Source organism: Sphaeramia orbicularis, chromosome 16, assembly GCF_902148855.1.
Source record: "Sphaeramia orbicularis chromosome 16, fSphaOr1.1, whole genome shotgun sequence".
Taxonomy (NCBI): Eukaryota; Metazoa; Chordata; class Actinopteri; order Kurtiformes; family Apogonidae; genus Sphaeramia; species Sphaeramia orbicularis.
The window spans coordinates 52,665,258-52,737,346 of record NC_043972.1 but is presented as its reverse complement, the minus strand read 5'-3'; the positions used below and the strand labels follow the sequence as shown (position 1 = coordinate 52,737,346).

The 72,089-nt window shown below is 42.0% G+C and overlaps 1 pseudogene; it reads right to left on the bottom strand.

Moving 5' to 3' along the window:
• Positions 1-25,132: 25,132 nt before the first annotated feature.
• LOC115435832 (uncharacterized) lies at positions 25,133-48,070 on the bottom strand (annotated as a pseudogene).
• Between the last annotated feature and the right edge of the window lie 24,019 nt (positions 48,071-72,089).

The following is a 72,089-nucleotide window of genomic DNA, read 5'->3' as shown; positions in this document are numbered from 1 at the left end:
ATGTGTTAAATATAGATGCAGTTTCTATGAGCAAAATGGCTTTTGGGTTTGATAAATCACTTTGCATGTGCTAAATTAATATATTTACATTTTCTCCTTCCAGCAAACACACAATTGCGTGTAAACGCCCCATATTCCATATTCATTGTGGCAAACGTACTATTGGATGCAGATGTGCTATTTTGCACCTTTGAAATATGCAACCCTTAGTGTATACTGTTAGTAAATTAGTTTGTACATTTTTTTGCCTGTACAATGAGTTTGCACACGTTTTATACACGCAAATCTTTAAATAGATCCAGCCCATAGTCATATACACAAGGGTCTCACATACATGAAACAGGATCATAACCTGCATGCAAATGTACCATATATTCTATCCTCATTGCTCTTAGTAAAATTTTGAGACTGTTTACTGACATATTTCTGTCTCATACATATGACACATGATTGTATATAATACACGAACACTCATTCATGAACACATGGTTCAGTGTTTTATATCTAAGCATAGAGGCAAAAGAGCGGACGAACCATGGACTGTATATCAACTGTGACATCACCCATTCATTTCTGAACTGCTGTTTGGCAGCCAGTAGTTTGTGATTTTGTTGTCACAGTGTTGTCTTTTTGGAGCTAGAAGTAACCATATTTTAATAAGAGGGGTGGAACTGGGGGGGCCTAAGGGGTCAGAGGTCAGCAAATGCTAAACACCATTTTACCAACTCAATGATAAACTTCATCAAGCACAGCACAGTGGAGCTGTCTGTCAGGAAAAATATGTTAAATGAATAGAAACTGAACTTCCAGTTTGCAGTCAAGTCAGCTGTCATACAGACCTGTCAATCAAAACCCAACATGGAAGACATCAAAACTTCTTTTTTCCCTGAAGTCTTAATTAAAAGAGCAAAAACTGAAAGAAGTACAAGATCACATATAATATGGTCCAAGTTAAAAGACTGAGACTGACATAAGTCCTGGAAAAATATATTCATTCATATTCATTTAATCATTAGTCATCTCAGCTGTCATGTTTTCATGGTATAGCAGAAACTGGATAAAGTACTGTGTGATAGCAGATGTTTGTTCTCCATAAACAAGTTTTGTGGTTCAGTTTTTGGTATAGGCACTAGCTCTGAGGGCATTTTTGGTCTGTCTGTTACCTGTAAAGTGAATTATGAAATACTGTATATCATTATCACACACATACTGTGGCTTAAGACATTCTAAGTTTGTAAAACTTTGTGCGAACAGTAAAATTTGTATCAGTGGATATATATACATACATACATACATACATAAATATATATATATATATATATATATATATATATATGTATGAGGCCTGTAACGGTACACGTACCGAACTGAACCGTTTTGGTACACACCTGTTTGGTTTGGTACACAGCTGTACCAAAATGGCGCAGTATGTTGAGAAAAAGAAAAAGGAACGAAAGACGTCGTTCGATGCGGAACTTTAAATCCGCACAAGTTTCACACGGACATATGGAAGGACGCACACATTGACCCAAAATATGAAATAGCAGTTGATATAAGGTTAAAAAAAACAACAAATATGATGTGAACCTGGAAGGAAGAGACTGAAGACCCTCCACCATCATTACAGTCCAGTTTGGATCAGTTCATGTCCCGGTGAAAGACAACAACGAGGAAAGAGACGTTAATAAGACGGACGTTGTTTGGCCCCTAGGAACTACGGTAGTTCTAAAACACTTACATTAGCTCTGTCTGTCTGTCTGTCTATCATGCACGCTGTATAATAGAGGAATAAATAGAATGTTGAAAGTATGTAACGTTTCCCTTTCGTTTCACGACAGCGTTCATTATGTTAGTCATGGACCGCACCCCCAGGTATATAACTGCGCGCCCCCCCTACCCCCTATTTCTGACAAAAAAAAAAAAAAAAAAATCCCCCGTGCACACAGGCACACAACACAGTTTGTTCTCTGTCCTAAAATAGATAATTTGGTTCATTGTGTGGTCAATGTTTCTCTTCAGTTTGTTTAAACAGAATACCACTTTACCCTCTTCTTAATGTTGCACTTCATGTGGAATTTTTTTGTTGTTATTTTTATGCAGAATGTGAACTGATAGAACTGTGATTAGATTTTTCTTGTTTGTTCGAAACTACCTTTCAGGGAAAAGTGCAATACTAATGTTTAAAATACATTTAGTAATATTAATAATTTATTGTATTTTCTATTTGATTTGTAGCAGCAGAATTTTATTATTCTTGTTTTTCTATAGTTTATTGTCTCCAAAAATTGGGGGAAAAAATGTAAAAAAAAATTCATAAATGCATTAATAGACATTTTGAGGGGTTTTCTTTCTTCCCATACCAAGCCGAAAAAAACTGAACCGTGGCTTTGAAAACCGAAAACGTACCGAACCAAAAATTTTGTGTACCGTTACAGGCCTAATATGTATGTGTGTATATATATATATTTATATGTATATATGTACACACACACACACACACACACACACACACACACACACACACACACACACACACACTATATTGCCAAAAGTATTGGCTCACCCATCCAAATAATCAGAATCAGGTGTTCCAATCACTTCCATGGCCACAGGTGTATAAAATCAAGCACCTAGGCATGCAGACTGCTTTTACAAACATTTGTGAAAGAATGGGTTACTCTCAGGAGCTCAGTGAATTCCAGCGTGGAACTGTGATAGGATGCCACCTGTGCAACAAATCCAGTCGTGAAATTTCCTCGCTCCTAAATATTCCACAGTCAACTGTCAGCTGTATTATAAGAAAGTGGAAGTGTTTGGGAACGACAGCAACTCAGCCACGAAGTGGTAGGCCCCCTAAACTGATGGAGCGGGGTCAGCGGATGCTGAGGCGCATAGTGTGAAGAGGTCGTCAACTTTCTGCAGAGCCAGTCGCCACAGACCTCCAAACTTCATGTGGCCTTCAGATTAGCTCAAGAACAGTTCGCAGAGAGCTTCATGGAATGGGTTTCCATGGCCGAGCAGCTGCATCCAAGCCATACATCACCAAGTGCAATGCAAAGCGCCAGATGCAGTGGTGTAAAGCACGCCACCACTGGACTCTAGAGCAGTGGAGGTGTGTTCTCTGGAGTGACGAATTGCGCTTCTCCATCTGGCAATCTGATGAAGGGGTCTGGGTTTGGCGGTTGCCAGGAGAACGATACTTGTTGGACTGCATTGTGCCAAGTGTAAAGTTTGGTGGAGGGGGGATTATGGTGTGGGGTTGTTTTTTAGGAGCTGGGCTTGGCCCCTTAGTTCCAGTGAAAGGAACTGTGAATGCTTCAGCATACCAAGACATTTTGGACAATTCCATGCTCCCAACTTTGTGGGAACAGTTTGGAGCTGGCCCCTTCCTCTTCCAACATGACTGTGCACCAGTGCACAAAGCAAGGTCCATAAAGACATGGATGACAGAGTCTGCTGTGGATGAACTTGACTGGCCTGCACAGAGTCCTGACCTCATCCCAATAGAACACCTTTGGGATGAATTGGAGTGGAGATTGAGAGCCAGGCCTTCTCATCCAACATCTGTGTGTGACCTCACTAATATGCTTCTGGAAGAATGGTCAAAAATTCCCATGAACATGGACCGACGACATATTGAACCCCATAGACTAGGAATGGGATGTCACTTAAATTCATATGTGAGTCAAGGCAGGTGAGCAAATACTTCCGGCAATATAGTGTGTGTGTGTGTGTGTGTGTGTGTGTGTGTATATATATAAATATATATATACACTACCAGGCAAAAGTTTGGACTCACCTTCTTATTTAAATGACATGAGCTGGACCACAGATGGCCAACAAGAGCTCAGCATCATTTGGAACTCCTTCCAGACTTTTGGAAAACATTTCAGGTGATTACCTCATGAAGCTCATCAAGAGAATGCCAAGAATGCACAAAGCAGTAATAAAAGCAAATTTGGCTATTTTGAAGAATCTAAAATATAAAACATGCTTTGAGTTTTGTCACACCTTTTTAAACTACATAATTCCATGTGTTCATTCATACTTTTGATGCCTTCAGTGAGAATCTACAATGAAAATAGTCATAAAAATAAAGAAAAACCAGGTGAGTCCAAACTTTTGCCTGGTAGTGTATATATACAGTACAGGCCAAAAGTTTGGACACACCTTCTCATTCCTCGCATTTTCTTTATTTTCATGACTATTTACATTGTAGATCCTCACTGAAGGCATCAAAACTATGAATGAACACATGTGGAATTATGTACTTACCAAAAAAGTGTGAAATAACTGAAAACATATCTTATATTCTAGTCTCTTCAAAGTAGCCACCCTTAGCTCTGATGACTGCTTTGCACACTCCTGGCATTCTCTTGATGAGCTTCCGGAGGTAGTCACCTGAAATGGTTTCCCAACAGTCTTGAAGAAGTTCCCAGAGATGCTTAGCACTTGTTGGTCCTTTTGCCTTCACTCTGCGGTCCAGCTCAACCAAACCATCTCGGTTGGGTTCAAGTCCGGTGACTGTGGAGGCCAGGTCATCTGGTGCAGCACTCCATCACTCTCCTTCTTGGTCAAATATCCCTCACACAGCCTGGAGGTGTGTTTGGGGTCATTGTCCTGTTGAAACATAAATGATGGTCCAACTAAGCGCAAACCGGATGGAATGGCATGTCACTTCAGGATGCTGTGGTAGCCATGCTGCTTCAGGTTGCCTTTAATCTTGAATAAATCCCCAACAGTGTCACCAGCAAAGCACCCCCACACCATCACACCTCCCCCTCCATGCTTCACGGTGGGAACCAGGCATGTAGCATCCACCCGTTCACCTTTTCTGCGTCACACAAAGACATGGCGGTTGGATCCAAAGATCTGAAATTTGGACTCATCAGACCAAAGCACAGATTTCCACTGGTCTAATGTCCATTCCTTGTGTTTCTTGGCCCAAATGAATCTCTTGTGTTTGTTGCCTCTCCTTAGCAGTGGTTTCCTAGCAGCTGTTTGACCATGAAGGCCTGATTGGCGCAGTCTCCTCTTAACAGTTGTTGTAGAGATGTGTCTGCTGCTAGAGCTCTGTGTGGTATTCATCTGGTCTCTAATCTGAGCTGCTGTTAATTTGTGATTTCTGAGGCTGGTGACTTGCATGAACTTATCTTCAGCATCAGAGGTGACTCTTGGTCTTCCTTTCCTGGGGCGGTCCTCATGTGAGCCAGTTTCGGTGGAGTGCTTGATGGTTTTTGCGACTGCACTTGGGGACACATTCAAAGTTTTTGCAATTTTCCGGACTGACTGACCTTAATTTCTTAAAGTAATGATGGCCACTCGTTTGTCTTTGCTTAGCTGATTGGTTCTCGCCATAATATGTATTCTAACAGTTGTCCAACAGGGCTGTCAGCTGTGCATCAACCTGACTTCTGCACAACACAACTGATGGTCCCAACCCCATCAATAAGGCAAGAAATTCCACGAAGTAACCCTGATGAGGCACACCTGTGAAGTGGAAACCATTTCAGGTGACTACCTCTGGAAGCTCATCAAGAGAATGCCAAGAGTGTGCAAAGCAGTCATCAGAGCTAAGGGTGGCTACTTTGAAGAAACTAGAATATAAGAGATGTTGTCAGTTATTTCACACTTTTTTGGTAAGTACATAATTCCACATGTGTTCATTCATAGTTTTGATGCCTTCAGTGAGGATCTACAATGTAAATAGTCATGAAAATAAAGAAAATGCAAAGAATGAGAAGGTGAAAACTTTTGGCCTGTACTGTATATATAAATATATATATATATATATATATATATATATATATATATATATATATATATATATATATACACAGGGTGGGGAAGCAAAATTTACAATATTTTGAGGCAGGGATTGAAAGACAGTGTATGACCAATTACTTTATTGAAAGTCATGAGAATTTAAATCTTCAAATCATATTTTACTGCATTTCTAATGGTCTTGTTGTCTACCTCAAGTTCAATTTGTCATGCGTCGACGTTTATGTTGATTTAGTTTTGGGTTTTTGTCTTTTCCTGTTTTATTTTGGTGATGGTGGTTTCCTTCCTGTTCTGTCTGCACTCTGTCAGTCTTGTCTTTGTCTTCCCTGTCCCATCATTGCCTGCACCTGCTGTCTCCTCATAATTGTCCACACCTGTTTGTGATCCCTGCCTCCCTTATATATTCTCCCCGCTCCCTTTGTCTCTTGTCAGTGCGTCGTTTTCTGTAATCTTGAGAAGAGCTTCATCTGTTAAGTGTCTTGAATCTTGAATCTTGAACCTTGTGTTTTTCTACCTCAGGTTTTAGTTTGTATAGAGTACGTTGTACTTCTCTTTAAGTTATTAGGGTTTTTTGAGCACGTTGTGCTTCTCTTTTTGTTAATCTTTTGTACTTTGAGAACTTTTGTTTAATAAATCCTGTTTGACCACTGACTAACGAGTCTCGCTGCATTTGGGTCCACACCAAGAGTCGTGTCCTAACAGAATTGCCATTTTTCTCATGGATTTGGTTGGATCCTTTAGGATTTTGGATTTGAGAGCTTTAATAAAAGCTTTGGTACGTTTTTTGTGGCTTCCTCCACTTCCAGACTTTCTCGTAATAGTTTTGCTCATAGTCATTCCCTTCTTTACATTATAAACAGCTTTTATGGACACTCCAACTATTTTTGAAATCTCCTTTGGTGTGACGAGTGCATTCAGCAAATCACACACTTTTTGACGTTTGCTTTCCTGATTACTCATATGGGCAAAAATTTCTGAAAAGGTATGGAGAATAGAGTTAGGTATGATTATGACATCAATATATGTTTGGTTTCAAAACAATTGATGTAGTGCCTGCTGAGAAAAAAACAACTAAATGTTCATTGTAAATTTTGCTTCCCCACCCTGTATATATATATATATATATATAAATAGCTGTATCATAGGAATTTAGAGTGGCTGATTAACCTACTGAGGTGCATGTTTTTAGACTCTGTTAGGAAGTAACCAGAGAGAACCTACAAAGACACACACATGCAAACTCAGGCTGGTGACAGTGCTAACCACTGCATCACAGAGATGTCTTATATGTTGTGTATATTTGCTTAGGCCCATACACTACTTCACACATGTAAATATAATGGAGATCATAAATGGTTGTAACACATTTTGCTTGAACCAATAATAACAAACCTTATGAGTTCCTTTGTTACGGGGCAAATTGTAACACGTGTAAAAAAAAAAAAAAAAAAATCATATTATAACTGATTTTAGTGGGAATGTTCATTTTCATATCTTATTTTCACAGAAAATAATATTGGCAAATAATGAAATTAGCTGGGATCTATACAAAGCACACAGTGTCTAACATTTGTAGACTCGGCCATATCTGGAGCTCTATAATAAATTTTTCCATTATCTATAATGTATTTTAGTAGTTTTATCAGAAAAGTAATGTATTTTGATTGAATGCAGAGTGCTAAAATGTACTGTAAAAGAATATACATACATAAAAATATTGGCGTTTTCTTCATAAAGCCTGCAAATGTGCGTTTAAAGTGCTAGTATTCACCATGTGGGATCAGAGATGAAGTGGGTAAACGCAATCATTTGATTCCAGTCTTTTCCCAGATGTATAGAATTGATGATGTTATGACCATGTTTCAACTATACATGGTCTAGCCAGTACACAGTCATTACAGAGGCAGATGACAACTTCAAAAATCACTTTTGATGAGAGAAAACTCCTTTCCTCTTATTTTCATCTTTCTGAAACAATATGCAGAATACGGTGAGTGACAATTTCAACAATATTGAAAAATAAATTAAGTAAACAAGTGTTATACAAACAAATTAGAAATAACAACTTATACATGTTTTTTTTTTTTTTTTTTTTTTTTTGGGGTAAACTTACAAAAACATATAACAAAAAGTCTCATAGCTTGAGGTGCGCAGTGTCTTTGCAAACATCAGTAACGTATCTGCTTGAGAATGAAGGCAAGCATCTCTGCAGACGTTGCTCCTCTATTAACCTCTAGAGGGAGATAACAGCACAAAAAGCATAAGGGCAGAATGCTGCCGATAGAAACCCTGCCTTTAAACACTAGGTAACAATAAGTCAACAAATCAGTTACAGTGTTTAGATTTCTTTAGAAACTTATTTTTAAGAGGTAAAATTCACATATGAAAAAATGATAAAGCTTCAGATTAGGCCTCCTACCACAAAACTAAAGGAGATGAAAATAAAGTTGCAAAATAAAATAGAAGATTCAGAGACAAAGGAAAGATACTCATTAACATGTAAAGATACAAAAGCATTATCTGCAAATGGTTTGATAAGTTATAGAGCAATTAAAACAACAAATAAATAAAATTAAAAAATACAAGTGTTCTTTGTACTGTAATGTTTTGTCTTTTTATATATTGTACTTCAGCCACTTTTGCCTGCAGTTAACCACAGAAAAAGAGAAAAAAAGGAAAGAAAACAAAAAAGTTACTTTTTTAGCTGTCAGAGCAGTTGAGCACATTTTTCAAGTGTCTGGAGACATGACCAATTAAATGCTGTTAGTGACCTTGTTTGGCAGCCTCAGTGGGGACACCAGCGGCAGATTTCCTGGCACGACGAGTTGGAGGAGAAGAATGAAGCCTTCTCAACAGTGTTTGTCATCTCGGCTGGCCGCCGAGAACTTCTGAATGAGTAAAATGATCTGATTATGTTGAGCCTAATGACGAAGGGCATACTTAAATCCATCTCCACAGTTTTCTTTGCTTCTGCTCCTGATTCAGCTTGCTGTCAGCAGCTTGTTAGATGGGTTTTTACTGCCTACTCCAGCTCCATGCCTCATCAGATGACAGAGAGAGAAAAAAGATCATAAAACATAGAAAAAGAAAAGTGTTAGCAGATGAGTCTAATGGAGAAAGGTGAAACTGACAAAGGTGAGCAATGATTTGACTCATATTTGACTTCATCGCTTGTTTCAGGTCACCCACACAGACACACACACACACCTTTAAAAGGAAGTAAAAAAAAAAAAAAAAAGAAAAAAAAATAATGATGATAATGATATTAATAATAATCTAATTATGCAATGTTATGTCAGTTTGGACAATATTTTCACTGTCATAAAATATGTCTATAAATAAATAAATAAATAAATAAATAAATATATATATACACACGTATGCACACACACACACACACACACACACACACACACACTATATTGCCAAAAGTATTTGCTCACCTGCCTTGACTTGCATATGAATTCAAGTGGCATCCTATTCCTAGTCTATGGGGTTCAGTATGATGTCGGTCCACCCTTTGCAGCTATAACAGCTTCAACTCTTCTGGGAAGGCTGTCCACAAGGTTTAGGAGTGTGTTCATGTGAATTTTTGACCATTCTTCCAGAAGCGCATTTGTGAGGTCACACACTGATGTCGGACGAGAAGGCCTGGCTCTCAGTCTCCGCTCTAATTCGTCCCAAAGGTGTTCTATCGGGTTGAGGTCAGGACTCTGTGCAGGCCAGTCAAGTTCATCCACAGCAGACTCTGTCATCCATGTCTTTATGGACCTTGCTTTGTGCACTGGTGCACAGTCATGTTGGAAGAGGAAGGGGCCAGCTCCAAACTGTTCCCACAAAGTTGGGAGCATGGAATTGTCCAAAATGTCTTGGTATGCTGAAGCATTCACAGTTTCTTTCACTGGAACTAAGGGGCCAAGCCCAGCTCCTGAAAAACTGAAGAACTTTACATACTTTCAACATACAACTCCCAGGTTCTATTCCTCTCTGTAATTATGTTACACATAATTTTCACAGTGTCTAACCTATATCCACTGGACCCCCTCCACTGCTCTATGGGGCCCCCACTAATGCTGGGCCCCATGAATTGGTCATGGTTACCCCCCTCCCCTTCTTATCATGCTCCAGTGCATGGAGACATTCGCGAATTCTGAGACTGGCGACAATTCGGTTCCGGTGAACCTTCAAGGTTCAAGGTTACTTTATTTGTACCTGTAGGTAGATTTGTTTTGCAGTCTAAGTGATTGCTTTGATAGTACAACAAGACATATACTGAACATGTAAGACAGGTACTTGATCGAGCTTACAGACAGAACAAAAAGACAGGACAAAAAGTGCTCAGTGTTCCACCATTCATCAGTATAGCAGCATGGATAAGTAAAAGAATAAAAATAAATAAATAAGATCAAATAAATAAAAACAAGACGCAATAGAACACAATAAAAACCCAGAGAAGATAAAAACAGTATGGGATAAAAACCAGGATAAGAACATAAAATTAAAAAAAATTGAAGTCACAGTAAATAATAAATAGAGTAAAGAAAAGGAATAAATAACTAAAATAAGTTAGTAAAGTGCAATGTCATCATTTCTTATTGAGCTCAGTGATGGTGACAGGAACAAAGCTGTTTTTATAACGCTGTGTCCTGCACCTTGGGACTAAAAACCTCCGTCCAGAGGAAAGGAGCTGAAATTCACCTCGTAAAGGATGGGAGTCATTATCAAGAATTGATGAAGCCATCCTCCACACCTGTTTAGTGTACAGGGAGGCGGGACAAGACTGGGACTGACCAATCAGGCGACTGGAGCATCTCACTATTTGATTCAGTGAGTTTCTCTCTGCAACGGAGGTCTGACCGAATCACGCCACCAGGCAAAAAGATAAAACAGACTCAATAAAGAAACGATAAAACAAAGTTAAAATGCTTTGGTCATTGGATGACCCGCTCTTCCAGCTGAGCCACAGCCCATCCCAAACTAATTGTCCCATCCATCCATTATCCATTATCCACCACTTATCCGGGGCTGGGTCATGGGGGTAACAGTCTAAGCAGGGACGCACAGACTTCCCTCTCCCCAGACACCTCCTCCAGCTCTTCCGGGGGGACCCCAAGGCGTTCCCAGGCCAGCCGAGAGATATAGTCTCTCCAACGTGTCCTGGGTCTTCCCCGAGGTCTCCTCCCATTGGGACATGCTCACTCCCCAGGGAGGCGTCCAGGAGGCATCCGAAACAGATGCCCGAGCCACCTCAGCTGGCCCCTCTCGATGCGGAGGAGCAGCGGCTCTACTCCGAGCTCCTCCCTGGTGACTGAGCTCCTCACCCTATCCCTAAGGGTGCGCCCAGCCACCCTGCGAAGGAAACTCATTTCGACTGCTTGTATCCGGGATCTTGTCCTTTCGGTGATGACCCAAAGCTCATGACCATAGGTGAGGGTAGGAACATAGATTGACCGGTAAATCGAGAGCTTCGCCTCTCGGCTCACCTCCTTCTTCACCACAACCGACCGGTACAGTGACTGCATCACTGCAGACGCTGCACCGATCCGTCTGTCAATCTCACGTTCCATCCTTCCCTCATTCGTGAACAAGACCCCAAGATACTTAAACTCCTCCACTTGGGGCAAAGACTCCCCACTGACCCGGAGAGGGCAAACCACCTTTTTCCGGTCGAGAACCATGGCCTCGGATTTGGAGGTGCTGATCCTCATCCCACACGCTTCACACTCGGCTGCAAACCAAAACTAATTGTATATAGCCAAAATAAGCATAATAGAGACTTTCTTACTAACAAAACAATGTATGTTTTGATTACGTATAAAAAGAAAATGCAAATGCTAAAACCTATTCAAAATAAATATGTACTGCCTTAACGTCTAAAAATGACATTCAAACAAATTTTCTATAGCCTTCAATAAACATTCAACATTTCTTAATGTGATTTGTTGTCAGTCAAATTAACCTCTATCTGGATCAGACATGATGTGATTTAAATACAAACATGTCAATAAAAATAGCTAAATTAAAAAAATATGTTTTGATCCTTGAGTTGCTGAGATGAAAATAACCTTTGAATTTTTCATCATGGAGAGCAACAAGGGATTCATTGTAAATGATGAACAGTACCTTTATTAACATCCTGCTGTTAGCTGATGAGCTGCACATTTATTGCATAGAACTTGCAAAAACAAAACAAAACAAGAAAATCACTTGGAGAGTGCAGACCTCCGCCAAGACAGATCTGCTCCCCCCCAAAAAAATTGAATCAGTTGTTCCTTGTGCCAGTATCAATATTTCCTGAAAATTTCATCAAAATCCGTCCATAACTTTTTGAGTTATCTTGCTAACAAACAAACAAACACGCAAACAAACACACAAACACACAAAGCAAAGTGATCACAATACCTCCTGGTGGAGGTAACAAAAAAATGCTGTAGCAGATGAATTAACATGTCCAAAACTCTTTTACCCCAGTAGCAGGTCACAATAAATTGTGTGTCAGCCATTTTTCATTCCACTACGATAGCAAAAGCACTTGAACACAATGCACTTGTTAATCTGAAATTCACTAGTGGAAAGGATCATCTGCCCGATATCACTTGAAGGTGGCATTAGTTGCAACAAACAGAAAGTAAAGCAGATGGTCAAGCTAATACAAACACACTGCTACTTAAACTCTCCAGCTGTTTTCCATTATGACATACTAAAATATCTTTTCTATTTGAGATGTCCTGTGTCTGTCAGGCTTCACCCTCATGAACTACCAAATGTTCATCATGTATCTACACTAACCCTCACTGCCTTAGAACCAGAGTTGTTATATAAATTCTAGGTTTTAAAAATGTCTGTGTTTCAAATAGGATGTAGGCGTATACTATGTATTTGCTCTGGATTGTATATGGCATATTTAGTCACATCTGCAATGTCAGTAATGTAAATAAAGGATGCATTAATCTTACATGTATGTGCACAAGTTAGCAGAGTAGATGGGATAAACTGTATTTACACAAAATGTTAATTTGTGTCCCTGCTGGTGAATTCAGTACAGACCACATAAAGTCCCTTTCCTGTAATTGACATGATTTTAATACCAGGACCAAAATTCAACAATAAGCAGCATGCTGAGCTCGTCCCACCAGGCTTTAATGGATGCATCGAAGAGGACAAACAAAGCTGCTGAATGACAGACAGTGACCTCTTCTTTCCCGGCCGTCAACACAACAAAAGGTACTCCCTGTCCATTTATAGACAGCTGCCCCCTCCACCTCCATCTCCATCTCCTAAGCAGCAGTTCTCTGAAGACACACAAATGACTGTAAAGCAAAACTAAATCAGGTTAGAGATAAGAGTGAAAGTGAGGAGGAATCACTGGCTGTAGTTCTAATATTAGCTGAGCTCTTCCTGGAGGTAAAGAGTAAATGCAGGCCTACTGGGAGCTCCGTGAAAAGTCGTAATAGACAAGCAGTTGTGCGATTGTGATTGAATTTTCTATCCAGGATGATGTTTTTGTCTAATCACCCTAGTGCAGGGGTGTCAAACTCATTTTAGTTCAGGGGCCACATTCAGCCCAATATGATCTCAAGTAATAACATAATAACCTAGAAATAAAAACAACTCCAAACTTTTCTATGTGTTTTAGAGTAAAAAAAAAGCAAAATTACATAATAAAACATTTGCATTTAAAAAAGTTTAAATATAACCATGAACAAATTTCTTACAAAAAATAAGTGCAATTTTAAGAATATTATACCTCAGTTTATCTTTTGCACATGTGCAGTACAATTCACAGATCCCACTGGATCAACAAATACACAAAACATTTAGTAACAGACAGAATATTGTTAAAATTGCACTAATTTCTCTTAAACCATTTCAGGTTGTTCATATTTGTGCAGATTATTCACCTTTTTTTGAAAGGATAGTTTGTAAATGTAAACATTTATGTAATTTTATTTTTTTACACTAAGACAAATAGAAAAATTTAGAGTTGTCAATATTTATAGGTTAGTATATTTTACTCATTGTTGTGTGAGGCTGTGTTGTTATGTGCTGTCTAACCCTGTCTGGCTTTTCCAATTAGTTCACACACCTGATGATCTTCTGATGAACCAGCACCCTGATTGTTCAGCCTGCCAATAAAAGCCAGTCAGATCCAAGCCTCATCAGACCCAGACACAGCAAACCACCACTCCCGACCAGCTGAGCTTTGAAGCTTTTTGTTTTTGGATTAACATTTAAGTTAATTTCTTTTAGTTTAGCCTGGGGGTGGCTGGTGGTCAACTTTTTGCTTTAGATTTAGTTGAGTTCTTTTTTTGTTAGGGAGGGGCCGCAGCTTCTACATCCCTATAGGGGGTGGCCTGCCTTCCCCCTCCATTTTATTTATTTTTGCCGGCACCTCCAGGCTCTTTTGGTTCATTGAGTTTCCTTTGGTATGTATTGTTTCCTGAGTTTATTACTTTCTCGAATGACTTTGTTGTTGGTTCATTGAATTACTTTTGTTTAATTTGGATTAATAAAATCCTTAAAATCATTATATTTTTTATGGTGTCCTTTCCTTATGTTGAGGTCTCCTTTCCCCTTTGAGCCATTTTACTTTCTTGTTGTTTGGAGACCGTAACACTCATCCAAAGTCACTTGAGATGAAACTGTTCTGTATGTGGCCCCTAAACTAAAATGATTGCTTGTTAATATGCAGCTGAGTGATAATATCTTAGTGTAATTTTGGCATTTCACAGTTTCATCCCACGAGCCGGATTGGACCCTTTGGTGGGCTGGTTTTTGCCCGAGGGCCGTATATTTGACAGCCCTGCACTAGTGCATTAGGTCCAGTCAGTGGACATCAGATGTCCTGGAACTGTCTCATGTAGTGGTGTGTTTCTGCATAGATGTGACAGGATTACACCAATATATTGATTTATATTAAGCTCTTATTCAGTATCAGTAGTTTAGCTAGTGTTGTAATGATTAGTGGTTTACATCATCACAAACAAAACTGTTGGACAACAAAGCAAAAAAGATCCTGAAAATCCAAACTGAAAGTAATCAATTTTCAGTTTGAGAATATCACTTTTTTTTTTATTTTTTATTTATTTTTTTATTTTCACTTATTTATTTTTGCATTTTAAAAAGAGTTTCTACACTAGATCTTGTTTTTTTTTTTTTTTTTTTAATATTTGGGTGTATTTCAACTGTAATGTTCTGTGTTCATAAGTGTGAAATAAAACTTTTTCTTTTTATCTGTATTTTCTTTTTATCAAAATAGCATCCCTCGGGCATCCGAAACAGATGCCCGAGCCACCTCAGCTGGCCCCTCTCGACGTGGAGGAGCAGCGGCTCTACTCCGAGCTCCTCCCTGGTGACTGAGCTCCTCACCCTATCCCTAAGGGTGCACCCAGCCACCCTGTGGAGGAAACTCATTTCGATTGCTTGTATCCGGGATCTTGTCCTTTCGGTCATGACCCAAAGCTCATGACCATAGGTGAGGGTAGGAACGTGGATTGACTGGTAAATCGAGAGCTTCGCCTCTCGGCTCAGCTCCTTCTTCACCACGACAGACCGGTACAACGACCGCATCACTGCAGACACTACACCGATCCGTCTGTCAATCTCACGCTCCATCCTTCCCTCACTCGTGAACAAGACCCCGAGATACTTAAACTCCTCCACTTGGGGTAAGGGCTCCCCACCTACCTGGAGAGGGCAGACCACCTTTTTCCGGTTGAGAACCATGGCCTTGGATTTGGAGATGCTGATCCTCATCCCGCTCGCTTCACACTCGGCTGCAAACTGCCCCAGGGCACGTTGGAGGTCTAGGCTCGATGAGGCCAACAGGACAACATCATCCGCAAAAAGCAGAGATGAAATCCTGTGGTCCCCAAACCGGATCCCCTCCGGCCCCTGGCTGCGCCTAGAAATTCTATCCATAAAAATTACAAACAGAACCGGTGAAAAAGGGCAGCCCTGCCGGAGTCCAACATGCACCTGGAACAGGTCTGACTTACTGCTGGCAATGCGATCCAGGCTTCTGCTTTGGTCATACAAGGACTGGACTGCCTTGAGCAGAGGGCCCCGGACCCCACACTCCCGAAGCACCCCCCACAGGATATCACGAGGGACACGGTTGAACGCCTTCTCCAAATCCACAAAACACGTGGACTGGTTGGGCAAACTCCCATGAACCCTTCAGCACCTGATTGAGGGTATAGAGCTGGTCCAGAGTTCCGCGACCAGGACGAAAACCGCATTGTTCCTCCTGGATCTGAGGTTCGACTATCGGTCGGATCCTCCTCTTCAGTACCCTGGCATAGACTTTCCCCGGGAGGCTGAGGAGTGTGATCCCCATGTAATTGGAGCACATCCTACGGTCCCCCTTCTTAAAAAGGGGGACCACCACCCCGGTCTGCCAATCCAGAGGTACTGTCCCCGACTGTCACGTGATGTTACAGAGACGTGTCAGCCAAGACAGTCCCTGCACATCCAGAGACTTAAGGTACTCAGGGCGAATCAGGGCCCGATGTCAGTGCAGTCTTCAACTCCCACCTCTGGGAGAGCTTCTCCCAGATCCCGGGGGAGGCTGGGGACATTGAGTCCGAGTGGACCATGTTCTCCACCTCCATTGTCGAAGCAGCTGCTCGGAGCTGTGGTCGCAAGGTCTCCGATGCCTGTCGTGGCGGCAATCCCTGAACCCGGTGGTGGACCCCGGAAGTAAGGGATGCCGTCAAGCTGAAGAAGGAGTCTTATCGGGCCTTGTTGGCCCGTGGGACTCCCGAGGCAGCTGATGGGTATCGGAAGGCCAAATGTGCTGCAGCCCGAGCGGTTGTGGAGGCAAAAACTCGGGTCTGGGTGGAGTTTGGGGAGGTCATGGAGGAGGACTATCGGTCAGCCTCGAGGAAATTCTGGCAAACCATCCGGCACTTCAGGAGGGGAAAGCTGTGCGCCACCAACACTGTTTACAGTGGATGTGGGGAGCTGCTGACCTTGACTGGGGATGTTGTCAGACCGTGGAAGGAATACTTCGAGGATCTCCTCAATCCCACTGCCACGTCTTCCATAGAGGACGCAGAGGCTGAGGTCTCAGAGGTGGACTCGTCCATCACCCAAGCTGAAGTCACCGAGGTGGTTGGCAAACTCCTCAGTGGCAGGGCACGGGATGGATGAGATTCGCCCTGAGTACCTTAAGTCTCTGGATGTGCAGGGACTGTCTTGGTTGACACGTCTCTGTAACATCATGTGGCGGTCGGGGACAGTACCTCTGGATTGGCAGACCGGGGTGGTGGTCCCCCTTTTTAAGAAGGGGGACCGGAGGATGTGCTCCAACTATAGGGGGATCACACTCCTCAGCCTCCCGGGGAAAGTCTATTCCAGGGTACTGGAGAGGAGGATCCGACCGATAGTCGAACCTCAGATCCAGGAGGAACAATGCTGTTTTCGTCCCGGTCGTGGAACGCTGGACCAGCTCTATACTCTCCATCGGGTGCTCGAGGGTTCATGGGAGTTCACCCAACCAGTCCACATGTGTTTTGTGGATCTGGAGAAGGCGTTCAACCGTGTCCCTCATGGTATCCTGTGGGGGGTGCTTTGGGAGTAGGGGGTCCGGGGCCCTTTGCTAAGGGCAGTCCGGTCCTTGTATGACCGAAGCAGGAGCCTGGTTCGCATTGCCGGCAGTAAGTCAGACCTGTTCCAGGTGCATGTTGGATTCCGGCAGGGCTGCCCTTTGTCACCGGTTCTGTTCATAATTTTTATGGACAGAATTTCTAGGCGCAGCCAAGGGCCGGAGGGGGTCCGGTTTGGGGACTACAGGATTTCATCTCTGCTTTTTGCAGATGACGTTGTCCTGTTGGCCTCATCGAACCTGGACCTTCAGCATGCCCTGGGGCGGTTTGCAGCCGAGTGTGAAGTGAGCGGGATGAGGATCAGCACCTCCAAATCTGAGGCCATGGTTCTCGACCGGAAAAAGGTGGTCTGCCCTCTCCGGGTTGGTGGGGAGTCTTTGCCCCAAGTCGAGGAGTTTAAGTATCTCGGGGTCTTGTTCACGAGTGAGGGAAGGATGGAGCGTGAGATTGACAGACGGATCGGTGCAGCGTCTGCAGTGATGCAGTCACTGTACTGGTCGGTTGTGGTAAAGAAGGAGCTGAGCCGAGAGGCGAAGCTCTCGATTTACCGGTCAATCTACGTTCCTACCCTCACCTATGGTCATAAGCTGTGGGTCATGACCGAAAGGACAAGATCCCGGATACAAGCGGTTGAAATGAGTTTCCTCCACAGGGTGGCTGGGCGCACCCTTAGGGATAGGGTGAGGAGCTCAGTCACCAGGGAGGAGCTCGGAGTAGAGCCGCTGCTCCTCCGCGTCGAGAGGGGCCAGCTGAGGTGGCTCGGGCATCTGTTTCGGATGCCTCCTGGACGCCTCCCTGGGGAGGTGTTCCGGGCATGTCCCACCGGGAGGAGACCTCGGGGAAGACCCAGGACACGTTGGAGAGACTATGTCTCTCGGTTAGCCTGGGAACGCCTCGGGGTCCCCTCGGAAGAGCTGGAGGAGGTGTGTGGGGAGAAGGAAGTCTGGGCATCCCTGCTTAGACTGTTACTCCCGCGACCTGGCCCCAGATAAGCGGAAGATAATGGATGGATGGATGAATGGATGGATCATAATGATTACAAATCATGATGTTTTTTTTTTCCTTCTAACTCCAGCATCATAACAGCAGAATGGTAGTCTGGCTGCCTTTTGGTGCTGAACAAATTTGCTTTGCCAAGGGAAACTTCATAAAGTATATGAGGCTCCCCTTGATATCCTACTGTCTTTATTATCAGTTTTGTTGAACCACATTTCAATTATAATGGTAACAATAACTAAAACAAGAACTGAGTAAACTGGGCAGAAAGATAAAAAACAAACAAACAGATAAATAAACAAAACAAACAAACAAAATAAATAAATATGATCTATTAAATGAGGAATATAAGAAAAGAAAACATGAACAGAATATCATAAATGAAAACCCAAATAATACCAGCAACAAATCCACACAACATCAGTTGTTCTCTATCTCCAGCGATAGAATGACTGCATCAGAGTAAAGCAAAGAGAATTAGGCAAAGAGACTGAGGTGCAATGAGTGATGAACACAGCCATGCAACCACAACCACACCCTCTCCAAGGACCAGGGGCCAACAAAGAGGGCCCCAGGGCCCAGCCAACCAGCAGACACCACAGAGAGGGGGATCTAACCTGCCATCCCGAGAGACGACAGTGTACCCATCCCGAAGATGGCCAAGAAAGGCCCCAGCCAGAGGCCCCCAGCAGCTAGGCACAGGCCCCAGGGGGCCAGGGATGCCAGCTGCCAAACCCCCGCCGGGGGCCGGCCACCCCGGGCAGAGGTCCCATCTAGCACACCAGGAGACCAGGCTGCCCCAGACAGCCATCCGCCGTGGGCCAGTGCACACCCCGATGCAACGGCCAAGTGCCCACAAATCATGATGTTAATGCTTGATATCATGGGATGGACTCGCATTACAGCTGTTTTTTCAAAATGACTGACTTGAAATCAGGGAAATTAATTTTCTTCATATCTTAGCTCCCTGAGTACATACAGACATGAATTAGGTATCATGTTCTGAGCAAAAATTCAAGATGGCCACCAAATAATTATGACTCTTTTCTGTTGAAATGGCAGCATCCATGTAAAAATCATTATAATTCTGTTGAAAATGAATAATATTTTTATATTAAAAATACAGTTGATCTGTTGAGGGTCTTTTGCACAAATGTAGCCTTTTTTCCATAAGTTTGTTTTTAATTTAATGAATTTTAGAATAATATGTTAGCTCATTACCCATAAAGGGATTTGTCCATGGACAAGAGATTATTATTACCTCTGTCACGTGTAATGGTGGAGGTTTTGTTTTCATTGGGGTTTTTCTGTCTGCCTGTCTGTTTGTCTGTAAGCAAGATAACTCAAAAAGTTATGAATGGATTTTGATGAAATTTTCAGGAAATGTTGATAATGGCACAAGGAACAACTGATTAAATTTTGGTGGTGATGGGGGGGGGGGGGTTGATCTGCCTTGGTGGAAGTCTGCACTCTCAGAGTATTTTTCTGGTTTCAATTTGATAACAAACACTGAAAACTATTTTTAAATTAATAAAATACTTATCAAACAAAGAAATAGAGTGAAAAAAGAGTTTAAGGCATTGAGCACTGAAATTCAATATTTCATTCTTTCTGAACAAAATTCAAGACAGCTGCCAAATAAATACAACTCTTTTCTGTAACAAAATCTTTAATTTCAGAAAATGCTCTACTTCTTATTATCAGAAATATAAAACTTGTGACCCAAGTTTAACATGTTATGCCAGACATTATAAACTCACAATTGCGGTACCTCCTTAAATATTTCAAAGATCAAAGAATCTAGAGAGTGTAACTACACAACAAAGGCTAATATTGAGCAAACAATGTGAGGTTATGTTCAGACTGCAGCCAAATGTGGCCAAAATCCAATTTTTTGCCACTATTTGACCTGCATCTGACTTGTTAAAGACAGTTTGGATGGAACAAATCTGATTTTTATCAAATCCAACCCAGGCCACTTTCATATGAGGTCCTAAATCCGATACATATTGGATATTTTGCAATGCAACGTCAGTCTGAACGGCCAGGTCGCATTTATCCGACCTTTACGTCATTGACATGCCATTACAGCCCGACTGCAAATTGCCTACGAACAGATATAGGTCGCCAGAGATGAGTGTCTTGTTGTAAGAGTGTTACGGAGAGGCAGTCACTGATATATTTAAATGATCTTCTTGCCATTCGAAAATTATGAATGAAGTCTGTGTCAGTGAAGCCACTAACATCACTATCCCACCACTTCTGACTATGACTCCACATCCAAATACTCCATTGTACAGACGTAGCAGCTGTTGCACCACGAAAAGCCATAGCAAAAAACCTGGCTCTCCTCTTTTTTAATCCTCTTCTTAAAATTATTTGACTGTGCTGTGTTGACTTCAGTTGTAGAGAAACTTTATCAGTGCCACACACACGCCGATATAAGATGCCTCCATATTTACTTCCATGAACACAGTGCATGCTGCGTGGTCACATATTACATCAGGACCTCTTTTGCGCATGCGGGTCACTTCAGGGTTGCATTCAATTCATACTGAGAACTGATAGAAGTCGCATTTAATTTGTAGTATGAATGAGCACACAAAAAAATTGGATTTCACAAAAAATCCAAATTGTGCATTAAGACCTGCTGTCTGAGTGTAGCCTCAGATTCAAAGTGACAGCGTTTCCCATTCTGTTTTCAGTATTCATCATCTGTGTCACTTTCATATAATTCCTGGGATGGATCAAGATCTTCCTCAGGTTCATCAGACTCTATCTGTTGAATCTAACAGATTTTTGATCATTGACGAGAAGATCAAGTAAGCACCTTCAAACCAGAGAGGTACAATCTTTCCATCTTCTCCCTCCCAACCGTGACCATCTGTTGCCTTTGGTATCTGTATCCTCGGAGTATCAGCATGTACCCAAATAGCCATCTGATAGTTGGACTAATGCACATGTTGAATCAGTGATTGTCAGCATGGTGGGAGACTGTACAGATCAACATTTTTTCATGTGTTTGCGTGTGTGTGGATCCATCATCAGTAACTTCATACTTTTCTTGGATCAATATGCAGCATAGTTCATCAGCTCATGATGGGGCCAAGATTGAGATTGAAGATTTGATGAAATATGACACCAGTTCTGTACAGTCTGACAACAGCAGATCAATTCTTCAACAAAACTGACAAATCTAGAGGATATCATGTTCTTACCAAAGGAGTGGAAAATGCAGCAATACCATCATGTACACTTGTTGTTGAAGATGGGAATGCAATACTCCATCACATGCGAGAGGTCCCAGGAAATTTTAAAGAGATCTGCCACAAGATATTTGACATGATGGTTAAGACGTCAGATGTAATCTTTAATACTGATATGTATGACCCAGATTTGGTGAAAGCCATGGAGAGAAGATGACGTGGTTCTGGTGAGAAACTGATTGTACAGGGTGAAAAAACACAGCATTCCTCAGATTGGAAAGCATTCCTTACAAATGATGCCAACAAGAACCAGTTGATCAAACTCTTGCTATATGTGTGGCATCAAGATGATTTTGCTGCTAAATACCAGAGCAGAAAAATCCTCCTTATCTCTGAGGGACATGCCTACAGCCTAACATATGATGATCAAATACACACCACTGTTCAAAAAATTGGTGCACTCTATTCAAATCAAGAAGAAACAGACACCACAGCGGTGCTCTACTGCCAATACGCTCAAAAACAAGGTTACAAAGCAGTCCGAGTACGGAGTCCAGCCAGTGACATATTTTTTGTATTGCTCCATCAGGCCCCATCCCTGCAAAGTACCATTTTGCTTGATACAGGTACAGAAACCAACAAGCATCTCATCAAGATGACAGAACTGGTATCACCATTCACACAAGAGTATTGTACAGCACATGCTGCACTCCATGCCTTCACTCATTAGGCTCTTTTCCACCGCAGGAACTTTTGCAGGAACTTTGTGCATTACCCTGAACTTTCAAAGTTCCCGGTGTATTTGTACCAAAAAATACCAGGGTAAATGACTTTCCCCCAGCCCCGAATTTACCCCAAAGAAGTTCCTGGTAGGGAGGTATTACTTTTCAGATTACCAGGAACTCTAAGGGGCGGGGCTGTGTGCTGCAGAACACTGAGTGGTGGACTACACTCGCTGCATTTCCACATCCGTTCACCTGTCAATATTTAATTCATTCATTTAATTTCAAAATATTTTGATAATTGGAAAATGGACCAAAAGAGAAGCTACAACAAGTGGATGGATGATGAGGAAATTCAGATGGACTTTGAATCGCCAACTCAAAATGAGCGAGTTTTGAGTAAAAGCTGTCGGAGCCAAATATAAGACACAAGCCTAAAGAAATATGACAAAAGCCGAAGAAACTTATGCAGGATTAAAAGAACCTGAAGGACCACAATGGTCGCAGATGATCCGACTGTCTAACAAACCAATGTTTTGTATATCACAGGAATATTCACTGTTTAGTTCGTTCCATGCTGTAACAGTAGTCAGCGGCACCAGCTGTTTAGTCAAAAGTGAAGTCAGGTTAACCTAATGCTAACTGGTCAACAGTCTGACACTAAACCTAAGTCAGAGAACTGGATGCATTCATGTTGTCGCCATGAGCGGAACACTGATTTATTCTTTTATGTATTGTGATTTCCACCTGAAATGGACTGGATGGACTCGCCTCTCTTTCCAAACCTGGGCTCGTTTGTGCGCTCGTCCATCGTCTACTGTCCTTTACAACGGCCCAGGTCAGACATTTGACGTGTCACATCACATTGGTAGGAATCTGTCATCACATGTTCTGTTAGTCATTTTAGCATTTTTATTACTTTTCCTGTAGGAAAGGGAGTGGGACAATGGAGGTCAAGACTGTCTGTCCTGCACCAGCTGGTCCACACACTGGTCCAGAAGCCTAAACCTTTCACACATGTTTATTTTCCCTTTTTACCTCAAGGCACCTTGTTTTTTTTTTTTTTGCACCTTTTGTTTATTTCAATTTTTGATTAAAAAAAAAAAAAAAAACCCTAATACTGTCCATTTACAAGGCATCAAAATATGAGTATAAGTACTTTTATAAGTAATATGTGTCATGTCTTCTGTTTTCTGTCATTTCCTGTTTTATTTTGTTAAGTTTCCCTCTTGTGTCATGTCTGGTGTTTTTACTTCCCCTCCTTGATTGTCTCACCTGCTCCTGATTACCTGACTCCTCCCTGATTATCTCCACCTGTGTCCAATTGTCTTCCCGCCCTCTTGTGTATTTAAACCCTGTGTTTTCCCCTGTTCCTTTGCCAGTTTGTGTTCTACCTTTGTGTGCTCACTTACCAGCGTTTTTGGATACCTGTCAGTCTGTCTGCCCGTCCTTGACCCGTTTTTGCCTTCCGACCACCGATCCTGCCTGTTCCTTGTCTGCCTGCTCGTCTGGTTCTGACCTGGTTCGTACATCTACTTCTGATTCTGCCTATTCCCTGACTACCTCAGCCTCCAACGTGTTACCTTGTGTTTCGACCCTCGCCTGGACCTTGACCGTGAGTAGCCTTTCCCTCATGTCCCGTTGCCTCCTGAACTGCCCTCCTGTGTATGACCTGGCTTGTTTTTTGACTATCCTTTGTTTTGCCCTAGTCGGGGTGTTGATGGGAATCCTCTGGCTCGGCCGTGCTGACCATCCATATTCTCCGCTCACAGCCCTGACAAAGAGTCCAGTATCACACGCCTTCATAGACGTGTTAACAATTTTGTGCTGTGTTTTTACTACCGTGATTGTGTTTAATAAACACTCTCAATTGGTCATCTGTGTTCTGGTCTTGCATTTGGGTTCAGCCTTTGTACCAGTCTCATTACAATATGCAGTTGAATTAAATGCAGGCATATGAGTAAATCTGTCTGACTTTAGGGTTGAACCTGGACTATATCTATAAAACAACAAACTGAAACAGAACCATCCATCACAGTTAAAGTTAGAAGTGATATAGTTTAAGGAATGAGAAGTTGAAAATACATGTTCTATCATTTTTAAACAGAAATTACGGATATGTAATGATAGTTAATTTCATTTAAAATGTATTCCAGATGGATTAAGTGATTCAACAACCAGTAAAATTTTAAACCCAAACCGTCCACTTAAAGTAGTGTCATTTTATTGTGCTAGAGCTTAGTTTGTGAATGTACATGAACTGCACTACAGTTTCTTTTACTGCTCCCCCATACATCATCAACCTGATTTGAATAAATTACCCTGAACTTTGGGGTGCGGTGGAAATGCAATTACCAGGAACTCTTTGACTCAAATAAGTTCCTGGTAAATAAGTTCCTGGTTATAAGTTTCCTGGGCTTTTGGTGGAAAAGGGCCTATTGTGACAGCACCAGTGTAACCCCCCCAGCCCATGAACCATCACTTTGTCAGGCAGGTCATATTTAAGCGATTTCTTGATTGAGAACAGGTGTGTCAGTAATTAGGCCTGGGTGTGGCTAGAGAAATTGAACTCAGCTTTCCAAAGATGTGATAAACTACAATTCATTTATGTTTTAACAGGGGACAATCACTTTTTCACTCAGGGCCATGTAGGTTTGGAATTTTTTTCTCCCTTAAAGCCATATGGTGTGGCATTTTTACACTTTTCTTTTGTAATGTTAAAGTGCTCCCAATAAGTGTCAACTAAAATGTAAAAGAAATCCACCAGGTTTTGGAACTCAAGTTCTAATATACACTCTAGTACAACTTAGACACATCATCAGTGATGTATCCTGGGTTCATTGGGTGTTTCGGGTCTCACAACATCAGACACCCTCGCCCAGGCGACCCATCCGGGGTGATCAAGTCCCGGCTTGTGTCTAAGTAGCCTGTGTGGTCCACGGCTCCCCCCGTTTGATCCACAGCCATCTTGACGCGTTTTCTGCTGCGTCAGTTATGTTTCTGATGGCTCTTCTGATGTGCAGTCCCTTCACGCCCAACATCTTGAGTGCCCTGATTAGAGACTGGCCGACAAACCCTCTGCATCCGACCTCGATGGGGTTACATTGGGTCCTCCATCCCCTGCTTCGGCATTCGCCTGCCAGCTACTCATACTTGGCCCTCTTCCTCTCAAAGGCCTCCTCCATCCGGACCACTTGCCTTGTTGTTTCTGAAACCAGGACTATATCTGGCCTGAGCGTGGTCACTGCGATGTTCTCAGGGAATTTGAGCTGTCTCCCTAGGTCGACCTTTAGCTGCCAGTCCCGAGCTGTTGCTAGCAGCCCCCCTGCTTGAGCCCGGTGCTGCTGTGGCTTCTCCCCAGCCCTGACAAAGGTGATGGATTGCTTTGTCGGTTGTTGGTGCCTACTGGTGGAGATCCCGGTGCTGATGACGTCTGCAATGACCCGCAGCACCTGGTCATGGCGCCAGCGGTAACGTCCATCTGCTAGTGCCCTAGGGCAGCAGCTCAAGATGTGTTCCAGCGATCCAGCTCCCTGGCAGAGGGGGCACAGTGGAGTCTCGGCCAAGCCCCAGCGGAAGAGGTTAGATGGGCTCGGGAGAACATCATACACCGACCGAATGAGGAACTTAATCCGGTGTGGCTCAGATCTCCACAACTCCGTCCACGATATCGTACGGTCAGCTGCCTCATCCCATCGGGTCCATGCTCCTTGTTGCCGCATCCTTACTGTCCTGCTGCAGCGGGCTTCCTCCACCCCTGTTCGGACCTCCTCCTGGATTAGCTGGTGCCTCTCCTTTCCCTGGGCCTTGTTGAAGTGAAGTCTTGGATTACTCCCAAGACCTGCCCGACCGGATGCCACTGCTCCCACCAGCTCACTGTGTCGCAAGCGGGATTCACCCTGGTCGACTGCCTCATGAGCCTTCCACTTCCTGCCGGTTCTTACTTCTATGCCTGCCGAAGAGACTTTGATGTCACTGGAGTCCTTATACATCAGCACCTCTCTTGCATGGGTAACCATAAACTCCTCCATCAGACTACTGAAGGGCAGTTTCAGTTTGTTGTTCCTCCCGTACAAGACAATGCTGCTGAGGCTTCTCGGTAGGCCCAACCACTTCCGCAGGAAACAGCTCACCTTCCTCTCGAAGCACTCGACGGTGGTCATTGGCACATCATAGACCAGCAGTGGCCAGAGGAGTCATGGCAGGATGCCATGCTGGTAGATCCAGGCTTTAAACTTGCCTGGTAACCCTTACTTATCCACTGCTGTAAGCCAGGTTTCCAGCTCCTCCGTTGTTGCTTGGAGTGCTGTGGTGTCCTTCAAGGTGCAGTCGAAGATCTTGCCCAAGCTCTTAACCGGCTTCTCTCCCACTGATGGAATCTGGACGCCTCCTATTGAGAAGTGAAACTGGTGTGTAACCTTCCCCTTCTTCACTACCAGGGATCTGGACTTGGCTAGTTTAAAACTCATCTGGGCCCAGTTGATGAGACGCTCAAGGCCTTGCAGGATCCATATACAGCCCGGGACTGATGTTGTAGTCACTGTCAGATCATCCATAAATGCTCTGATGGGGGGCTGCTGCATACCTGAGTTGGTGAGTGGACCTCTGCACTCTACCTCAGCTGACTTCACCAGCATATTCATAGCCAAGGAAAACAATATCATTGAAATGGTGCATCCAGTGATAATGCCCTTCTCAAGCTGATGAAATGCAGATGTTTTTGTTCCAGAAGTGACTCTCAAACTGAAGCAGCTGTAATAGTCCAGTATGAGTTCCTTGATTTTGTCTGGAACGTGGTGTCGGACAAGCGAGGTTTCCACCAGCTTGTGTGGAATGCTCCCATACGCATTGGCAAGGTCCAGCCAAAGGACTGACAGGTCACCTTTGCCTTCACATGCCTCCCGGATCAACTGAGTAACAACTCCTGTGTGCTCGATGCATCCTGGAACCTTTGGAACTCCCCCCTTCTGCACAGAGGTATCGATGTACAGTACAGGCCAAAAGTTTGGACACACCTTCTCATTCTTTGCATTTTCTTTATTTTCATGACTATTTACATTGTAGATTCTCACTGAAGGCATCAAAACTATGAATGAACACATGTGGAATTATGTACTTAACAAAAAAGTGTGAAATAACTGAAAACATATCTTATATTCTAGTCTCTTCAAAGTAGCCACCCTTAGCTCTGGTGACTGCTTTGCACATTCTTGGCATTCTCTTGATGAGCATCAAGAGGTAGTCACCTGAAATGGTTTCCTAACAGTCTTGAAGAAGTTCCCAGAGATGCTTAGCACTTGTTGGTCCTTTTGCCTTCACTCTGTGGTCCAGCTCACCCCAAACCATCTCGATTGGGTTCAGGTCCGGTGACTGTGGAGGCCAGGTCATCTGGCGCAGCACTCCATCACTCTCCTTCTTGGTCAAATATCCCTCACACAGCCTGGAGGTGTGTTTGGGGTCATTGTCCTGTTGAAAAATAAATGATGGTCCAACTAAACGCAGACCGAATGGAATGGCATGTCACTTCAGGATGCTGTGGTAGCCATGCTGCTTCAGGTTGCCTTCAATCTTGAATAAATCCCCAACAGCGTCACCAGCAAAGCACCCCCACACCATCACACCTCCCCCTCCATGCTTCACGGTGGGAACCAGGCATGTAGCATCCATCCGTTCACCTTTTCTGCGTCGCACAAAGACACGGCAGTTGGATCCAAAGATCTCAAATTTGGACTCATCAGACCAAAGCACAGATTTCCACTGGTCTAATGTCCATTCCTTGGGTTTCTTGGCCCAAATAAATCTCTTCTGTTTGTTGCCTCTCCTGAGCAGTGGTTTCCTAGCAGCTATTTGACCATGAAGGCCTGATTCACGCAGTCTCCTCTTAACAGTTGTTGTAGAGATGTGTCTGCTGCTAGAGCTCTGTGTGGTATTCATCTGGTCTCTAATCTGAGCTGCTGTTAATTTGCGATTTCTGAGGCTGGTGACTCAGATGAACTTATCTTCAGCATCAGAGGTGACTCTTGGTCTTCCTTTCCTGGGGCGGTCCTCATGTGAGCCAGTTTCGTTGTAGCGCTTGATGGTTTTTCCGACTGCACTTGGGGACACATTCAAAGTTTTTGAAATTTTCTAGACTGACTGACCTTCATTTCTTAAAGTAATGATGGCCACTCGTTTCTCTTTACTTAGCTGATTGGTTCTCGCCATAATATGCATTCTAACAGTTGTCCAATAGGGCTGTCAGCTGTGCATCAACCTGACTTCTGCACAACACAACTGATGGTCCCAACCCCATCAATAAGGCAAGAAATTCCACTAAGTAACCCTGACAAGGCACACCTGTGAAGTGGAAACCATTTCAGGTGACTAACTCTTGATGCTCATCAAGAGAATGCCAAGAGTGTGCAAAACAGTCATCAGAGCTAAGGGTGGCTACTTCGAAGAAACTAGAATATAAGAGATGTTTTCAGTTATTTCACACTTTTTTGTTAAGCACATAATTCCATATGTGTTCATTCATAGTTTTGATGCCTTCAGTGAGAATCTACAATGTAAATAGTCATGAAAATAAAGAAAATACGAAGAATGAGAAGATGTGTCCAAACTTTTGGCCTGTACTGTAATTGTTCCTCAGGAGGAACTCCGTCATGCGTTGGGCTTGTTGCCCAACGCATGACGTTGACTACTAAAAAATATTTTGCCCTCCACACTGAGGAGTGAGATGACCCTGAACTGCTCGATGTTACTTGAGTTCTCCTCCTTCGGAATCCAGACACCCTCTGCGTGTCTCCACTGCTGTGCCACCTTCCCCCTTCTCCAGATGATTTTCAGGATTGTCCATAGTCGCTTCAAGAGTCTGGGGCATCTCTTGTAGACAACATAAGACACTCCGCTAGGGCCTGGCGCTGAGCTGGTTCTAGCAGTTTTGACCACCTCCTCAACTTCTTTCAGAGTTGGCTCCTTGGTGTTAAATGCCTTAGTGGGTTCTGATGGAGTTATCAAGGTTCTGCACAGTCCGAGATCTTCCTCTCTTGCGCTGTCACTGTAGGTGGCACTTAGGTACTTGTTGACCTCTTCTTCAGTACAGGCAAGACGGCCACTTCTCTTCTGCTCGAGGATTTTCTTGGTGAAGACGAAGGGGTTCGAGATGAAGGCTGCGCGTTTCCTGGCTCTCTCCCTGCCCCTCCTTCTATGCCACTCGGCTCGGCGGAGTGTGGGTGAGTTTCTTCCTCAGGATTTTACGGAGCTCTGCCAGCCCCAAAAATGTTTAATTCTCATATATTTCTGATGAAAATCTGACCAATCATTTATTCGGTCCAAATACAATTATTGGCTGAGTCTGGCTGAGCCTCCTGTCAGTCATCCGTTACTGCCGTCCCGCATCCGATACTGGTGCCTCTGAATCTGACGTTTCACTTGCGCTGCTTCCCCTGTCACTGACCCAGTCTCCTGTCTAAGGGTATGAATAGATAGGACTCAAATGCATGTGCTGAAGGGAAAAAATGGATTTATTAACAGGAACAACAACCAAGGGGAACAAACAGAAAACCCCCGATTGAAGCAGTCAGTCTGGTGAATGAAGGATGGAGATAAAAGTTCGGGAGTCAGATGTACTTGACTCCACAAGCTCCATTTTTACGACAGCGGGACTCCGTGTACATGTACTTGGTGTCACTCAGTGAAGGATTATGTAGGATGATAAATGTATGGACTATGAAACTTCAAATGTCCACGGACAGTGGCGGAGTCTGTGCACTCACAGTATGGCCCACTCTGCCCGAGTGATGAGGTGCAGTAAAGACAATGACCCAGCGCTGCACAGACCAGACCCTTAAATACACGGTCTCCTTATGAAACAAGAGCCACAGCTGTGCAGCAGGTGTATGATGTGTCTGGTTGCTGAGGGAGGGGTTCGCAGCCACGCCGAAGCGGACCAGCCCTCCGCCTCTACCTTTGCTTCCACTTTGTGCGTCAGGTGACAGGAGGGGAGTGTCAGAGCTCAGGCAGGGGGAAGCAGGCAGGGCTTTGGAGGGAGGCGGGTTGTTCATGTCCAAATTTTGACTAAGTGCTGTGTGAAATGCCACATCGGTAGGTATAGCTTTAATAATAAACACCTTCATTTAAAACTGTATTTTGTGATTACTTGTGTTATCTCTGTCTAATATTTAAATTAGTTTTATGATCTGAAACATTTAAGTGTGACGGAAGGGGGCAAACGCTTTTTCACACGATTTCACGTTATTAGGCCCGAGCCGAGTAAAGCCGGCGCAGGGCCTATTGAGTCTGCAGTGGGCGCATGGGGACGAAATCGCCAGTGACGCGGTCGCCTTTCGCCACTGTCACCACTCTCACACATATTCACATTCACGGCACTGAGACCTTTCCGATGATGTACATGACATGTGCACAAATCGCATATTTACACCTGCTCAGAAAGAATGGGAGTCAATGGGACACGTGCACTTGGGGTTAGTCACATGTGTGTAAGTGCACGACACGTGACATCTGACCCCACAGACATGTGGAGGAGCTCGAGAGCTTTCACATAAGGCCAAATATGTGGTTGCCATAGAAACGGCTATACTGTTCTTGCTCAGATTATTATTATTTTTATTTTTAGGCCCGAGCCGAGTAAAGCCGGCGCAGGGCCTATTGAGTCTGCAGTGGGCGCATGGGGACGAAATTGCCAGTGACGCAGTCGCCTTTTGCCACTGTCGCCACTCTCACACATATTCACATTCACGGCACTGAGACCTTTCCGACGATGTATATGACATGTGTGCACACATCGCATATTTACACCTGCTCAGAATCAATGGGAGTCAATGGGACACGCCCGGTCGCAGTCAGTCATGTGGGTGTAAGTGCACGACACGTGACATCTGACCCCACAGACATGTGGGGGACCTCAACAGCTTTCAAATAAGGCCAAATATGTGGTTGCCATAGAAATGGCTATATTGTTCTTGCTCAGATTATTATTATTTTTATTTTTTTTAATTTTTTATTTTTTGTCTTATTTTTCTTTCTCCTGCGCTTTGAGCTCAATTTTGACCCCCTTAACATTTACGAAAACTCACCAAAACTTGCACAAAATTCAGAAATGTGAAAAATTGCATTTACATATAGGTTTCGTAGATGTCGGTAAAGAAATGTTGCTTCAGCGCCCCCTTGAAAAGTGGAAATGCATTGCGCCAATGGGAGCACGTCCAACATAAAGTTTGTCATAGAGCCACGAAAATCTGTACACAGATTCATCATGAGGAGACAAAATAAAAATGTTATTATGGCCACGCCCCTAAACCAACCCTTAGTCGGCCATATTGGATTGAAATTTCCAAAATGCTGAGTCAGCGTTTTCACTGACGTTGTATTTTAACTATCTCCTACTAAGCCTTTTGGCCAAATGAGCTGAAAATCAGTGTACAGTATCTAGACAAGTGGGGCATCAAAAGTTAGCCGAATTTTTTGAATCGGTGTCACCATTTTTGAGGTTGCAAACTTTGCGAAGTTTTTTCGAAAATTTACCATCACAAAAATTGCTTCAGCTCAGACATACAAACACCGATTTGGCTGAAATTTGACTCAGACGTCCATCTCCCAGGCCTACACCCATTTACTAAAAGAAATTGGAATTTCGCACTATAGCGCCCCCTACAAATGTACATTTACAAAAATGACATCAGTTCGGACATACAGACACTGATTTGGCTCAAATTTGACTCAGACATCTGTCTCCCAGGCCTACACCTATTTATCAAAAGAAACTGAAATTTTGCACTACAGCACCCCCTACAAAATTTTTTCATATTTTTTTATTAAAATTGCTTCAGTTCGGACATACGAACACCGATTTGGCTCAAATTTGACTCAGATGTCTATCTCCTAGGCCTACACCCATTTATCAGAAAAATTGGAAATTTGGTGCCATAGCACCCCCTACAAATTTACCTTTACGAAAATAACTTCACTTCAGATATACCAACACCAATTTGGCTCAAATATGAATCAGTTGTCAATCTCCCAGGCCTACACCCATTTATCAGAAGAAATTGCCATTTCGCTCAATAGCGCCCCCTACAAATTTAACTTCACGAAAATTGCATCAATTCGGACATAAGAACACCGATTTGGCTCAAATTTGAATCAGTGGTACATCTCCCAGGCCTACACCCATTCAATTAAGTGACGTGGTCGCCTTTCGCCACTGTCGCCACTCTCACACATATTCACATTCACGGCACTGAGACCTTTCCGACGATGTATATGACGTGCACACATCGCATATTTACACCTGCTCAGAATCAATGGGAGTCAATGGGACACGCCCGGTCGCAGTCAGTCATGTGGGTGTAAGTGCACGACACGTGACATCTGACCCCACAGACATGTGGGGGACCTCAACAGCTTTCAAATAAGGCCAAATATGTGGTTGCCATAGAAACGGCTATATTGTTCTTGCTCAGATTATTATTATTTTTATTTCTTTTATTTTTTTTTTTGTCTTATTTTTCTTTGTCCTGCGCTTTGAGCTCAATTTTGACCCCCTTAACATTTACGAAAACTCACCAAAACTTGCACAAAATTCAGAAATGTGAGAAATTGCATTTACATATAGGTTTCGTAGATGTCGGTAAAGAAATGTTGCTGCAGCACCCCCTTGAAAAGTGGAAATGCCTTGCGCCAATGGGAGCACGTCCCACATAAAGTTTGTCATAGAGCCACGAAAATCGGTACACAAATTCATCATGAGGAGACAAAATAAAAATGTTATTATGGTCACGCCCCTAAACCAACCCTTAGTCGGCCATATTGGATTGAAATTTCCAAAATGCTGAGTCAGCGTTTTCGCTGACGTTGTATTTTAACTATCTCCTACTAAGCCGTTTGGCCAAATGAGCTGAAAATCGGTGTACAGTATCTAGACAAGTGGGGCATCAAAAGTTAGCCGAATTTTTTGAATCGGTGTCACCGTTTTTGAGGTTGCAAACTTTGCGAAGTTTTTTCGAAAATTTACCATCACAAAAATTGCTTCAGCTCAGACATACAAACACCGATTTGGCTGAAATTTGACTCAGACGTCTATCTCCCAGGCCTACACCCATTTATTGAAAGAAATTGGAATTTCGCACTATAGCGCCCCCTACAAATGTACATTTACAAAAATGACATCAGTTCAGACATACAGACACTGATTTGGCTCAAATTTGACTCAGACATCTGTCTCCCAGGCCTACACCTATTTATAAAAAGAAACTGAAATTTTGCACTACAGCGCCCCCTACAAAAATTTTTCATATTTTTTTATTAAAATTGCTTCAGTTCGGACATACGAACACCGATTTGGCTCAAATTTGACTCAGATGTCTATCTCCTAGGCCTACACCCATTCATCAGAAGAAACTGAAATTTGGTGCTAGAGTGCCACCTGCTGAACGATGGACATACTTCTACTGGACGTGCCTGTGGCGAGGGCCTTTAGATGCCGCTTGTGGCTTTAATTTTTTTTTTTTTTGTCTTATTTTTCTTTCTCCTGCGCTTTGAGCTCAATTTTGACCCTCTGAACATTTACGAAAACTCACCAAATTTTGCCTAAAATTCAGAAGTGCAAGAAATTGAATTTACATATAGGTTTCGTAGATGTCGGTAAAGAAATGTAGCGGCAGCGCCCCCTTGAAAAGTGGAAATGCATTGCGCCAATGGGAGCGCGTCCAACATAAAGTTTGTCGTAGAGCCACGAAAATCAGTACACAGATTCATCATGAGGAGACAAACAAAAAAAATTATTATGGCCATGCCCCTAAACCAGTGTTTCTTAACCTTGTTGGAGGTACTGAACCCCACCAGTTTCATATGCGCATTCACTGAACCCTTCTTTAGCCAAGCGGGGCTTGACATCACAAATCATATGTAGGCCGTCAGGTCAACCCGGTTTCGTTCATCTCGCTCCGAACTTTCCAAACCACGCAATTTTGACATAAAAAAAAGATAATTGCATGTAGTGTATCAAAAAAAAAGTTCTCGATGTACTACTTCAGTATTTTTGTGATCGTTGTTTTATTACGGCACTAACTCGGCTTTAGCGTAATATGATTTCTCCATCCGCGATGGTGCGTCAGTCGTCACATGATTGTAACTGACCAGTGCGGTGACTGAAAAATGTAAACAAACGCAACACATGGCTGCCTCCGTGGTTAACAGGATGTAGCAAAAGTCATAACGATGTGGAAAATACTCAAATAATTCATCGTCAGACGAGTGGAAGAGATTATAAACACTTCCGGATGTGTTGTAGTGCTATAAGCAACAACAATACACTGTGTATATTGGACCTAGCCTGACACACACACCCGAAGAATGAGTCGTGTGTCTTGACCTCCGCCAAACCCCTGAGACTGACTCATCGAACCCCTAGGGTTCGATCGAATCCAGGTTAAGAACCACTGCCCTAAACCAACCCTTTGTCGGCCATATTGGATTGAAATTTCCAAAATGCTGAGTCAGCGTTTTCGCTGACGTTGTATTTTAACTTTCTCCTACTAAGCCGTTTGGCCAAATGAGCTGAAAATCGGTGTACAGTATCTAGACAAGTGGGGCATTAAAAGTTAGCCGAATTTTTTGAATTGGCATCACCGCTTTTGTGTGACGAGGTTTCAAAGTTTGCGAAGTTTTTTCGAAAATTTACCATCACAAACATTGCTTCAGCTTAGACATACAAACACCGATTTGGCTGAAATTTGACTCAGACGTCTATCTCCCAGGCCTACACCCATTTATTGAAAGAAATTGAAATTTTGCGCAATAGCGCCCCCTACAAATGTAGATTTACAAAAATGACATCAGTTCGGACATACGAACACCGATTTGGCTCAAATTTGACTCAGACATCTGACTCCCAGGCCTACACCTACTTGTCAAAAGAAACTGAAATTTTGCACTACAGCGCCCCCTACAAAAATTTTTCATATTTTTTTATTAAAATTGCTTCAGTTCTGACATACAAACACCGATTTGGCTCAAATTTCTCTCAGATGTCCATCTCCTTGTCCTACATCCATTTATCAGAAAAATTTGAAATTCGGTGGCATAGCGCCCCCTACAATTTTACCTATATGAAAATTACTTCACGTTAGACATGCAAACACCAATTTGGCTCAAATTTGAATCAGTTGTCAATCTCCCAGGCCTACACCCATTTATCAAAAGAAAATGCCACTTTGCTCAGTAGCGCCCCCTACAAATTTACCTTCACGAAAATTGCATTAATTCGGACATACGAACACTGATTTGGCTCAAATTTGACTCAGTGGTACATCTCGCAGGCCTACACCCATTCAACAGAAGAAATTTAATTTTAGCTGCATAGCGCCCCCTACAGATTTATTTATACAAAAATTTCTTTAGTTTGGACATACGAAAAAAGATCTGCCTCAAATTTGAAGCAGTTGTCAATCTCCCTGGCCTACACCCATTCATCAGAAGACATTGAAATTTGGTGCTAGAGCACCACCTGCTGAACGACGGACATACTTCTACTGGACGTGCCCGTGGCGAGGGCCTTTAGATGCTGCTTGCGGCTTTAATTGTTATTATTCCTATACATCTATAAATACATTTTTTTCATATACTTTTATACTGTTGTAAATCCTTTATGGTTTTTCAGAGATGTCAGCTGTGAATGGAATAATGATACCTTTTCCTTTTTCTGGCTTTTCCTCTGTTGTATTTGGGTTTCTGGTTCCTGGGTTTGGCTTTGAGGAAGGCTTAGTTCCTGACCTGTTCTTCCTTCTTCCCTTCAACCTCTGTAGGGATTACTTTCACTTTATGATTGAAGGTTCTGATGGCTCCCAATTTGTGTTCCAATGGGTGGTCAGAATTAAAAATAAGATATTGGTGATGGCAAATTCTGCCTTAAATACAAAATTTTTTTGCAATTGGAGGTGTACTCATCACCTGCGCCAAGAGAATGAGCCACGCCTCCTCAGGCGCAGAGGAAAGAACAGAGAGGAAGGAGAAGAGGAGAAACAGCAACAGAAATACACACAACAACTGGACCATGAAGAAAAGGTTTCATAATTAGAATTCTGCTGGCAACATTTAAAATTGATGTACATATTGGAGTGAAGGAAATGTTCAGTCTGTTGTTTTTGATTTGAAGACAGAGGGCCAGATCTACTAAAGGTTTGCGCGTATTAAAATGTGTGCAAACTCATTGCACACGCAAAAAATGTACAAACTAATTTACTAACAGTGCGCACTAAGGGTTGCGTCTTTCAAAGGTGCAAAATAGCGCGTCTGCATCCAGTTGGTACGTTTGCCACAATGAATATGCAATATGGGGCATTTACATGCAGCTATGCGTGTGCTGGGAGGAGAAAATGTAAATATATTAATTTAGCACACGCAAAGGGACTTATCAAACCTGAAAGCAATTTTGTTAATAGAAACTGTGTCTATATTTAACACGTCTCAAAGGGAGGTGCAAACAGTTTGTATGCATAATTGTGCACATATGGCTGCGGTTAGGAGACATCGAAATGATGAAACGAGATGCAGAGAATGCATTTTTCACCCTCATGAACATTTTTGGAGTGACGGAAGAAAAAATAATTAACATGTATGTGCCCCCCCCCCCCCCCCCCCCCCCCCACACACACACACACACACACACTTTACAGGACTCTTTTCCACTCCTGATGAATGTGATTAAATATATGCACTGACATTAGGCTACAGTGTGACAAAATTATTTACGCCTGACAGTCATTCAATCCAATACTCCCCCCAAAACATACTGTAGCATATGTGTAATTACGATTTGTAATTAATTAGTAATTAATAAGTAATTAATAAGTATATTATAATAATAATAATAATAATAATAATAACAATAACAACAACAACAACAACAACAACAACAACAACAATAATAATAATAATAGGTGAGTGCTAATCAGAAGACTATTAATGTTGTTGGTTGTTATCGAGCACCCTGAGCTGAAAATTGTGCCCTGCCTAATTTAATGCAGCTTCTTTCAGAATTCAGCTTAAAGGAATTCATAGCTTTGGGTGACTTTAACCCTTTCATGCATAGTGGTCACTACAGTGCACAGTTATTCTCCAGCTGTTCTCTTGTATATTCATATGTTTTGTTGTTTTAGTTCCATATCAGCCAACACAGTGGATGCTTATGCACCAACCCAATATACACTGACATTCAGACCATTACTGTACCTTTGCAGTTCTTGATAAAACTGATCTGAACTAACATGTTTGAGTGTAGATCACTTGTTATCTTTTAGACACAAAGGTTTTTTTTGCATGTTATCTCCATGAAGTGAGTAATAACTAGCATTAGAATATGTTAAAATGGGAGAAAACATCAGATTAGCAGCATTAAAAAATGTTTTTATTTCATTGTTTTGGTATCACTTTCTGATATTGGGATTTAAACATGTTTCTTTACTTCAAAAATGTAATGCATGGACATTTTTGTAACTCAATGAAAAAAAAAAATCAATTGCATTGGTTTTTTCATGCCCAAGGAGGAATAAAAACACTCAAGAAAAATTTTTTTGAGTAAGGTCCTTATAATTCATGCATGAAAGGGTTAACCTGAACTGGTTACAACCACTGTCAGATGAATTTTGATCCGACTGCGACTCCCTGAACATCTTCCAATTGGTAGGCAGTGCAACTCGACCAAACCTTAAAAAATCCAGAAAATCCTCTTTAATCGATCTCATTCAAAAAAATCCTCCTCATAAATACACAACTGCCTCAATACTTGCCAACGACATCAGTGGCCACTGTGTAGTTGCAACAGTGAGAAATATAAAAACACCTAAAATCAGGCCACGCATCATTTATAAACGTGATATGAAGCACTTTTCAGAGCAAGGTTTCTCTCACGATTTATTTCTTTTTGACAGGGCAAAAATTGATCTTATAGCCGATGTTGATCTTGTTAAGACTGATAGTACAAGATCTGAACCCAAATGCAAGAACCTCAGACAGATATACAATGAAAGTGTGTTTATTAAACACAATCAGAAAACACAGTTCACACAAAAAGATAATGGATGAGTCTTCAGTGAAGCTGCGCTGCAGATTCGTCCTGGATTCCAAATCCGAGTGAAAGGCTTCACAGCCCGGGCCAGCACACGAGGGGAACCCGACTAGGAGGAAGCATATGAGAGTCAGGGGACAGACCAGGTCATACACGGGAGGACAAGCAGACAGGCAACAGGACATTGGGGAAAGGCAAACTAAATCCAGGCTGAAGGTCGAACACAGGAGAGGAATCAGAGGCTGAGGTACAAACAGGGGACAGGCAAAGCTCAGGAGTCGATGAGAAACAATCCGGGTCAAAAACAGACAGGCAGACGAACAGGATCCAAAAGCGCTGGTAAGTAATCACACAGGGAGAATACGAACTGGCAGAGGACAAAAGAAGACACAGGGCTTATATACACAAGAGGGCGGGGAGACAATTGGACACAGGTGCAACACATCAGGGCGGGGGCAGGTAATCAGACACAGGGAAGGGAAGTAAAGACACCAGACACGACACACGAGGGAAACTTAACAAAATAAAACAGGAAACGAAAGACAAAACAGACAAAACAGGCAGGAGTCCAGGGACTGATATGACAGATCTTGCCTGGAAGTGTTTCTATGATGGTTTTTATAACATTGTTAACAAGCATGCTCCATTTAGGTGGTATAGAGTTAAGGGCAAAAATAATGCATGGTTCACCCCAGACCTTTCAGATCTCCTCCACCAGCGCAACCTGGCCTGGGCTAAAGCCAAAAAAACAAATCTAAACTCTGACTGGTTAGCCTTTAGGCAATTACGCAATACTTGTACTGTCAAAATCAGGAAAGCCAAAGCCAATTATTTCTTATCACAAACTACACAGAATCTAAATAACCCCTCAAAGTTCTGGAAAACCATCAAATCCATTTCTGAAAATAGTAAAGGTTCTGAGTTACCACCATGCATTGTTAAAGACTGAAAAAAATCTCAGATAAAGCTAAAATGCTTACTTGTTTTAATGAACATTTTATTGCCTCAGGGCATTTATTTGAGTCTTTAAACCCTACAAATTTAAACCCCACTCTTAACTCTTTTTCCACTAAATCTGACTCAGTCAAGACATTCTTTTAATTTTAACCCCATTTTAACCCCATTTTAGTGCATAAAGCCCTCAAGCACTTAGACACAGCAAAAGCTGTAGGCCCTGATACACTGGAGCCTTACTTTTTAAAGTTAGCATCTGATTTTATTGCCCCACCCTTAACCCATATTTTTAACTTATCCTTGGTCACTGACACTATACCTTCAATCTGGAAGTCTGCCCTAGTTACGCCTCTGCTCAAGGGGGGAGACCCCATGGTTTTAAACAATTACAGGCCCATCTCCAAGCTCTGCGCCCTGGCTAAAGTTCTGGAGTCTCTGGTTTGTGATCAGCTGAAGGATTTTTTAAATGAGAATAGTATTTTATCTGACTTTCCATCTGGTTTTAGAAAAAGACACAGCACAGTTACAGCAGCACTTAACGTTTTTAATGATTTTATAGATTTTATTGATAACAGACAGCACTGTACACCCCTTTTTATTGACTTGTCAAAAGCTTTTGACACTGTGGATCACCATATTCTTTTACATAGATTATTTAAATCAGGAATATCGGAATACGCAGTTGGCTGGTTTAAAAATTACCTGACAGACAGGAAGCAGAGTGTGCAGGTAGATGGCTGTACTTCCAGTTTACTCACCTTGACAACAGGTGTGCCACAAGGGTCAGTCCTGGGGCCACTTTTATTCATAATTTACATTAATAACATCAATTTCAATATATCAAATGCAAAATTTCATTTTTATGCTGATGATACAGTCATGTACACTTCTGCTTCCACTCCTGTCCAAGCCCTTACCCAGTTACAACTTGCTTTTAATACTGTCCAACTAAATTTTCATGACTTAAGACTGGTTTTAAATGCAGATAAAACAAAAGTCATGATGTTTTCAAACTCCAGGTCCAAACTGTCAAACCTGCCTTCACTGATCGCTACCCAGGGAACACAGGTAGAACTCGTCCTGACCTATAAATATTTAGGCATTTTAATTGACAGCTCCCTTTCTTTCTCTGCGCACATTCAGCAGCTTGTTAGAAAACTAAAGCTAAAACTTGGCTTCTTCTTTCAAATTAAATCATGTCTGTCTTTCGAATCAAGAAGGAGACTGGTTTCAGTTACATTTCTGTCTGTGTTGGACTATGGTGATGTCTTGTACATGCATGCCTCCACCCATAGTTTATGGTCACTGGACAGTGTGCATCATGGAGCTCTGAGGTTCATCAGCAATTTTAAATCTCTTACCCATCATTGTCTGCTTTATGATCGTGTAGGATGGTCTTCCTTGTCGGCTCGCAGACTGAATCATTGGCATATTTTAATTTGCAAGTCTATTCTAGGTCTGCTCCCATCCTACCTTGAGACCTACATCAGTCGGAGAACCACAGACGCTTATAATCTACGTTCTCAGGATCTTTTCTTGTTGTCTGTTACTAAAGTTAGAACTGAACAGGGGAAAAAGGCCTTCAGGTATGTGGCCCCATTCACCTGGAATGAACTACAAAAAGACCTGAAACTGAAGGATCTGGTTTCGTTGGACACTTTTAAGAGGATGTTGTATGACTTCGAGAGGGAGATATCTGGCTGCAGATGTTTTACCTGACGCACTTTTGTCTACATTTCATGAGCACTTTTTGCACAGCTGACTTTGGAAGGTTTGACTTGTCTATGTGCTTTTTGTGTATTCGTTTTATGTATGGAACAGTGGCGATTTCTCATAGACTGCAAGGGAAGCCCGGCTTCCCCTAAAATTACGAAAATTAAATGGTTAAATATGTACAGTTGTGTTGACATGTCATTGACTAAATGTGTTAGAACACGTTCATCTTAAAGATGAGTTCATTCAGAATCAGCTTTATCACAAATCAATAGACTCAATGTTGTTCACTTCTCATACATTCCCGTTGTGCTGTTTTCTCATTCGATCTCTGCTCAGTCCATTTGTCCGTAGACGCTGGGTGTCTATGGGCTTCAATGGGACTGAGTGGAACAGTTTTTTTCATTGCCTCAAAACTGGACAGCAATTGGATAAATGCCACGATGTTGTCCTGCCCCCGGACGCAGGGCGTCTCTTGGGGTGAATGGAGCTGTGGGCGGAGCTCGGCAGGGCTGGACGCCAGAATCCCACGTGCTGATTGGAGGATCAGGCGAAAGGCTGAATCCCGTTTGATTGACAGCTGTTTTCAGATTTACTCCTTCACTGACAGTTCAGTTTAATACCGTCGCACATTCTGCTGTGAAATGGAGAGAGAAACCACTATGAAATCACTTGTTCATTTCTTGCTCTGTAAATAAAACACACTCATTGGACTTCCTTGTTTCAATTTAACATAATTTCAGCATTTTCTTGTTTCAGTTACATAATTTAATCATTTCTTGTTCGAGTCTAATATAGTTTTGTAGATAGTTAAATCAATCATACTGTCGGCTAGGTTGGAGTGAAAGGAGCATCTCTTGTTTAAAAAGGCTGAAGTCTTACACTCGCAACACAATGGGCCAAGGCAATCTAAGCAGCCTAGCTCTGCTGGACATTGAGAAGACACTGGTCAAGTCCCTGAAAAAGATGCCTGCTTGGTACGATAAGGTTACTGACCATTTTCTTAAAAAGGAACGGAGGGCCGAATTTATGTTTAAATAACTTGACAATTTTTTTTTATGTTAGCCGACAATGAGCTTCCCCTGTCTGAAAGATGAGCAGCCGCCACTGGTATGGAAGTCTGTCTGTAAGTATTTAACGTACTGCTGCCCATCTTGGCCAGGACACTCTTGAAAAAGAGATTCTTAATCTCAATGAGGTTTTCCTGGTTAAATAAAGGTAAAAAAAAAAAAAAAAAAAAAAAGACAAGGATTGACTCAAGGAGGGAGAGAGAGACAGAAACTGAGGGTTGTGTTTATATAAGTACCATGTATTGAAAAAATAAGCAGTGAACAACAACATATAACAACCAGTGCAGTACTGAAGAAACAATGAGACAAAGCTGCGGCAGTTCAACTTGAACAAGAATGTAACACAAACTGACTTGTTGACCGATAGAACAACAACAAAAAAACAGAGTCCCCAAACATGAAGTTTGTATCGTTCAAAGCCCACACTGGGATTTTATGAGGATGTGTCCATGGATCCAGATATTGCCGTAGAGTTTGTGTAAGAGGGGGAAACCTTTTGGAAGTGGGCAGTGAGTAAGTATGTATGGGGCAGAGTGTGAAAAATGGTTCCAGGCTGAAGAAGCCCTCCTACCAGCCAAACAGCAGGATGCAGTAGGGGGTTCTTCGCACTGGATAAGTGCAAACGTTGGGTTCGTGGGCTAGGCTCAAAGCCTGGTTCATTAGCTTGCCATCGAATAGAATAATTACAACAACCTGGCCTGTATAGTGAACAGGATTCAATTACTGAACAGGCCAACAGGTTAAATCCAGTGTGCACACAAGATATCACCAGCTGTATAAAGTACTTAATCAAATTCAACCAATAGTGCATTCATTTATCCAATGAATATACATCAATCAAAAATAAATAACATTCAAAATTAATTAATCATGAATCCATGCATTAATCAGTTCATAAATACTGTTAAGTGATGAAAATAAATACACAATATCAATTCATATATTAATCAGATAATTAATACAGTTGAATAAGTCAGTATCATGAAAATAAATACACAATATTATTAATTAATTGGTCATATCATTAATGCCATAAATAAGTTCATGTCACAACTCAAATTAAACAGGCATGGACATTAAGTTTGAGGAACACCTTGTGCAGAAGCGGCAACAAAAATCACCAGCTAACCACATCATATGAATTAATTAGCCGCAGCTAAGCTAGCGCGACGTCGCTCACCAATTCGGACGATAACTCCGGTCATACCGATCCGTTTAACGCGGCTCGGGTCTTGGTGGACGGCTCCTAAACACCACAATGTGTACACTGAATGTTAACTTACTTGTGGTTATAACAGAAGTGAAAAGTGCATCCAAACCAACCTTCAGCGTGCTCCCCATGTGGCGTCTCCGCTACCTCTGAGCGATTAACTACCACGTGTATATAGGAGCAGTGGTTGGTTACATCCCGTCACATGACTGAGCGCAATTGGCTACACCCCGTCTCGTGACCGCATGACATCCAACGCCAACACCGGTTAACCACACCGATCCACTTGACCATCTCGCGAGAGATGATGGAAACACTGCACGATTTAACCACTCACTGGAGGCAGACATGAATTAAAGTGATATACGCAGTTTTATCACCAGGGTACAACACACACACACACACACATCTTTAAAATGAAAAATAAAAATGAATGAATGAATGAGTCATGCAATACCTTCTATGACAAAACTCCTCCAGTGTTTTATTTCCGTGTGTCTGGATCATTCAGCGCACTGTTACCATTAGTATTGCCGTATGCCAGCGCAGTTTAGTGCACACAAAATCCTCATTTAAATAGGGCGGTCTGCAAGACTTTGCAACTGTTGACATTTGCGCAAGCGATCTTAGTAAATCACCCGCAAACCGAGGTTCAACCCCACATGTAAAATTCTAGATTGTGCATGCAAATTAGTACACACAAATTGGGATCTTAGTAAATCCGGCCCAGAATGCTTTAAAAGTCTACACATTATTTTTGTATAACATGTTATTCAGTTCACACTTTTAGGAATGTCCTTCAAAGGCCAACTTTAGACTTCTATACTTTGAGGAGAGGACTTGGACTTTTACATTTTTACTGCAGTGAAGAATTTCAACTTTCACTTTTACTACAGTCGGTTTTTAATTGACTGTCCTTGCTTTGTTTCATGAAATTACCCACTATATCATGGTGACAGAAGTAAATCCTGTGCAATTTTAGTACTCAAAGAATATGAAACAATAGCTTTCAACAATGCAGATTGTAAGAAAAATGTGTATTTGTCTTCAAAACCAGAATCTATCGACCATTCTAAGTATATCCACTAATGTGTGTGTCTCTGCGTGTGTGTTGCATCACAACCTGTTAGTCTCTCAGTGTTATCGTCACTTCCTTGTCCGCAGCGGGTCACGGCGGCGAAGGCTATGATTGTAAATAGTGAAAAAGACAAAGAGAGAGAATGAGATGGAGGAAGTGGAGAAGAGGAGAGGAAGGAGGAGGGGGGAAAAAAAGAAATGTTTCACCGCTTTCAGAGAGACTCTATCAGTGAGGAGCCACTCTAATCACATTACCCAAGAAAACTTTTACTTATGGCTAATGGAATTCGCTTAAAATTGAACCGCTGGGGAGAAAGTAGATTTGCATTGATCCAGATATGTATAGAGCCAAAGTCAGTCTATCTATTCTGTGAGCAAATTAAAGGCCGCTAAGCCTATAGAGCCAGACTGCATAATCCTATGTTCAAAGATCAATACTGGCTGCTGTTTTTTCATTCTGTGCCTTTTCCTGTGCTTGGCTGAATATGCTCATATTTCATATGACATTGTGGTTGCATATGTGTATTTATCTACATTGCATGACATTGTATGTTTTTACCTGTAAATCCTTCATTGTGTGGGTCCTGGCCTGCTTTAGCTGGGTTCTGGCCGCAGTCCGAGGACTCTTTTGGACTAGTCTGAAGGGGTGCAGTGGGGACTGTAGCTCAACTATTAACGCAACACAAATAAGCTTCGCTGGCCAGCGTTTATTTAGTCTGACACCCATCATCTGTCCTGCCCTCTGACAGCTCCAACCTCTGGGAAGAGAGGAGCAGACTCACAGCAAGTCAAAAGTCACAAATAGAGACTCCATCAGTTATTGTACAGGAATTACACCTTTATTTTCCATTGACTTAAAAGGTCCTGTGAAACACTTTGCAAGTATGTGAGGAACACATTTCTTAAATCACTCCTATGGTTTATTGTGTGTGCTCATTATGTTCTTTGATTATCCTATGCATTCTCACATCCCCAGAGTCTCACATTTCATTGCACAGGGGGCCCCAAAGCCTGATGTTTCAATGTGCATAGTTGTTTTTATTAATGCACAAGGGGTGATAGGTGTATTCATGCATTCAAATTGATGATGATGACCGCAGTGGTCAGCTGGTCAGGGACCAATATATGTTCAATTATTTTAGTTAACATTAATGATTTAAGTTAACTATGTCCTGCAGGGGCAGAGGAATTCGTGTTTTTTTTTTTTTTTTTTTTTTTTTTTTTTGTTATTCAGTTTAAATTGATGTGGCCTGTTTTGATGTTTGTGCTACATACTTTGTGTATACTGTGTGTATACTATATGTATATTGTATTTATACTGTGTGTACTGTGTTGCAGGGAGGCCACTGCATCCATTCATTTGTTATGTATGGATTTGTCCTGCATTTCTTTCAGTGTACAGACGTGTATTTCTTTCAGTGTGCAGACATGTGGGCTGTATTCTACCTTTGAATGTGTATTTATTCTTCTGTTCTATCATGTCCTTTGGTTCTGTTCTTTCTATATTGTAGAGTCACTGTGTGACTTCAGTTTTAAAGGAGCCAATGGTTTTACTTGCTTTGATTGATACTTATTCAATAAAGGAACATCATGTTACTCTTTGTGTATTGTCTATTTATGACATATATAGTCTACGGGAAACTGTCAGTTATCTAAGTATAAATAATACAGAGACTAAAAGGGTAAATGTAATCAAATTCCTTGGAATAACTATACAAAAGAAGTAAAGTTGTTCTATGTTGTAGTGCATGGAGGTGTGAGGGAATACTGACAGAACTAATACAAATCCAATCAGCATTATTCAGAAAAGGCCAATACCACTGATCAATACAGTGTCCTATAGGGAATACACACATCAGTTTATGATCAAATTAAAAATTTTGAAGTATAGTGACTTAGTCCACTTTAAAACAACCCAATTTATGTTAAAAAAAAAAAAAAAAAAATCTGTTGCCTGTTCATAATCAGAGCTTGAATAAAATATGGGAAATTATTTCTAATTTCAGAGGAAGTCATGTGTTCAACAAACCCTGTGGTAGAACAAATATGAAGACATTTAGTCTGTGTTGGAGGAAATGTTTGGAACAAGTTCAATCCTGAGTTCAAAGACTGTACAACACTATTTATGTTTAAAACTATGTTTAAAAGAAATGTCATGAAAATATATGAAGAATGTGAATGTTCATTTTTCCACTCAAACTATTGAATTGTTTAGTTTTTTGTTGTTTCTATTGTTACTAAGCTAAAGGCATTGGTATCTATTTTATTTCATTTTGTTTGGTGATATGAATGGGGGGCAGAATGATCTTAGGCTTCAACCTATTTCTTTTACAGACTCTTTAGTTGTTAATCATTGTATCTGCATAAATGTCTAATGTTTGAAATGTCTGAATAAACACAATTGAACTGAACTGATCTAATGATTGCAAAATCATCTAAAATCATTTATGTAAAATTAATGATATTAATAATCACACATGTTTATATACTGACAGTGGGTCTAGTTCCTGTGATTCCATTGTGTAGTGGGCAGTGGAATAACTACTGGTTTCCATTTGTGGTAACTGTTGACTGAGATAAGGGATGAGATTAAATAAATCCTGGAATTAAGCCTGGTCTGGAGCAGGCTAGCTCCACAGAATAAATCTCCATGGTAATTTATATCAGAACATATCCTGCTTTCCCCTATCCTGCCTTTTGTGAAACCGGATCATGGATAAGTTGAGCCAGGATAACCAACATATCCTGGCTTAATCCCTTATCCTAGTTTTGTGAAACAGGCCCCTGGTTGCCAGTTCCCTCTGAGCTGCAGCTGGAACATTTCTGATCATAAATATCTGACGTTAATAAACCGAAAAGGCCTCTTATTATTCCCAAATACGTGACAAAGTGAGAAACAAAACAAGAATATGTTTAGGGGATGATTTTGAAACATGGAGACGGATGAAAGCGGAGAAGGATCTGAAGACCAACACCGGCTCTGCCTTAGTTTGACCACCCAGTAAGAACCACTGAGAGCCAGGGTCACAGCCTCTTCACCCGGTCCCTTCTCCCAGGGCCGGGCAGCACTCTCTTCTCCTGGCCCTGGTGAAGAGACTGCCGGTCCGGGACTGGTGAATAGACCGGGTACCAGTGTAGGTCTTGTTTCTTGCCATGGTAGCTCCTTGTAGTACAGTGTTTTCTGTGGAACTGACCTCTTCGTGTAGTGGTGTGTTATCCGAAAAGGGGGTGGGGGTGGTTCAATTGTTCAGCATCTGTGGTTCGGGGGGGGGGGGGGGGCTTCGGTAGTTGGGCGTCTGTGGTTTGAGGGGGTGGGGGGTTTGTTGCGGCCATGAAAAACCCGATGTTTTCAGTTTGAAGGAGTTTTAACACCTGAAAATCTGAAACAATGTTTAAACCTTTTTTTCTTTCTTACTTTCACACTGCAATTTTGGGAGTGGGCCAAACAACTTTAGATGTCATATCTACTTTTATTGGCTATGTTTGTGTGGTAAGTAACACTGCTGTGTAGACTGAACGTAGCTCAAGCTTCACTCCTCCCCTGACCACTCCCCTCATTAATGCAGGTGTATAAAAACGCCTGTCCTGTGGGTGCTCTCCCGCTCTCATTCTGCTGTCAGAGTTGGTGGCTGCTGCCAGGAAAGGCACTGTCTGGTCGTACATTGCTGTAGAGGTGGTAAATAGGCGGTGACCCCGGGAGACCCCATGAAGAATGGGGTCAGTTTCAGGTTTTAAGACAAGGTTATGCAACATATTCTGGATTTTGGGAATAGGTGGATATTTTGGAAAATACTTTAATTCATTTTTGGCTAGAGATTTAGATCAATATTCTCATTAATTTATAAAATCACAAGCTCTCTAAATTAATTGTGACCTTGCGTTTTCCTTCCTTGCCTATTCATTATACCAGTACAATAAATGTTAACCATAAGTGTGCTTCAGTCAGTCCAAACTCATTCTCTGTTCATCCAAACCATTTACTTGTCTTTTAGACCCAGTTCCAACAAGGCTTATTAAAGATGCTTTACCTTTACTTAGCAGGCACCTCCTTGATATGATTAACTGGTCATTATCAACAGGCACACATTCCTTTCAAGTAGCTGTAATCAAACCGCTTCTTAAAAAGCCCTGCCTTGACCCTGCAGTTTTAGCTAACTATAGACCCATATCAATTCTTCCATTCATATCTCAGATTCTGGAGAAAATAGTAGCCAATCAGTTATGTGACTTCCTTCAAGCCGGCAGTTTATTTGAGAACTTCCAGTCAAGTTTTAGGGAACATCACAGCACAAAACAGCACTGGTCAAAGTAACTAAATGACCTTCTAACTGCTTCAAACAAGGGACTTGTTTCTATACCAGTCTTATTAGACCTTAGTGTGGCGTTTGGCACAGTCGACCATCACATCCTCCTGCAATGATTGGAACAATCAATTAGTATTAAAGGAACTGTATTAATGTGGTTAACCTCTTGTGAACCTCTTGTGGTCCATATCCTAACAGATCAATTTCAGTTAATGTTAATAATGAATCTTTTCAGTGCACCACAGTTGGTCATGGAGTTCCTCAAGGCTCAGTTCTTGGGCCGATACGATTTATCTGTTTATCTTATACATGCTTCCTTTAGGTAACTTAATAAGGAAACGCTCCAACTTTGTTACGCTGATGATACCCAATAATATTTATCTATTAACCTGATCAGCTAACTAAACTACAGGAGTGCATTAGATAGATTAAAAATTGGATGACCAACAACTTTCTGCTGTTAAACTCAGACAAAACTGAAGTCATTGTGCTTGGCCAAAAAAATGTTAGGAACGCAGTGTCTAGCAAAGTGGTCACTATGGATGCCAAAAACCACTGTGAGGAATCTAGGCCATATTTTCGATCAGGATTTATCATTTAACACGCACATTGAACTGATCTCTAGAACTGCCTTTTTTCATCTGTGTAATATTGCTAAAATCAGGCATTTTTTAACACAGAATGATGCAAAAAAATTAATCCATACATTTATTACAGCCAGACTAGATTTGCTTTTCTCAGGCTATTCCAAAAAGTCTTTGAAGACCTTTCAGTTCATCCGGAATGCTGCTGCCCATGTATTGATTAGAACCAGTATCAGAGACCACATTTCTCCTGTGCTGGCTTCTCTGCACTGGCTGTAAAAGCTAGGATAGACTTTAAAATACTCCTCCTCACTTACAATGCCCTTCATGGTCAGGCACCTACATATCTGAAAAAGCTCTTAGTTCCATACAATCCATCTAGAGCACTACACTCTCAATATGCAGGCTGACTAGCGGCTCCAAGAATCTCCAAAAGTACTGTAGAACAGGAGCTAGATCCTACAGCTAGAATTCCAAAACTCCTGCCTCGGTCCGGGAGGCAGACACCCTCTCTATGTTTAAGAGTAGGCTTAAAACTTTCCTTTTTGATGAATCTTATAGTTAGAGTGCCTCAGGCTACTCTTAGTTATGCTGCTATAGGCTTAGACTGCTGGGAGACTTCATTGTGATACACTGAGCTCTTCTCTGCTCCACCTCCTCTCTCCTCCTCTTCTTCTCTGACCTCCTCTCTCCTTCTCTTTTCCTCTAATTATACCCCAGCAAATACATGTTACTGACTTGAGCTTTATTGCCTTCGACTGGCTACATAGTCAACACGTGTGACATGCGCAAGTGACACATTTCTTTTCATAGTCGACACACTGAACGCAAGTGAGCCGGGTGACATGTAAAATGCAATACATCGCTTGTGCAATAGGGGGTATTTCTGAGTCAGGTACAGTCTGGGTGTCAAACCAGGTGATATTGAGATTGAAATGGCTACTGAAGAAGAGTGTATTCTGATATTTGCTGCACTAGACACTTTAAGGGTAGGAATACTGTGGTAACTCACCAATTCACAGGAGAATAATCACATACACAGTCATCAGTAACATTCAACTGGAACTCACTGAGCCCCTGTCACTTTTTATTTGTGAACATCCTGTTTGACGCTTCAGTTTAAGAGCACAAAGAAAACAGAACAGGTTGTAATATATAACAATGTTGATTTTGAATTTGAGAGACAGCTGGCTCATGTCGAGGCACTGGCATGGATTCTTCAGCTTTGTGCCATGGCACCTGGGGTGGCTGCTGCAGAATCCATGCCAGTGCCTCGATATGTGCATGCGCTGTCTCTGTTTGTACCATGGGTGCTGCGGTGGTATGTCTGGCCTCTGAACTGCAGAGGCCAGAATCAGAGATGGACTCAGGACATGAAATTCCAATCTCTTGTTCGGCCTATGCGAATTCTAGATGGGGAGAGGCATTTGCAAATCTCTCTCCCGCCTGCTGGCTCGAGTGGCTTGCTTTCTGCTGGAGACTCTGGTGAATCACTGTCATCTTCTTCCTCTCTAAATATAACATGCTAAATTAAACAACATTGCTTGCGTATTGCCCCTGACGGTGACGTATGGTATTACATGCATTGCTGCATCATATATCAAAAAAAATGGACAACACATTTTGAGACGCAAGCCAGCATCATGGCAGCCAGTGCATCTCAAAGAATCACAATGCATTTGTGTCCGAGTGCCCTTGTGTTGACTATGAAACGGCCCTTACAGGATCATCACAGGTTTTCCCGGGATCATCTCTGACCTGCTGCTATGGTCCTGCCTCTCTCTTGCCTTCGTCGTCATCACTCATTTATCCACATAGTTGTGATAGTGTTTATTACATAGTTACATAGATTGTAGAGGTTTCTATTATTTGTACTAACAGCTGCAGTACTCGTATATCCACTGTTAATGCTTGTACAGACCTGATCAAAATCTTAAGACCAGTTGAAAAATAGCTAGAATTTACCTTTTGCACATTTGGATCTTAATGAGGTTTTAAGTACAGCTACAATATACAAAAGCAAGAAGGGGGAGTGAGATAAAAAGCACTTTGAAAAAGTAATTTTTTGAAAACAACAAGTAAACTGAAATAGGCTGTTTATCAGCTGATCAAAAGTTTAAGACCGCAGGCTATAGAAGCCAAAATCAGCTCAAAATTCTCATTTTCTGTCAGGCATTCACACGATCATGCCCTCCTGATGGCTAAAGCTAAGAAGCTTTCTCTTCTTGAACGTGGTCGGATCGTCGAGCTGCATAAGCAAGGCCTCTCGCAGCGTGCCATTGCTGCTGAGGTTGGACGCAGTAAGACAGTCATTCTAAATTTTTTGACAGATCCTGAGCATTATGGAACAAAAAAGTCAAGTGGTAGACCCAAAAAAATTACACCTGCGCTGAGCCGGAGGATCCGATTGACTGTCCGTCAAGACACAGGGCGGTCCTCGACCCAAATTAAGGCCCTTACTGGTGCCGACTGCAGCGCAATAACCATCAGATGGCATCTGCGGGAAAAGGGTTTCAAAAACAAAAAATGAATTCAAAGACCTTGTCTCCTACAACGCCACAAAACTGCCCGTTTAGACTTTGCCAGGGAGCATCAAACATGGGACATTGAAAGGTGGGAAAAAGTTTTATTCTCTGATGAGAAAAAATTTAACCTTGACGGTCCAGATGGCTTCCAACATTACTGGCATGACAAGGAGATCCCACCTGAGATGTTTTCTACCTGGCACAGTGGAGAGGGGTCCATCATGATCTGGGGTGCTTTTTCATTCAGTGGAACACTGGAGCTTCAGGTGGTGCAGGGTCGTCAAACGGCGGCTGGTTACGTGCAGATGTTGCAGCGGGCATCCCTCATGACTGAGGGCCCTCGTCTGTGTGGTAACAGCTGGGTTTTTCAACAGGACAACGCTACAGTTCACAATGCTCGCTTGACGAAGGACTTCTTCAGGGAGAATAACATCACTCTTTTGGACCATCCCGCATGTTCCCCTGATTTAAATCCCATAGAGAACATTTGGGGATGGATGGCAAGGGAAGTTTATAAAAATGGCCATCAGTTCCAGACAGTTGATGCCCTTTGTGAAGCCATCTTCACCACTTGGAGCAATGTTCCCACCAGCCTCCTGGAAACACTCACATCAAGCATACCCAAACAAATTTTTGAAGTGATTAACAAGAACGGTGGAGCTACTCATTACTGAGTCCTACTGAGAAAATTTTTTGTTCTGGTTTGGAGAGTTTTTTGTAATTTTTTGAGCGATGGTCTTAAACTTTTGATCAGCTGATAAACAGCCTATTTCAGTTTACTTGTTGTTTTCAAAAAATTACTTTTTCAAAGTGCTTTTTGTCTCACTCCCCCTTCTTGCTTTTGTATATTGTACCTCTACTTAAAACCTCATTAAGATCCAAATGTGCAAAAGGTAAATTCTAGCTATTTTTCAACTGGTCTTAAGATTTTGATCAGGTCTGTATTTGGAGTAGTAGTACTATCAGTTACGGACATTTGTTCTAGCTATTGGTAATTATACTAGCACCAGCCATTTTAGATTTAACAATTGTAGTGCAGTTTGCTGTGCATCCATGGGTCTCCCCCTATTTCCCCCCTTCTACCCGCCTCCCCCAATCTCTCTCTTTCTTCCTTAAACCCCAACTGGTCAGGGCAAACAAACATCCTCCTAAAACAAGGGTCTGCTCAAGGTTTCTGCCTATTAAAAGGAAGTTTTTCCTCGCCACTGTCAAAAGTGTGTGCCCGGTCCTGGAGGATTCTGTTGGTTTCTCTAAATTGGCTTTTAAGAGTTTGGTTTAGACCAGCTCTAAATGTAGTGTTATGAGATAACTTTTAATTTGACGCTATATAAATAAATTTGATTCATTCATTCATTAATTTTTCTAGTTAATGCACAGATTGGTAAACACTGACTGTAATTTCCTCTAAAATTTGCTCACATTATCATCATGACATAACTTCAGGAAAGTGTTGCATGTGCTCAACATGAACTCAAAGAGGGAGATCAGAAGTAGTGAAGCCTAATCAAATTGCAGCAGTTTAAGTGGTTGACATTGATCAGCTCAAGGAAAATAATTCCTGGTGGCGGTCCATCAATCTCATCCATATTCATCCCCTCCACCCCCATCCTCTAAGCCTCCCCTGAAATCACATCACAACAGATCCTTCTCAAACCCTGAGAATGTGCTAAATGACCTCACACACTGACAGCATCACCGCACACACACCCGATAGTGACCTCATTGATAAGCTGCCTCCTGCCAATACTCCAGCGCACACACACACACACACACACACACACACACACACACACACTCATCAGTCAGGAGGTCACAGCGACCCCATCATCATGATCACACTGCTGCGGCTGCCATGGACAGTGAACAGCAGCAATGCAACAATGACATTGACCGTCAGCAGTGAATCTGATGACTAAGAAATCCAAATATGAGATTAGTCCTCCTGTCCTCCTGCTCCTAAGTGCCACTCCACACAAATGGGGCTCTAAGAAGATAATAACAGTACTATTGCTTTTATAGGGACGGAGTTATTCAATTAGAAGACCCTGCAGTGAAATGTTGTTTTAACTGTACTATGGACACAGCTGCTATGTGAAGGGAAAAATAGGTTCACAGTGACCACTTTGAGTTCCTGTTAACAGACATAATTCAAAATAAATTAGACGAACTCTGGAATTGAGAAGGACTTAATCTTTGACTTAGGACAAATAAGTTGTCTTTGGGTCTTTGGCACTGAGCTTGCTAATATGTTGTCATTGTATATGAATATATGTATGAATGTTAGCAGCACCTCTATTGATGGGTTTCTATGCAACGTCTTCGCAGATATGCACGCATAGCCAGGGGGCAGAAAGCAGAACATTTCTCATTGTTTACAAGTGGAGTCAAGCAGAAAAAGAAAATGACAAGGAGTTGTTTGTGCTGTTAACTGCACAAACCGGCAAAAGGATGGGTGAAAACTGTATAATATCCCGAGGGGACCTCATCCATTTTTCAAAAGAAAAAGAAGATTATGGCTCCAGGCCACTAAAAGGGTTCACAATATCTACTGTGTGAGACTTACCCTGCTATGCATGTGCAGTTAGAGGTGAGGATTAGGTATGCACCAATACCACTTTTTTCCAGACCGAGTACAAGTACTTACATTTGAGTACTTGAGTACTGATATGAGTACAGTTCTTAGTTCCTTTTGTAAATGTGCTTGATTGTCATTGTCAATAGTCTGACTGGAACTGGAACAAGAACAAAGTGCTGCTATTGACATTTAATGCGTTGGAATGAGCATTTCCAATGATTAATTGAGCATTTCTCAATTAATCCACCAGAGGGCGCCATTCTTAATTAACCATACTGGACAAATACCATGAAGAAAAGTAAAGTTTTTTGAGGAGAAGAAAAAAGTCAGTAATAACAAACATGGAGACGACAGAGGTAACACTAATGTGGATGCTAATGCTGCAGCATTTCTACTGGTAAGGTTTAAAAGCTTAGCTTCAGGAGGTAGGAAAAAGATAAATGAGCAATAAGTTTCATTTTCACTTTTGCTGGCAGCATGGTCTGCACAACTTCGTACCCCCATAGTATTATAAGTAGGATGGAAACCGGCCCAGCCCTGGGCAGTTGTCACATATGTCAGTAGTTTTTCACTAACTCACACAGTCGCTCTTTGAAAAGATCCGCTGTCTCCATGGTTCCCAGTAGTATTCTCCATCTGGGTACACATCCGTGAGCACCTGGAAAATGGATGGAATGTACGCAGAGGACAGACAGAACGCTCCATCCATATCCGTCTGTCTTTAACGTTACTTGCAGTCAGCATTACTTTTATCACCGTCATTTATTTTGAAAAATGTCCACACTCTTCACCCTCCCCACACATTATTCCACCACTGCGTACCTGCTGCACTGAACTGTGAATGTCATGCAGCTGTAAGTGGTATTGGTGCAGTTGTATCAGATTACTTTTACGAGTACAAGTACACACACTGAGTATCGGAGCCGATGCCCAATACTGGTATCAGAATTGGTGCATCCCTAGTTAGGATGTACCCAAGATCCCTGCGCACGTACACCCAGGTTTTGTCTTTAATCCCTGTCTCTGGCGAGGCAGAACACCTGCCCTCAAAGCGCAAACCCTGAACCTGTGTCATAACATTTTTGTACATGACCACAAAATATGTAATTATATGCATGTAAAGATTTATATGTACTCAAATTGTCCTTTGTGTACACACTGGGCTCCTCTATGAGATAGCTGTATATATCGGGCCATATGATAGCTGGCCATTTAGACATATCTGAAATACATTCGTCACTGGGAATATCATGTGGGTCTGGTAATATCTCACCATTACTGAGGGCCAGTTTCTTGAGCTAATCGGTGCAGTCTGAGCTGCTTAGGCTGTTGATATAATTGGTCTGAGCCATCTCTGTCAGATGTGTAGTGTAACGTATATTTACAATGACACTGGCAGCTATTTTTTTCTTCTAAATGTTGGCAGGCCATAAAACAGCCTTTTCATGAACATTTTTACTTTGACTTTGTTAGCATTCACTAACGTTACCACCATGCTCCTGATATTGTAGACATCCAGAAGAACCATCACAACCTGGTAAGTTGACTGAAATTCATGGATATTACTGAAGTGATTTTCTGATTTGTGATGCAATGAAAAACATACAGATTTTTCTGTGAAATGACATTTTCATACACACACACACACACACACACACACACACACACACACACACACACACAAGAAAAAGAAAGCCATGACATTTTATTGCAGTTGAGTCAGCGAGAATCTGAGAACCCTGGTTGCGCGTACACCTAGTATTGTTTATACAAAAGAAACCTGTCTATAGAGAGGTATACTCCTCCCTGCTGCACTGTGCCTCATGGGACCTTGTTTTGGGAAAAATACAAATGGTGGTCAGTGCAAAGATTGTGTTTTGATTCAGTTTATTTATATTATCAATTGCACAATACACTGCTTTTCAATATAAAATATGATTTTACAAGCCAAGGAAGTCACAATTCATGGTAAAGACAATAAAGTCAAGTCTACAGTAGCTTAGTGATGCAGAGGTGCCAGAACCCCACCCACCAATGGGCAAAGACAGAGTATGCCAGTTCATCACAGGACATATACACATATATATATATATATATATATATATATATATATATAGGCACACCACAAATACCTACTAGTGATTAGACTCACCTATATACCGATTAAGGTGCGTGCCTTTGGATGCTAGGAGGAAGCAAAGTTTCTGGACAGTACCCAAACAGACATGGGGACGACATGCAAACTCCATGCAGAATGACCCACGCCATCTAGTGCAAGAACCAAACCCAGAACCTGCTGTCTGGTGTGAAATGCTAACCAACTGCCTAGCCATTTCCTTATTATTCTAATGTATTAAGAAAGATGAAAATGATTACAAGTGTGGAATCGTTCATTCATTATTTCATTTCAAAATAAAATCAGAAAAAGCAAATTTTGGTTTTATTTTTGTTTTTTCCTTTTTCTAAACTTTGGTAGAAAAAATGTATTATCTAATTTTTTTATAACATATCTCTGCGTAATTTTGCTCTGATTGTTTTACATTCAAAACATAGTTTTGTTTTTTTTTTTTTTTTTGCAGATTTCATTACGGAGCTGTTTACAAATGGGGCAACCCATGCAGAAATCAACAGTACTTTATCTCACCAGGGAGCTCTTTAATGACAGTAAGGAGGTTCTGCTTTCCCCACAACCTTAGATGCCCAAACCATGTTTCCGAGGCTGAACTGGAAACAGCAGTGGTCTCTTCGATTTATCAGCTATGTGTAGTAATATGAAGCTACACCTGTTGAGTTTACAGGTGTAGCTTCAACTTGAAAAGTTGTGCCCAGTGTAAAAGCGCTCCAGGGACAGATGCAGAATGTGATTGACAGTCCTTCCAACATAAATGATGTGCACAGCACTTGAATGAACACATTCAAACATTTTAATGCATTTTATCCTGTCCTCATATCTTAACTATAGGTCTATAGGTTACCATCTTTTATGGTGTTTGGCACTCATCATTTTTGTCTAAAAGGAGAGTGAGGCACATTAGGAGAAATGTGAGTGCTCACTGTCTTTGCCGCTTGAATACCTGAAGATGTTACTGGTCATGCAGTGGCGATTTCTCAGACTGCAAGGGAAGCCCGGCTTCCCCTAAAATTACGAAAATTAAATGGTTAAATATGTATGGTTGTGTTGACATTTTATTGACTACAAATGTGTTAGAACACGTTCATCTCAAAGATGAGTTCATTCAGAATCAGCTTTATCACAAATCAGCGGACTCGATGTTGTTCACTTCTCATAGATTCCCGTTGTGCTGTTGTTTCATTCGCTCTCTGCTCAGTGCATTTGCCCGTAGACGCCAGGCGTCTATGGTGTTCAATGGGACTGAGTGGAACAGTTTTTTTCATTGCCTCAAAACTGGACGGTAATTGAATAAATGCCACGATGTTGTCCTGCCCCCGGACACCAGGTGTCTCTGGGGGTGAATGGAGCTGTGGGCGGAGCTCGGCCGGGCTGGACGCCAGAATCCTACGTGCTGGTTGGAGGATCAGTCGAAAGGCTGAATCCTTTTTGATTGACAGCTGTTTTCAGATCTACTCCTTCACTGACACAGTTCAGTTTAATACCGCCGCGCATTCTGCTGTGAAATCGAGAGAGAAACGATTACGAAATTACTTGTTCATTTCTTGCACTGTCAATAAAACACACTCATTGTACTTCCTTGTTTTAATTTAACATAATTTCAGCGTTTTCTTGTTTCAGTTCCATAATTTAATCATTTCTTGTTCGAGTTTAATATCGTTTTGGAGATAGTTAAATCAAACTGTTGGCTAGGTTGGAGTGAAAGTAGCATCTCTTGTTTAAAAAGGCTGAAGTCTTATACTCGCAACACAATGTGCCAAGGCAACCTAAGCAGCCAGCTCTGCTGGCCATTGAGAGGACACTGGTCAAGTCTCTGGAAAAGACGCCTACTTGGTACGATAAGGTCATTGACCATTTTATTAAAAAGGAACGGAGGGCTGAATTTATGTTTAAATAACTTGACTTTTTTTTTTTGATGTAAGCCGACAATGAGCTTCCCCTGTCTGAAAGAAGAGCAGCCGCCACTGTGGTCATGGAAGGGTTTTAGCAATTTTTCTTTCACTATTAAGCTTATTTGACAAATCATAGGCCCTAAATGCTCTAAATCCTTTGCTTTGAAAATGTGGGATTCCACCAGTGCATCTGTGGCTGTCGGTCCGGGAGAGCACATGTTGGCGGTATAATTATATTTTAGCTACTTGCACAACTTCTATTTTTTTTTTTTTCTTTGGAGATAGAGACCCCCTTAGAGAAGTCGTTTTCACTTTTATGTCATTATTCACAAATGAAATATTTATTGGTTTTTTTTTGTTTGTTTTTTAATTTGTTTTGTTTTTATAATGTTAATATAAAAGTAGTGAGCATAGAGCTGTTAGATATGAGACACATTTTGTTTTGACCCCTAGACCGAATCTTTTGTTTGGATCATATAAGGTGTTTCAAACTCATTTATCAATGGTTTGTTCAACATTTGTTTGTGCAAGTCTTCAAACATGGTATTGTTCCATCACTGTTTCCATCTATTATTCACTTTATTTTATATGTAATTTGAGAATGACAACACATCTTAAATTAATCAGCTAATGAGGACATACATTCAAAATGTTGCAACATACTTTGTGCACACAAGTTTTTAATAATTCTAATGTCACTGTGCAGTGGAGCTCAGCGTCTTAAAATATTTTGGTTTTAACTTGCACATTAGGAGCCTTCTCTCTATCATGCCACTTAATTGAATTGGCACATTCAGATTCAGGTTCAGGTAACAGAAATAAATGACTGAAAAACAACCACAATCTTTTCTAAAACTCATGTGTAATCGGGAAAGCGATATTTTCTTCGCCTTGCTGTGCATTTTCACCAATGAGAATGGGCTGCAGCAGCATGGCAGACAGCAGCAGCTAAAAGAATGAATGCAGTTAACCATTCTTCCTCGGCTCTTTGGCAGCATCCACTCAGAGCTGTTGAAAGTCCCAAGGCTACCTCGCCCTCTCCCCAAGCCACTACCTCCAACTTAATCCTGTTTGGCCCCGTTTACCAGGATTGAAGTGGAGAGGCCTCTCTCTGCCTCCCTTGTTTAAAAACATTTCCAGGAACAGATCTATGTGCCCTCATCCAGGACAACTTCTATTACTTACAAATTACAAGCCCAATAACCATATTACTCAGCAGGGCTACAGTTCTTCTAGAAATCGACAAGGTTTCCAGGAGACGGCAGCTCTTGGCCAAGGGCAAACCGCAGTTGAGCAGCTTGTCTTTATTAAGGGACATGTCAAAAGTTGTTTTGACCGAATCAATGGTAAATTAGAAGAAAATCTTATCTGTGCATTTTATGTCAGTGATGGCTTCATAAGCACACAAAGAAGAGAGGAGCTTCTTACCACATCAGTATCACTTGATCATCCATTGTCACATTCCTCCATCACCCCCACAGGCATCCCCCACAAAGACCTGCAACACTTATCCAAGTGCCTGATTTATCATTCTCGCACACATAATCTCCCACTGCAATAATAGAGATTCTGTATGGCAATCAACACATGTAATATAACAGCAATCTCACCAAACCGCTGTAGAAATTGTAGGGAAAGTCTTATTTGGTACTTAAGGAAACATTTTAATCTGCAGTAGAAATATGTGATGACAGTAGATCTAACAATTTTTAACTACCTTCAATGTCATGTGTGTAAATATTGTTGTGCTCTTGACACTGCATATTTGAAAACCTCATGGTTGGAGCAAAATAAGGACTGACGACAGATCAAGTAGTGTGTGGTTTGGAAAATTAATGAATCAGCATAAGCACCTATTCTGCTAAATATCACTGAAGAACCACCTTGCTTTTGAGAAGTAAATGCAATTACCAACATTTATTTGTGTCCTCATTTTTTAATTTTGTCCTGCATTTATATTCTGAAATCTTAACCCTTTATAGGACACAGAAATACTCTGAAATTTCTCTGAAATTTCAACCTTAATTTGTTATTGGAGGACTTAACAAGACTTAATTACTTCTGTGAATTTTTTTTTATGTTGTAAAAAATTAAGGTCAGTGAAGTTACCGTATGTAGTTCCTTACCTGTAGGTGGTCAAAAAAAACAAAAAAACCCAAAGAAAAACACATGTAAGGTGAAAGCAACATGTGTCACGGGTTAGGTTAGGACCCAAATGCAGTATACCAGTTATTAGAATTAGTTCAGTAATGTCTTTATATAGGACACAACACATAGAAATAGGAAAAGCAGTTTGAATATAACAGGGAGCAGATGAAGAGACTTGGTCCAGGGTAGAAGGCAGGTAGGTTAACCGGGAGACAGGCAAAGAGACGTAGTTAGGCCAGGCAGAGTCAAAACCAGGAAATCCAGAAATCACCGAACTCAGGGTCACAGGCAGAAAACAGGTCAGGTTACTAGGACTGAGGCGAAGAGACATGGTCAAAATCAGGCAGGGATCGGAAACAGGAGAGTGAGTACAGATGAATGCTGGAGACTCTGGCAGGTTCTGAAGACAACTTCGCCAAGCCTGGAGAGGCAGTGAGGCTTATATACTAGGCTGATTGGGGGATGAGCTGCATCTGTGCAGGCAGGTGAGGAGAGTAGGCCTGATCAGAGCCCTAAAAAGAGAGTCATGACACTCTTTGATGTTGCCACTCCGGTGATCACGTGGTTCACGTAAGCCTGAAAAGGTCCAAACGAACTAAGTGCTCCCATGTTATTAAATGGGGGAAACAACTTGTGAGCATGGTAAATCTCAAAATAAACCACACATAACCGTTTTGTCACTACTATATGTGCTGTTGTGCGTGTTATACTTCTAAGTAGTGGAGCTGACAACTGAAAAGACTGCATTTATTACTTTGAAAACTTAAATTTTTGGGGGAAAGGCTGGTGTCAGCTTGGATAGGCTACATATGTGAGTGGTGCTAACTGTACAAATTCATTCATTCTGCAATTGTACTGTACTCATAAGGAGATAGACAATTTACAATTTGTAAGTTTTAATATTATAGGACTCTGGTACAAGCAGAAAACAGCGGTTAGCTGTGAACACTGTGTGTCTGCCAAGCTCTGCTCTGATAACACACAATACGACATTAAAGCTATACCTACCGATGTGGCATTTCTCACAGCACTTAGTAAAAGTTTGAACATGAACAACCCGCCGCCCTCCAAAGCCCCGCCCACTTCCCCTTGCCTGAGCTCTGATGCTCGCCTCCTATCACCTGATGCGTGCGGAGGGGCAGGTCCGGTCCACTTCGGTGTGTCCGCAGACCCCTCCCTCAGTTATCAGATGCATCATCCACCTGCCGTGGCCCGCGGCCCCTGTTCCATCAGTAGACCCTGTATTTAAGGGTCTGGTCTGTGCAGAGCTGGGTCAGTGTCTTCACTGCACCATGGAGATGAGATGCCCAGGCGACGGGCGCACGCACTGTGAATGCGCGGCCTCCGCAAATTTTTCCGTGGACATTTGAGTTTTCATAGTTCATACATTTATCATCCTACATAATCCTACACTGTGTGACACTATGTACATGTACCTGTATGAGTCCCATGGTCATAAAAGCTGAGCTTTATGCAGACCTGTTCAGTCCAGTACAGCTGACTTCCGGACTTTTATCCCCATCCTTCATTCATCGGACTCCTGTTTGTTCTCCTTAGTTGTTGTTTTTGTTAATAAATCCGTTTATTCCCTTCCACATGAGCATTTGAGTTCTATCCATACACATCCTAGAAAGACTGTGGTCAGTGACAGGAGAAGCAGCGCGAGTGATGCGTCAGATTCAGAGGTACCCATATAGGATGTGAGACGCCGATAATGGATCGGATGCTGGACGGCTGTAATAGATGACTGACAGGAGGCTCAGCCAGGTTCAGCCAATTATTTTATTCGGACCAAATAAAATGATTGGTCAGACTTTTATCAGAAATATACGAGAATTAAACATTTTTGAGTTTCAATACCTGGTGGATTTCTTTTACATTTTAGTTTAACACACGCTTATTAGGAGCATTTTAAGATGACAAAAGAAAAGTGTAAAAATGCCACATCATACGGTATAGCTTTAACCAGTGGAGAATATAGCGGCTAACTTAGCATGTTAGCATTAGCACGGATGCTAAACTCATTAAAAACTCAACATTAGCAAACTCAAACTCAACAGAATCCTTATAGGATAAGTTGGATCATACAAACACCAAGTGACAGAAGTTTTGCATTCTTCAACTCATGAATAATAACTTTAATGAAGTTTTATTGGCAGAGCTCAGCTCTACAGCAACTCTCCTCCTAATTAGCACATTACCTCAGCTGACAAACTTAACCAAACACCACCAGGTTCAACTAAAACAAAACCTACCGCTAACAACATTTGTACTACTGTGACCTTATCTTAAAAAATCCATAATTTGTGGTTATAGTGGTTAAATCTCAACAGCTGGCCAAGTCAGCTAGCAAACTATAGGACTACAGCTGACAATCGAACGTAACAGGTGTTTAAGATATAAATTTGAACAAACCCTAACCCTTACCAAAGACAACTGAATTTACAACATGAATGTCCACTCATACAGGAAATACACTCAATAATTTGGAAGATGACGATATCTTATTAACTTACCGCGGGAGTTGCTAGATCAGGTGCAATGGAAGTGAATGTGTTCTGACGGTGTTACACTCAATGTTTGGAACTATTGAACCACCCATGACCCGGAAGAAGGTGCATATTTCTTCAACAACAGGAGTCTATGGAAGTGTCACTACTTTGATATATCAAAGACTCTGAGCCTGGGGCTCGTTTCTGCACTAGTTCGTTAAATCGTTCAGCGCAACACAAAATGCATCTATTTAACGCATTTTGTGCTATCCTGTTTCTGGGTTTGCTCCTTGTTCGTTAACAACTAACACAACGCAAAATGCGTTCGTGCTTTAGCTCGTTAACCCCAATGTAACACAAAATGCGTTATCCCGTTTCTGGGCTAGTTGGTTAACAGTGAGCGCTTGCCCAGTTCGTCGCTAAAGAGCTGATTTTAACGTGGACCTCAGAGGTCAGGCATTAGAAGGAGGATGTATTCTTGTAGCTTCATTTCACTTCACTTCTGTCATGTATTTCATTTGAAATATTATTTACATTTGAAAAAGATTTTTTAACACAAGTTTGACAATATCTTTCATGATATCAGATTTTTTTCCGTGGACATTTTGCACTGATAAAAACAAATTTACAGAGTGAGGATTGATCAACTCACTGAATTTAATTCTCTGTATTGATTTATGGATACAAATAGATTAGTTCAGGACAAAGTGTGTGTGGCTTTGAGAGATGAATGAGTGAATGAATGAATGAATGAATGAATGAATGAATGAATGAGAACCGTATGGGGGCAGAGCTAGTGAACCGGTGCCACACATACCAGCGGGTGTGTGTGTGTGTCTGTACGCACATGTAATGAGACATGAGTGCCTGGATGAGAGAAACGGAGCAGCGTTCAGTTTTTCTGTACAATCTGTTTGTCCTGTTGTTCGGCGTGGTTCCAACCAACGGTAACCGTTTAGAGTTCTGTTCATAAAGTCACCTGTAGAATAACTGGGGTCATCCTTAGACGTCCAGCCAGACACACGATATATATGTGTAAATAATACAGTTCAGTTCAGAGTGTGTGTGTGTGTATGTGGGGGGGTGGGGGGGGGGGGGCAGCTGAGGGGCTCCATCTATAGTCAGATGAGGGTGAGGAGGTCCATGCAGACAGCTGAGAGTAAGGGAGGAGGTCACAGATCCAGGGTCACGAATATCCTATAATACTTCTTCATTCTAACCATAATGCTGTCAGATGACTGGAAACAGCGGGAGTGGAGGCGCAACAACTTTGCGTCATGGTTTGACCATTATGAAATCACTGCAAATCACATCTTCTGTGAATTATTACTTCAATTTGATTTCACTTATTACAAGTTCATCTGTATGGTGAACGTAAGGTTAATATGTAACTTATTATTAGAAGTAATGTTCATTCATTCATTCATTTTTTAAGAGCATTCACAGAATACATGCAAGTTCAAAATTTCAAAATCATTCATTTACACTTGAAAAGCAATGGGAAGAAGAAAAACTTATTTAATCCCACCCCCATTTATCATCATCAAATAAATTAATACAATGACATTTTAAAAACTCACTCCTGTCTTTAGACTTAAAGCTAGATTGACCCGGTGCTTACGAGCCACATGTGGGACAAGGAGTGTGTTTGAGTGGGACATTGTGGGACACGTAACCTTAATGCTGAAACAAAGTCTAGATTTATAACACTGTCCATCTTATTGTCCAGCTTATAAATATGAATAACAACAATTTGATTTGGTTGCACACAGTATGCATATTTTTGCACTGGGCATTTATTTTTGGCTTTTTTGCACAGGTTTCAACAACTTTTTTTGCTTGTAAAAACAAAACAATAAATCTACTTGTAAAAACTCAAGAAAGAAACCTCAAATTTTAAATATTGTAACTGAATTCTTTTAGAGAATCAGCTTTTTCTTTTTCTTTTTTCTTTTTTTTTTTTTTTGAGTGCATGTTTTCAACCCAAAGGTAAACTAATCTATGTGCAATAAACCAACAACTGTTTCCACTTCCAGCCAACCTAAAATTACTTGGACCAAAAACGTTTGTGCATCCATACACAGAGCAGTCAAACTTACTGTTGTGTTCTGTAATACGGTTCTACTGTGCTACTGCCAGATAGCGCTGTTAACTAATAGAGATGAATGGTAATGGGCTACCAATGAATGAAGAAGATGGATGCTATTGTTGTGATGCTACGCTTGTGCCACTACGTTTCTGAGTTCCTCAGTAAGAGGCATTACATGATACAACGTCGTCTTTATTCTACACCACAAATTGGCGACGAGGATATAATTTTTTTCGTGACTTGTGACAAGATGTCGGTCCACGTCCCTGCACCTGCACTGTTTTTGCCTTGTCCGGGAGAACCGGCTATGCCGTTCGAGATGTGGCTTCGTATGTTCGATAACTACATGCTAGTGATAAATGCTATGGGAAATTCTTGGCCAAATGCCCGCAAGAGAGCAACTTCACTTCACTGCCTTGGCGCTGAGGGACAGAGGATCTTCTACTCACTACCCAATACAGGTACAACATTTGAAAGTGCTGTACAAGCGCTACAAGAACACTTCGTTCCTAAAGTTGTCGCTGTGGAGCGGCATACATTCCGTAAATGATTGCAACTGCCTCATGAGACTGTGACACAGTACATAGCTGCCCTTTGTGCGCTTTCTGCTAAATTTGGCTTCGGAGAAAACACTGATGAAATGATTCATGATCAACTGCTGGAACACTTGTTAAGTGACAGGATAAGGGAAAGACTGTTATTAGAACCTGAGCTGACTTTAGAAAAGGCCACTACATTAGCATTAACAATGGAAGCAGCTACAGAGCAGGCAAATAAAATAAAAACTGATGGCAATGGCGCTGAAGTACAGGCTATAGACTACAAGCCCCACCATGTGAAATGTAAAAAGAACTTTCGTCAAGCTACTTCCCATGCTGCTCCTTGTACTGCTGCTGCAACTGCCACACCCTCGCAGCACAAATCATGTTACAGATGTGGCTCTGACAAACACTTAGCAAATTCTTCACAGTGTCCCGCAGCTAAAGTGCAATGCAAGTTTTGCAATAAGAGAGGACATTTTGCGCGTGTGTGTCGGTCAGCACCATTGAGCAGCGTGCATGAGCTTCTATTACCTGATGTCACTATTCTGTATTTGGAGAATTCTACTCATGCTCCAAAAAGACTTATGTACAATGTCACTGTTTCCACTTCCACTAACTCAGCTAAGCAACTGGAGCTGGTGGTAGACACAGGTTCTGCTGTGTCTATGTTGCCACACCACATCTACCAGAAGTTTTTCATGGACACCCCACTGTCTGCAGCATCCACACGGCTGGTGACTTACACACAAGATAGCATCCCTGTGTTGGGGTGCCTTTGTGCCGAGATGCGTACAGACAGTGTCTCTACTACATCGTCCTTCTTCATAGTGAAAAAAGGGACAGCTCTGCTAGGTATGGACTTATTCACTGCCTTAGACCTGTGCATTCAACGGGATACCGTCCACACATCTGCCTCAATGCCATCAGCATCAATGATGTCGATAAACACTGCAACCCACACTGATGACAGTACTCCAATAATTGGATGTGTTAAGGCTTTCGTGCACAAAGTGAAACTGGATCCTACGATCACACCTGTACGTCAAAAGCTACAGCGTTTGTCTTTTGCAGTCAGAGAAAGTGTCTCTACCAAGCTGAATCGCCTGCTGAAGGCTGGTGTTATAGAGAGAACTGACGCCTCTGCCTGGGTTTCCCCCATTGTGGTCAATACGAAGAAGACAGATGCAGTCCGGCTGTGCCCCGACCTCCATGATGGACAGCTACCCGCTGCCGCACATTGATGAACTGCTTGCCAACCTGTGGGGTGCTAAGGTATTTTCCACTATTGATCTTGCAAATGCTTACTATCAGCTGCCTCTCCATGAGGACAGTAGAGACATTACAGCTTTCATTACACACGAGGGCCTCTTCAGATTTTGTAGGGTACCCTTCGGTTTAGCGTCTGCACTCGCAGCTTTCCAAAAAATTATGTCTACAATCTTACAAGGTGTTTCTGGTATTCAAAATTACCTTGATGATTTGATCGTTTATGGTGCCACACCTACTGCACATGACCGTAGCCTCAAGATGGTCCTGCTGTAGTTAAAAGAGGCTGGCCTAGTACTAAATGACAACAAATGCCACTTCAAGCAAACCTCACTGCGTTTTCTTGGTCATGTTATTAATGCTGAGGGGATTCTGCCTGACCACGAACACATTGACGCTGTCCTGAGTGCCCCTCCCCCATCGGACGTAGCTAAGTTAAGGTCTTTCTTAGGCCTTGTGTCGTGGTACTCCAAATTTTTATCAAACTTCGCTACAGTTGCCCCTATGTGTGAGTGTGCAAAAGACGCAGACTCTTTCAGGTGGACTGATGCTGCTCAAAGTAGTTTTAATGACATTAAAAACCTCCTGGTAGCTAGTCCAGCCCTTGCCCTCTACAACCCCACACTCCACTCAGTTATCTCCACAGACGCCAGTGATTACGGATTAGGTGCTGTGTTTGCCCAAATTCAGCCTGATGGCACAGAAAAACCAGTGGCTTTTGCCTCCAGAACATTGACTCCGACAGAGTAGAAATATTCTGTAGTGGAAAAGGAAGCACTAGCATACGTGTGGGCTACAGAGAAATGGCAGACGTACTTATGGGGACATTGTTTTACCCTGCGCACAGACCACCAGGCGCTCACCACTCTGCTCAGCACCAAGGGGATAGGCAGAGCTGGGATGCACGTGGCCCGTTGGTCTGCGCATCTGCTTTGTTTTGATTATGACATAGTGTACCATCCAGGCTCCCAAAACTGTACGGCTGACTGCCTCTCTTGTCTTCCCTTACCACTACCTGCTGAGTCCACAGCTGATGTGGAGCCAGAATTGGTGGCTCTCATCTCATCCGCACTGCATGTACTTCCAGTGACAGACTTTGGAGCTGCTTGTTCTACATGTCCTGAAATGAAAGCTTTTTGCGAACAGATTCATCGTGGCTGGCCACCCTTCACCAAAACAGTTAACCAGGCCTTGACTCCCTATTACAAGGTGAGAGAGGAGCTCTCAGTTAAGGACAATTTCATTTTCAAAGGCTCACGACTCATAGTGCCCACTGCTGTACGCCAAACTTTGCTGGCCCTGGCCCACGAAAGTCACCAAGAAGTGGTATGCACAAAACAGTGTCTGCGAGCTTTGTACTGGTGGCCAAGAATGGATTCCGAGGTCCAGACCTGCATAGCGTCCTTTGTTGCCAGCCAGTCAAATGATAAAACTGCATCAACTCATCCAGCACCTCTTCAACCTGTCCAGCTCCCTGAGGGCCCTTGGTTGAAACTTGGTCTTGATATTGTAGGCCCATTCGAAACAGCTTCCCCTGCCTGCCGCTATGCTATAACACTGGTGGACTACTATTCCAAGTGGTCTGAACTCGCCTTCTCTCACAGTGCCACAACCGCGGATGTAACCAAGTTCCTCCGTTCCACATTCAGCCGCCATGTCAATCCAGAATGCATTGTTACCGATAATGGGCCCCAGTTTGTTTCAATGGAGTTTGCTGAGTTCATGGCAACACATGGCATTCGTCATGTTCGGACGTCGGTGTATTACCCTGCCGCAAATAGAAACGTTGAAAGGTTACATCGTTCCCTAAGAAGCTGCCTACAAACAGCCATCCTGCAGACATAACCATGGAAAGAGGCTGTGCTCACCTGACTGCAGGTTTACCGTGCAACGCCGCACACCACCACCTCTACGTCTCCCCATTAACCGCTTTATGGCCGTAAGATGCGCACTAAGCTGGATATCTTACCTCTTTCGGCTCCTGCAGTGCCTTCACCTGCCGCTGTACATGATACCATGCAAAGGAAGCAGGATAAGATGAAGCGCTATGCTGATGCAAAGCATGGTGCACGTGATCCTCCATTTCGGGAGGGAGAGGGAACGAGGATACTGATTCCTCGCCTAACACCCAAAGCTCACCCAAGATTCTCTACACCTGTGCGAGTGGAAAAGCGAGTGGGCCCAAATACCTCCTTACTGAGTGATGGAAAGAAGTGGAATTCAGCTCACCTGTCTCACCCTCCGCCAGGAACAAATGATGGACAGACAACAAACAACAACACTCTATTACACTCACAGGCCTCTACATGCACTCCTCAAGACCCTTCACGCACCAGGGTCACACCAAAGTGGCACCAGGACTATGTTGTCTATTGGTGTGTTAGCTACAACAGTTATTCCTCCTTTTAACTAATACAGTTATGTTTGATAAAGACTGGAATTTATTACATGTATATTCTGATGCTATTGTGTTGCTATAACCTCTTTGTTACAGGTTCATGTAATTGTTGGACATTCTACTACGGTAAACTCTAAACCTAGTTGCACTCTTTTGGTTGATATAAATTTTTGAGTTACCACTTTGATAATTATTATAATAGATCAAATACTATTCATTTCATTGTTAAGCACTGATGTAAGAGTATTCTTGTACAGAGAGAGGAGATGTTGTGTTCTGTAATGCAGTGCTACAGTGCTACCGCCAGGTAGCGCTGTTAACTAATAGAGATGAATGGTAACAGTCAATCAATGAACGAAGAAGGATGCTATTGTTGTGATGCTACACTTGTGCCAATACATTTCTGAGTTCCTCAGTAAAAGGCATTAAATGATACAACGTTGTCTTTATTCTGAAGCCCCACTACACCACACTTACATTCTAATACAGTAATAAAAATAGAATAATATGAAGTAAATATCATGGAATTTAAATAAATAAATAAATAAATATATTCACATACTTAGCAAAAGCATATTTTGTCACCTCAAGTCTCTCAGTTCAAACTCTGGACTTAAAAATAGACAAAAGGGAATAAGGATCAAATCTAACCAAACATCACATGCATACAGTGTGTCGCATCAAGTCATACTCACCTCCATGCACGATGAAGACATAAGTTGGACATGGTTCGCAGAATACTCTCTGAATCATCCCCCACCACTTCCACCCATGTCTTTTCTGTAGCTGCATCTTCTTTTTTTGTACGGAATTTCTGTGTTTTCAGCCGATATTTGCATGCCGTTGTCTGATGCTTTTGCCTTTGTTTTTTGTGTCCGTGGGCGGAGGTCAGGAGGACACTGATGACAGGTTGGTGGACTCCTGACCCCACGCGTATGTTGGTTGATTGACTGCGAACCCAGCCAATGGTGATAGCACTGTCTCAGTGATAAAAGGAAAGTCATGTTTGGAGAAAGACTGCCTTACACTTTGGAGAGCCAGAGCCAATGTGGGACATTGTCTCAATTCACAGGACGAGGAAAAAATGGTCATAATGCTGTGCAGTCCTGCACAAAGCGGGACAACTGGTCACCCTACTTGAAGCCAGGACAATGAACAAAATAGGCCTATACCAAATTAGAAAAAACTCATTCGACAGTATTTACATAATATAACCAAATGTGTGTAAAAAAATAAAAACAAAGTACATTCAAGGTGGTGTTACCATGGGTAACAGTTAACCATTAACTTACATTATAATATTTACATACCACTAATAGTAACAAAACTACCGAACCACTAATGGTAAAGGGCAGCACATACCAGCAATGGTAAAAACGATACCAGGAGGTAAAGGACAACACATACTGACAAGATGAGGAACAACAAGCACACATAAACACTGTAAAACAGAATATTGATGTAACATAAGTATTAAGGCCCTCTATATTTATACTGGGACCAGATCATATGTTTATATAACAGTTTAAATCAATGGATATTTTGGCATTGCTTTTGTTGGATATCCAGAGTGTTCCAAAGTTTCACTCCTCATACAAACACACAAGATTCTTTACAAGTGGTTTTGACTGAATAAACAAATTATGAGTGTGTTCTTCAGCTTCCAGTTCAAGATGGCCGCAGCAGCTTGAACGTCTGACCAAGGCTTCTGACTACTTCATTCATTGTAGCTGTAATTCTATAGTAAATGCCGAGCTTGGCAATGCCTGGGATAGAGCTAATTCCCAACTTTTGATATTTGTGCCGTTGATCGTTATTAAAACTTTCCCTGAAGTTGTGGAGTACGTTTGTTTGGCGTGTGTCATGGCGGAGATCTCACTACAATCCATTTGGGAGGCAATTCACCAAATGAAAGAGCAAGTGTCCGCCAAAGTTAATGCCCATCTGGACCTGAAAATTGGGACTGTTCAGGCAGGCCTTATGGATATTCAACAAACATTAAACTCTGTGGTGTTCCAAATTACAGAGTTACAGCAGCGGGTGAGCACCAATGAAGACAATGTAGCCAAACTGTTGGGCAGAGTGAACGCACTGGAGAAAGATAACACCTACCTGAAGGAGAAGGTGGAGGATTCGGAAAACCGGAGCAGAAGACCCAACCTTCGCTTTATCAGTGTCCCGGAAAAAAGTGAAGGTGGCGACATAGTAGCCTTCATGAGCCAGCAGCTGATTCCCAAACTCCTCAGGAGGGAAAGTTTTCCTAAGGCGCCGGTGGTGGAGAGGGCGCACGGCTCTCCCACATTCAACACTTCTGTCAGATTGGGAGCATCAAGACCAAGACCAATCCTGGTAAAGTTCTTAAGCTTCCAGGATAAGGTGAAAATTATGAGGCTTGCTAAGGAGAAAGGAGATCTCGTTTTCGAGGGAAATGCCATCCACATCTATCCGGATTTCAGTCTGGGGATAGTGAAGAAACGCCATAAATATGATGCAGTTAAGAGAAAGCTTCCTGCCGCCGACATCAAATACTCTCTGCTTTATCCATACACGCTGAGGGTAATGGTAAAAGGGAAGCCCAAACTTTTTCGTAGCTCCAAAGAAGCAGAGGACTTCTTTCAAGATCTCTCTCCCGGATCTACGACGTAGGTAAGCTGTTCTTCAGCATGGCCGTGCCACTCACCTTGTCTGCGCCTGAACATTAACTGTTTATTTATTTTTCTTTTTGTCTCTCTTTTT